Below are 72,089 nucleotides of genomic sequence, written 5' to 3' on the forward strand. Positions count from 1 at the left end.
TTTAGTAAGGAAAGTATCCAAACTATTAAGGACCACTGGTCTACAAATATTATGATATTTTCTATGAGTTTTAACACATTTCTTAAATGTTGTTATGTCACTAAGTTACAAAAGGTTGTTCAACTCATCCTAGAAAGTATTTACACACATTGATCTCCATCTTGCTAGAAATCTAGAACCTTGAAATTAGGTTGGCATGTTATAAAAGGAAATAACATGATGAACTCATTATTATTCAAGCATACTTTTTGTTGATTATAATTTGAAGATCACATTCAAGATTTCCCAACTGTCACTCAGAAGAAACACTGGAATAAACCAATATGACTTATAAAAAAAATATTAACATTAAGAGTTAGCTCATAGAAGTTACTAATCATCCACTCGAATGGTAAGGAAAGCTTTGAATCACTAGCTCCAATGTTAAGGACATGATTTAACAATGGTCATGTATTTGATGCATTAAGTATAAAGAGATATTCAAGTTGTGAGGTGTCAAAGTTGGCTAGAAAATGAGATGTCTTATTTGCTTCTTTGTAAGCATATTGGATGAAATAATTTGACATTGAATTCAAAACTTGAGAAAAAATTATTAAGAATATTATTAATCTTTTAGATAGGGGAATTTCACTTTGTTGTATAGTGTTGATATATAATCATCAAATCTCTTTCAATTTGAACTTTATTGGTATTAAATTACTTGCATATTATAACCTAGGAAGAAGAGCATACAATTATGTTAAGAAGTTCATTCTAATAGTCAATTTTTTTAAGGTCTCTAGAACTTGCTTCTCATTTGAATCTCTAATAATGCACCTTGCTCCTCCAACCCTATCCTTTAGTTTCTCCATCAAAGTTTAGCTTCATTATACTAGCTAGGGAAGAAAGCCATGTGGATCTAGCTTGAGATCATCCCTTAAAGATCCATGAATGGGGGGATTTTATTCTTGTTTTATTATTTTTTATTTTATTATTTAATACATCCATTATGTGTTATTTATAGTTATTATATTTATTACAAAAGTTACTAATTTTTATAATAAAAAATAAATAAATTACAAGAATCGACTTAGCCCCCCTATAATATGCATTGTGCTAGGTATGCTTTTTAACATGATTGATTACACTAGTGTGGCATGCCATTCAGTACCATGCAAACAGGGGTAGTGGACTTTGTGATCTCTTGCTAGCAACACGATGTTTTACTCCCATCAAGCAAAGGCCCCCACACTTTGTATAATAATTAATATTAGTCATTTTTGTTATTTTTAATTTTTTAAATTAAGTATTCTTTAATAATTTCACTTTTCTTTGCTTGTGATGTTTCTATTAATTGCACATTGACTATCTTTAAATGTCATGACATGGCAGCTCTTAATTGATTAGAAGTAACATATTATCTAGTAATAAGCCTACATTATCTAGTGTCTTATAAACCTAAAGCTAGACCTCCATGAAATTTATAGATAGCAGCTCTAGTGTCTATTAAACCTACAATAAATTGACGCATATCTACTAATAAAAAGACATAGAAAGTTTAACTTTGAAATTGGTGATTTAGATTTTGAGATCATTCCCACATACTAAAAAAATAAACTAAATAGGTAAATCTTAAATCAATTAGAAATTAATCTTAAAATAAAATGACATTTTCATAATAGATAAGAAATATATAAAAGTAAATGTAAATAAAAATATAATAATAATGAATAAATAAAATATATATAGAAATTATTTAAAAGAGCTATAAAATAAAATAAAATCTGCTAAAGATAATGGGCAGGTTGAAACACGTGTATATAATAATAAGAAAATATGCAGGTCGGTAGATTTTATTGCAATGTGGACGGGGTTTCAACATCGTCAAAAGACGGAACTTTCCTCGTACTTATCTTTTATTGAAGATACAACATTCTCCATTGCTTCTTCCCGTGACTTTCTCTATCGCTAGGCTTTACACGTTTTCAAAGTTGGTCGCCAAACTGAAAAGATTGCTGTTAACCGACCTAAACATATAAACTTGGTTTTCATTATCTTCTTTTTCTCATTATAATTGTAGGAATGACATAGATGATACAAACTAGTATATCTATATTTAAAAAATATAGGTAAATTATGTCGAGAGAAATCTTATAATAGAAGAGAATCTCACGATTGTGGCAATATTATTAGTATACAAGAGTTTCAAAAATATGGAATTTACAATCATGAGATACTCACAATGCCAAGTCGACTCCTCCACTAACCTCTCAACGCTACTTGATTTTATTGATTGTTCCCTTTTAAATATTATGACACTCTTCCACTATCATTTGAATGTAACAATTTAATATAGTTGGAGACAAGTGGCGAGGGTTCTATTTTATTTGGAGTAATTAAATAACACCTCCACAAAAACCAAAAGATGACATATTTCATGCATTTACCCATCATTTGCACGTCAAATTGTTTCGAAATTGAATTTTTGTTTACGGACATTTTAATGGCATTGTAGATGCCTCTCGGCATAATAAAGATTTTATTTTTTATTTTCTAAAAAAAATTAAATACATTTTTATAGGTGAGTGTATTTAAATTATAATATTATTATCACAAAGTATATTAGTAGCACAAAATTGTATTATAATAATTATTGCATCATTGTTATCATCATATGGGAGCACTCAAAAACCATGCCATGTAAGAAGTGCTCATGTGAAGCTAATGGTATGGTGTACAATGTAGTAACTAATTTGTTTTGTTTTCAAAGGGAGATGATGAATTACTTTGATTGGACAATAATTTCAATACATGCCCCCAAATAAAGAATCTGAGCAATGTTAATCAGTATTGATGATCAGATGCATTCTTTATTTTTTACCGTGTCTTAAGATCGTGTGAATTAGTATTGAATACAGTGGTTCTGAGGACTTGTTGAGAAGAAGATGCATGGTTATATGGTTTTTTGTTGTTCTCCTTTTTGTTGGTCTTGAGATATGGATTTAGTTCTAAGGACTTATTTGGAGAGGTACAAGAACACCACACAGGATCGACTTCCAGGAGGAGTACAGAGATTTGATAACTTTGCTCAATCGAGTTACAGGGGCTCCTCAGGCCTTCTATTTTGAGAAGTGGATGTTCTACTTCATCCAAGTGATAGTTCAAGGAAAAGGAACAATTCATTGAGCTAGAATTATTAGCCATTGCTTGGACGTGCAGTTAAGAAGACTAAAGCCTACCAAGTCATTTCACATGAGCTCATACGTCATATATGCCTTGATCAGGAGTTTCGAATATGCAGGACTACCTCACAGAGGAGTGATCGGAAGAGGGCCTGAAGACGTGAGAGTTTGTGACTCTTATGTTCATTTGCATCATCCACCAGGAAGTGACTACAAGTTAGTCAATGATACCTTCACGATGAACATCACTAGGATATTGCAAGGCGGGATTCACAACCGACTATCTCAAGATGCACAAGAACTTATAAAGAGGTACGGTGCTTGGTTCATCCAGTTTCAAAAGTTTACTTGTATCAAAGTTCATGGGTGTCCTTCACCCCCCTACATGTTGCCGAGGTATCCGACAGACAAGATAGTGCTACTCGAGGTGACTAGGCAGTCGGCAGACTATGCGAAGGCATTCAAACACAAGCATAGAAATGGAGCTCCCGTGCCCATCATATTGGGGAATTCAGTTGAGGTATGTCCTAATGCTCTAGCCTTGGATGATGCAGAGAGGGAGTTGGCCTCATATTCATTCACGTTCTTTGCCTCAAGGGAGAATTTTGATCCTTATGGGTATATAGAAGAGACATATGGTAGGAAGTACAAGCACGAATTTCGAGTAGAAGACTTTTGGATGAATCTCTCAAGTGATTTAGAAGTGAAAAGAAAGATGCATTCCAGATTGCCGTTAGATTTCACCAGGAAATGCAAAGTTTACAGAGTGGCCGATCAAGCTCAGGACAGTGGCAGACATCTCCAGTCATCCTATGATAGAGAAGACAAGGCAATGAAGATAGATTGGAACGAGCCTGAGATTTTAGACTTGAGAGTTTTGATGGCTCCTATTTTGTCATGTACTCGCAGATGGGTGTATGTACAACATCAAAAGTTAAGAGAACAGAACGTACCAATGACTTATACTTTGGAGGAAAAACCAGAAGGAGGAGCAAGCGCAAGTGAAGACAATTCTCATCCTAGAGGCGCGAAGAGGAAAGAAAGACCCAAGAAAAGGGAACCCTCCAAGAAGAAGCAAGAGGCCAATCGAGATTGCTCATCAGGTACATCATCTCGACATGAGAAAAGGACAAGTCAAGTTGAAGGACAAGAGATGACGATGCCTGAGGTTGATGAATCTATGGAGTCAATAGTACAGAATGATAAACCTGAAAAAGGGAAGGCACCTCAACATTCGTCAAGTCGATCTCCCCAAGTCAATGAGCTACATGAAGACAAGAATGATGATGAAGTGACATCTCCTCTCCGAGAAGACGAACCATTGCCTAAAGAAATACAAGTTAGAGAGACGAGATCCGCCATTCCAGATTGGTTGAAGGAGAGATTGACAAGGGTGATTGTGATTGAAGATGAAGATAATGTAATTGACTTAGAGAGCCTTGTAGGAAATTCTTAGGAAGTAACGGAGAAGAAGAAGGCCACCAAGATGTCCTTATAAGATTTCACTTTGATAGACTTGGTATTGAGATCTGTTTGTGTTGCAAGTTGGTGAGAATTAGTATTTTGTAATATTAGGGGAGATAGGAACCGTTTGGATCCCATAGTCTGCAAAAAATGACGAAATAAGGAAGCAGTATGGAAAGAACTTTGGTTTAAAGGATGTGGCTAGTTCCTCTATTAGATGTGGGAATGGTTGATTTGTTTGATCTAACTTTGATATGAGATTTTTATATCTATTTTTGCCATGTAATAGAGGAACTAGCCACATCCTTTATATGAAAGTACTATAGATAGACTTGGTATTGAGATCTGTTTGTGTTGCAGGTTGTTGAGAATTAGTATTTTGTAATATTAGGGGAGATAGGAACCGTTTGGCTCCCATAGTCTGCGAAAAATGACGAAATAAGGAAGCAGTATGGAAAGAACTTTCGGTAGGAGTTTTGACTAGTTATATCGAGATGTTTCATGGTGTGGATGCCCTTGTTACTAATAACAGATAAATATGGTGTGGATGCCCTTGTTCAGCATATGTACTTAAGGTTTATGTTTGGTATATAATAGAGGAACTAGCCACATCCTTTATATGAAAGTACTATAGATAGACTTGGTATTGAGATCTATTAGTTTATGTTAGTAATATTAGGGGAGATAGGAACCGTTTGGATCCCATAGTCTGCGAAAAATGACGAAATAAGGAAGCAGTATGGAAAGAACTTTTGGTAGGAGTTTTGACTAGTTATATCGAGATGCTTCATGGTGCGGATGCCCTTGTTACTAATAACAGATAAATATGGTGTGGATGCCCTTGTTCAGCATATGTACTTAAGGTTTATTTTTGCCATGTAATAGAGGAACTAGCCACATCCTTTATATGAAAGTACTATAGATAGACTTGGTATTGAGATCTGTTTGTGTTGCAGGTTGTTGAGAATTAGTATTTTGTAATATTAGGGGATATAGGAACCGTTTGGATCCCATAGTCTGCGAAAAATGACGAAATAAGGAAGCAGTATGGAAAGAACTTTGGTTTAAACCTTCCTCTATTTCTTGTAACTCCCATAGTCTGTGAAAAATGACGAAATAAGGAAGCAGTTTGGGTTCCTATCTCCCCTAATAAGGTTTATGTTGGTCTTGAGATCTGTTTGTGTTGCAGGTTGTTGAGAATTAGTAATTTGTAATATTAGGGGAGATAGGAACCGTTTGGATCCCATAGTCTGTGAAAAATGACGAAATAAGGAAGCAGTATGGAAAGAACTTTCGGTAGGAGTTTTGACTAGTTATATCGAGATGCTTCATGGTGCGGATGCCCTTGTTACTAATAACAGATAAATATGGTGCGGATGCCCTTGTTCAGCATATGTACTTAAGGTTTATGTTTGGTATATAAATCAAAGAATACCAAGCCTATCTATAGTACTTTCATATAAAGGATGTGGCTAGTTCCTCTATTAGATGTGGGAATGGTTGATTTGTTTGATCTAACTTTGATATGAGATTTTTATATCTATTTTTGCCATGTAATAGAGGAACTAGCCACATCCTTTATATGAAAGTACTATAGATAGACTTGGTATTCTTTGATTTATTTTCAAATTTGCATTATTCATGTAGTGGGAGTTTTTGGATCTATATGTCTAGTTATCTTCTTTGATATCTTGGTTTGTTGACTGTTGGTGTGATGATGAGTTTGCATGTTGGATTTGGATCTACGATTCATGCAAGTTATGGAAATCCATTTTCTTGCAGTGTGATGACTTAAATTTTGATTGTCTATATCCATGAGATTATTTCAATGTTAATACAGACTTTGTTAGTTGGCCTTGTCTGTAGTCATTTGTGCATCGGTATATTGCATTAAGATAGGAGGGTGGATATACAAAAACTTGATTGTGGTTTAGAGTTGATATGTTGATGCAATGAGGTTCTATAGATATGATGGTATACCCTAGTTTGAGGTATGCTTAACTTGGATGAATTACAATTTTTTTTTTTGTTATCCCAACTACATGAGTAAGGTAGTTACTTAGAGCCTTTGTGATCATTTGAATTTGATGTTTATGTTCATATAAAGATTAGTACAATTTTTAAGGATAATTGATATGGTTCGCCTTGGCATGCTCTTTTTTCTTCTATTGGTGGCATGTTAGAGGGTGTGAGAAAAATTTTGTGCAGTGACCCTCCCTGACTCATCCTTTATGAGAGGATGTGATAAACAATTTTATATTTGTTCATGTTCTGGATGTCTCTTGTTAATATTGATATTCTCATTGACATTAGTGGATTCATTATGATTATTAGCCCTATGCTTTGGTTTGATTATTGAAGATAGGTGAATGATTTAGTTTCATGGTTATTCCACTAGTTAGGACACGAGATTCATGTAACTTATCTCTTAGGATGAATTATTTTAGATATTTCATATTTGCATTTGATATATTATGATTTATGTGGATGAAGTTATATCCCAGGGACTATTATGATGATCAGACGTGTATTTAGTGATCTAGATGCACTCATTATTCATGTATGGATTATATTGCTTATGAGGATATGATGGTGTCTTGCTAGTGCTAACCCCACTTCATAATTATATTGGATGAGATGATGATATGATTGTTGTTGTTGTATTCATGATAGAGACGATGTCATATCACTCATTATGAGCATGATATGATGTGGTGATTATCTTCACTTGTCTAAGTATTTATGATATATGCTATTGTATATGTTGTCTTGTGGTTATTGGTGGATGCGGGATTGCAGGTACTAGACATCGACTCCAGCTAGTCTCACAGGTCTAAGCGAGACTTTATCCCAATGGCAAGTTGATCGAAGGTGACATAAGTTCCTTCTACACACTATAGGCTTAAGTCGATACCCTTGTTAGTTAGTTTCTTGGCTTGAGTCGATGGTCTGTGTCATGTTGTATGTTGTTCAACCCTATGTTGAGTTGCCTTGTGAGTTTGTGATTATTTATTAAATTAAATAATTAATTGATTCATATAGTTTATTAATATTAAAATAAATTAAAGGATGACATTAATAGTTAATATTAATGTGTGATTATTAGGGGATTTATTATTTATTAATGATTATTTTATGGACTTATGTTTAATTGATGATTTTATATTATTATTATTTTATGGTTTAATGTTTATTTGAATATTTATTATTTGAGCCTTTGATTTATTAGATTTATTATTTATTATTTATTTATTTATTTATTTATTTATTTATTTATTTATTTATTTATTTATTTATTGTTGTGTTATTTATTGTTTATTTAATTATTTTTTTTTTTATTATTTGTTATTTTAATTATTTATTTATTTATTTATTTATTTATTGGTTGTTTGTTTATTTATTGATGGGCTATTTATTTGTTAATATTTATTTACTTACCCTTTGTTATGATTGCCCCCTTTGGAAGTTGTGATTGTGAAGATATTATTATTTAATTGTTTGTTCATTTTATTTTTTATTTATTATTGTTTATTCTTTTACCCATTCATTTATTTATTATTTACCTTACCTACCCTCTTTTATTATTGGTTGTCAGATTTGCAGATTTGAATAATATTATTTTATTATTATTCTCACCTTGAATTTGGGCAAGGTTGGTATGATTAATAATATTTTTAATTATTTGATGTCGCCCATGATGGGTTATGGTTTTTGGATTAATTCTTATTTATTATCTTTTGAGCATTAACGATGGCTGGCTCACTAGAGAATATTTTAATTATTGTGTGATTTTGGATTTTGTCTTTGAATTTGGATTTGGATTTGGATTTGGAATTGGAGTTTGGATTGGGATTGTGCTTCGTCAAATTTCGTTAACCATTTTCTTCTATTACAAGTTGGAGGTTTTATCCTTCTTTGTATTTATTTTCAAAACGATTGGTTGTGGGGAAAATCTTGGGTGGTTGTAAGATTAATCATATAAGTCTAATAAATAATACATTTGGGAATTTTTTATTTCAATGGTTATCTTTATGGTATATTGCTATGAATGCTTGGTTCCCTTCTGGTTGTACAGTTTTGGGAGTGTGATTAATTGAGTTAGTAATTGTTTGCAATGTATTTCCTCAATATCAATGGATAGGAGATTTCATTGTTATTTTATATGAACTAGTTTTCATTGTGTATAGTCGGGAGTTGAGCCTGTGTCAATGCGAGAGCATTTTATGTGTTAAATTATTCTTTTGATATTTTAATGTCCCTGGGGTTGTATTTGACATTGCATTCTTATTTGGTTGGTTCTAGCACTAGTTTCTGAACTAGAAATGTGTTTTGTGTTTTGCCACAAGATTTGTATTTCCAAATTATGAGTCATTTGGTAAAAGGCATATGTTTTGTTGTTTACTTCATAAGTGCTAGACCGGAATGCCTATGTGCTAAGATGTTTTATGTATGCACTCTCTTGTGTCTTGAATGTGCTACCGAATCTTGCATAAGCGCTATCCCTTAGTGTAAATGCATTGTTTGACTAGTTAAAAGCATTATTATGTATCCTATTTGCACTGTCAGTCTGGGCGAATGAGCTGAACTATTCAGTTTATGCATTGCAAGGTTGGTATATGTATTGTTTTATTGAGCATATGCACTAGAATACTTATTAAAAGCATTCATCTGGTTAATAGAGGCGCTAGAGTATAATGTAAATATGTTGATTAATTCAGTAAATGTGCTAGTCTGCATTATTTCTTGTTCTTTAGTCTTTTGTACTTTCAGTGTCAGTTTTATAAGTCGGTAACTTGTACCAGAGGTTGTTTTCAAGATTCCCATTATTATTTCATATTTGTATTTATGATCAGGATTGGATTATTGTATATTATCGATATTTTATGGTTCTAGCAGGAAGAATTGTGCCATGTTGTGATTTATATGATTATTAATTGTTAAGAGGCTCTTGATACATTATGTGAATTGGCATCATGGTATTTGGCTATTGTTTTAGAATGGAATATGTTATATATGGATGTTATCATGTGGATTAGAATGAGCCTCCTTGTTGTTGTATTTTTGTTATCCTAAGGTCTTGGAACATGGTTAGGGGGAGTGGGGTTTCATGTGCCAATCTGGGTCACATGAGAATAGGCCACCGAGAGGTTCCTTGTAAGGATGCTTGTGGGTTTGGACTTCCAGGAGTTCATGAAAGTTTTCCTTATGTAATCAAGTGATAACCTTAATAATTAATTAAATGGATTAGGTATTTAGGATTCATTTAATCAAGACAATGAATTGGTTTTGGGCCCCATTGCATGTATGGAGTGCTAGTATAGACTCGGGATGGTTGTGAAGGCCATGGTGATGGAAAACCTGTTACAAGTGTGTTTGTCGCTGCAACAAAATATTGACCTGTTAATGCCTAAGACAACCACTAGACTTATAGAATCCACAGGAGGCAGTTAAGCCATGTCACAAACCCAAGTGTTGTGTTGCACAGCACAACGAGACCAAGGGTGCACACCTTGCAAAAATCCCCCCCAATGCAAGGAAGGGGTTTGAACCTGTGACCAAGCTCTGATACCACTTGTTACAAGTGTGGTTGTCATTGCACCTAAAGATCGACCTGTTAATGCCTGATACAACCACTAGACTTATAAAATCTATAGAAGGCAGTTAAGCCATGTCACAAACCTGAGTTATGTGTTGCATAGCACAAGGAGACCAAGGGGCACACCTTGCAACAAAATCATCCTCCCTTGATTCTCACATAGGTTGAGTTGTGGTTTTGCATGTCTATTAGGGTGTATGTTCCCCTTCTTTGTGAGGATAGCATGTGATGACACTCTTCCCTACATGTGTCCTTGCTCCTTATGCCATCATTGTTGATTAGCCTCTAGGAGTTTTATGTTTTTGGTTTAGCCTTGTGATGTGATTTGGATTATGGTATATGTGGTTGCTTTGAAATTATGGTTATTGTTGTGTCTATGCCCTTTGGTTGTTAGGTGTGAACATAGGTCTAGAGTGTGTGTGGGACCTTGTGTCATTCTCTGTAGCATGGGGGGTGGTTCCTTAATGGTTCCACATGGTCGGGTAGTTTGATGCCTTCTTCCATTGGGATGTTCTTCATTGGATGCTCTTGTGTTTGGATGTGGATTCTTTATCTCTTCAATTTATGAATGAATTTATGGAGCAATTTGTTGTATACCTTTATAGAATGTAATCCAATGTTGTAATATGATTCATGTGACATTTATAATAACGAGATAGGAAATTGTGTATCATGATATAGTTGTATTTGTAGATTGGAAAAATATGTATCTTGATGTAAGAATATCTTGTACTCATATGTAATAGGAAATGATGTAGTAGGTTGTGATCATGGTTCTTGTAATAGAATATAGTGGTGTAATCTTTGTTGATCCTATGTTGTATCTTGGATATTCAATATCTATGTATTTAGGGATTAAGGTTCATGGATGAATAATGATGCTATTTGGATTAGGAATATGTGTACCTTATGTGATTGAATTGGAAATTATGCTTCAAGACTTGTGTGGAATCTTCTATTAGAAAATTAGAGATGAATATACTTTAGATTTGATGTTTGGATGTGTATGGATAATTGATGATTAGGTGATCATGTAATAGATATAAAACAATATTGTAATCTTGTAAGACTTGATGAATAAATCAGAAAGGTTATTTTTATGATTAATGGATGTAATCATGTAAGTGTTTATGTGGGATTGTAAGGTTATTTCTATTGGAAATGGTATAGATATGTCACAAGTAAGATTAGTAATGGATTAATAGTGATATAATTATGGTGAAGTATAGGGTTAGGAGGAAGGGGTTAGGAACATTTGGAATTGGTTCTTTTAAAATGAATCTAAAAAGATAGATGGTAATTGAGTTATAATGTAATGTGTTCATGATAGCCTATTTAGATGGATGTTTCCTTATGTTTTAGGAAGGAGCAAGTGTTGGGAAAGAATGTTAGAGTTAAATAAAGATATTAGAGTGTGATGGTATTCTAAGATGATAGTTGCGTTCATGTGCTTAGAGTTATGTTAAGTAGTGGCATTGAGATACCCTAGGGAATGTTAAATGATGAGAAGCTATTTATTAATGCTTGTGTATTATATTCTTATGATCATGTTTAAGTGAATTATGTGTATTTTTAGTGTATTTTTTAATAGATTTAATTGATAATGGATTTATGTGTGTTGCATTGGTTAATGTTTAAAAAAAAATCATCTCTATTTGTATGTTAGATGATTGTATTTCTCTAGGGTATTTTGGTGGGCATTAATTTTTGCTTGATGGTGGTTATCATGGTTCCTTTTGTTGGTATCTTATTGAAGAATGAGATCATGATGGAGATTCAAATGGTACATGGATGTCTAACATGTTTGTTTCCCTTGTTTGTGATTCTTATGTGTATATTACAATCTATGATGTCAAGTGGAGAATGTTAGGATTAAAGTGTTATCTACCTTGTAAATCCTATGACATGGTACCAGCATCCTTATAAAGAGTCCTAAGGCACTTAAGGTGTACTAAAAATATATATTATAATATTTATTCTCACTATTGTTTTTAATTCATTCATAAGGGGTGATGGGTTCCACTAGCAAGGGTAAAGGTGAGTTATGAATACAATTATTTAATATTGTTTTCCTCACATGTGGATGCCTAGAATGGGACAATTAATAACTTGGGAAGTGGATAAATGAGTGGCCTTTGGTCTTCTCCAAGTGGGCGCTTAGAAGAGGCAACATCATTTATTGTATTTAATGTAATGTTTATCCTATGTTTGGGTGCCTTAGTTGGAGGAAAAATATTGGAGCCAAAATTGGTATTCTTTTAACTCTTGTGGAGGTAATCCAAGGGTTGGGGATGTTTGGAACGAACATCCTTATTTGGACACCTTTTTTGGTGGTTTTGGAGCTCTTATCATTCTACATAAATAGCTCTTTATATCTAAAAAAATAGAATGAATTCCTAGTAGAGTTATTCTACAAGAACAAGGATAGATATGAGTCATAAGGAGGTCATTCATAGGTATACAGGTGCTACCATGTTGGATACAAAGAGGAGAATAGAAGCACGTGTGACATTGTAATCTTGTTTCAAAGATAATGCATACTTGACCTCTCTTCTTGGTGGAGTTTTATCCTATAATGGTTTCTCCACGTAAATATCATGATATGTGATGCTATTATGTTGTTGATTTTCTTCTCTTTGACGCTATCTTATGGTGATTATATTCTTGTTTTATTGTTTTTATAAGTTCACACAAGGGAACATTAATAAGCATGATATGAAGGTTGATTTTTATCAGCATAAAAGAGAAGGATATAATCATTATTTTTCTACATTAAGGCAACATAATTTTTAAATTTGCATATAAGTTTTATATTTTCATGTTGTAGTTGTCGAAGCCTTGTATCTCATCCTTTGACTAATTATTTGGATAGAGATTGATTTTCACAACCTGTATATTTCTCAATATATTGCACCCATGTGAGAATAGCACACATGAGACAATTTTGTAAATATTCTATCATGCCAAGTTTAATACTATGGCATTTCCATAAAAGATTAATTTAACACATAACCACAATCAATACCTAATTTTTTTAAGTTGGATAAAAATAATAATTCAAATAATTATAACATACTATTAATGAATTGTCAATGTTTATTGAGTCTATCAACACAATAATCAGGTCTTTTCTTCAATAAACCCATTGTTTTGGGTGTTTGTGAGGTGCTAGTTCTATATAGTGCATGGAAAAAAAAAAATTCATTGGGTATATCTCAACTCCTCTTCTATATTATCAAGAACCTCTAATGTTTCCTCTACACTAATGAATTCAATGCAAAACTTATTTTCAACACATTTATGACCTCAACTATATTTTCTATCATAGTTAAAACATACTTTTTTTCTTTTTTTTGTAGGTTGAGGGAATGACTATGTCGGGGATCTCCTCTCTCTTATGTTAATTAACCCTTGCCTTTTCTTCAAAAATACATTTCCTCTACCCTAGTTTCCATGATAAATAAATTAAATATAATTAGCAAATTAAACATGTGTACCTCATGTTGGATGTAATCCTTGAGCCCATCAAGAAACAATGATTTCATGTTTTTCTTTGTAAGAATTTGTACTCACAAGTATAGGTTATAAAATTGTTGAATATAATCCTTCATGAATCATGTTTATCATAGTTTAGTTGTCTCATTAATTCTTTGATAAAATGTTGTTATAATCCTTTTGCAATTCCTTTGTGAAAATTGACCTAGTGACATTTTCTTCTTCTTTTGAGCATTAAATTACCTATACAAAATAAATTATTCAATTTCTAAAGATAAGGAAGCTATTGTAACCTTATGTCAACATGCAATGTGATGTATATAAAAAAATGTATATTTGATTAACCCAAGTGCCCAAATCATTTTTGTAAACTTTAGCATGTCTATTTTTTGTAATAGGTTGTGAGTTTTAAAATAAGTGTTATACATGTGTTGACAATATGAAACATTTGGATCAAAAATGGTTTGTCCTAATAATCCATCTTAATATAGTAGGACATTGGTGTTGAGTGGTGTATAGGGTTGTGAAGTTAGTTGTGAAATTGATAACTTATTTGATAAAATTTAAGAGAGACCATAATAGCACTGTTAACTCTTAATTTTACATGAAATGCTAACAGTCTTATGGGAAATTCAGTGATGGGGGACCTTTTGCGCGAGATTCACTGAATAACCTCTAGGTTTGAGAAGTCGGCTCTTCATACAATTGGGGGAGAAAAGGGGAAGAGGAAAAACTTTAAAAGCTACAGTACTTAAGCGATACGCTAGAATTTTTTTGGAACACTAACAGCATATAAAATCCAGATACATGCAGTTTTAAAGCTCATTCAACAATCTACATGCTCAGCGTTGTAAGAGAAGAATATCAAACTACAGTCCATTCAACATAATATGACATTCACCATTCATCCAACAGATAACAAGTCCTAAAACATAGTTTAATTTATAGAGTCTCACAGCATATATCATAGAATTTAATGAATCTGAATACAACACATCAGTCAATTTACTAAGCTTCAAATAAAACAACCATAGAGGCCATAGGAACATTCTGATATGTCTATCATTAACCTGATTTAATTAACATAAAGGCTTTTCAATGAGCCAAAGTTTAATCAGTTCTTCTAAAAGTCTGAACCCCTAAAAAAGTATAAAAGAAGGCCTATATTGAGCCCTCGGCCTTCAACAAACAGCACAAACACATCAACAAAATCCTAGCAACTACTTTTGAATAGGAAGCTCCTAGTGTGGCACTTTGTGAGACGCTACCCAACAAAAACGGCCTTCAATGTTGTTACCTCAACCAGATCATGGTGATCCTTGCACCTACCAAACAAGAAAATCACAGCGCAAACAACATTCTGGTTCACGAACCATCATGGAAGACACGCGGTGACTCGGGGGAGACCCTAAGTTGAGCACAATTTAAAGAGAACTAGAACATGCAACGCGGGGGCACCAAGTGTCACTGCTAGCACATGGAAGATGGTGGGGCAGGAAGCATATCTCAAAGAAAAGACCACCGCCACACGGCAGCTCTATGTCCTCTCAACATCGGGCAAGAAGAGCAAGCCGCTTAAAGAAACACCAAGAAACCACTTGGCACATGCCCAAGCGATTGGAAGAGTGGGCCAAAAACTAAAGGAAGGGGTTGAAACCTTACCAGAATACCGCACATGAACCATTCTGAAAGAATATTAGCATTTCTTAGTGACTTAATGGGGAATTCTGCATGCAGAATGCTAGGACCCAAAATTGCTAGTTCGAAGACCAGACTTCATGCTTGAACAAGAAAAAGTAGATCAAAGACCTGTTGCAATGGAAACCAATCATCTTTTGAGGGTAACACCTAAGCTTCCAGATTCTGACAATTCGGGTCCAAACAGATCATTTCATCAAATGGTAAGCTTGTCAGTTCATGATGGACCATCTTTAGAAGCGCATAGAGTTGGGCTAAAGGGTACAAGAGACTCTTGACTTCCTCTACCAAAATAGGACTGCTAAGGCACTGTAGGAAAGTTCGATCTTGCAGCAATTGCTCAATCCCTAGCATGGAGCCATCTATGGGAAAAGGTAAGGCAGACCCAGGAACACAAACTTCTCTACACGCTACTCGATATCTGGAACCGAAATCTTCAAGGACTCAAATATTGTTGATGCTTTCATGGTTGCCTTGTGTTGGTTAATGAAAATGTTGGCCTTCATGATCAATTCATTGTGATCTGCCACTCCTTTTTCTCTTAATTCCTCATCTGAAGCAGCATACAACAGCTGAATCAAACTCCGAGCCACGGGGAGTTTAGGACCAATGAAAAGTGTAATGATATCAACAAGAGAACCTGCTCCAGCACAGAGAAATTGCACCTCACCCAGGAACCTCAGCACGAGCTGCAGTGAAGGGAAATACTACTTGATCTTCTCCCAATGAGAAATGTGTAATTTTTCCACAATCGAGGATAGATCCTGAGGAACTTCTAGAGGGGGAGGAAGCTAAGATAAGTGCACAATTTCATCGTCTTTCACTCTTATCTCATTCTAGATATTTATGCATCTATCCTGTTCATGAGACACTTGATGTTCCAAAACGGGGATCTTAGTACCTCCCTCTCGAAAAGCCTCCTGAAGTTGTGTTGTATGATCCTGCTCTAGCTGTAATAATCTCCTTATATCCTGAAATTTCTTCTTAGTTTGTTCCAGGTTACTCTGCATTTCACGTGTTTCTGTTTCAAACTTTGCTCTCTTCAGAAAATGTGACTTGTGCTTCACTCAGTTGTCGAGCGTATTCTTCCTTCAGGCAGACCTCCTCTCGCACCTGAGTATGAATCTGGGTAGCATCTCTAGAAGTTGCTTTCAGCTATTGTATCTCTTTCTCCCTCTCCTACAATTCTTTTAGTGCCACATTCCTCGTCACTTATTGTCCTTTCAATTGAGAGCTCACATTGTTCAGGGCGGACAGCAACTTCCCTTTTTTAGTTTTGGCTTGAGTTAACAAGCCCTGCAAGCGGTTTATCTCAACACTTCTATCTTTGTCCTCTTTCCTCTGAGTATCCAAAGGTTCTCTAAGGTGGATGATCTTTTCTTTCATCTTGTCCAGACAATGGCTCTTCTTGCTGAAATCCAAAGACACCACCTTCAAAGTTTCTTCCATCATTTCTACTTTATCCATAGACGTGGCGTTTGAGAGATTAACCCCGACAGCATGTAGAGTATAATCATTGGGCTTCATTTGGGCCTACGGCTTTTTGACCTTTGGGAACATGGTTACAAAGAGGATGTTATCACTTTCCTTGCTTAAATGCATTTGCACACATGACTGAGCTTGCTTAGCACCATCTTTCTCCTTTCTCTTGTGTATGCAGCTAACCCGTGCAGATTTGGAAAAGGAAACTTGTTGATAAAAAGTATCCGGGACCAGAATGGCTTGCCCTGCGAACGCTGCACCAAGAGGGATGGCATAGGGAAAATAGGAAACAGGTTCGGTGAAAGTGGTTTGAATGGGTTGTGCCAACATGGTCAGAGAGAACAATGGAACAAAGGGAGAGGCTCCTAATAGAGCAGGATCAACGGATGTTGTATTAACATTTGGGGGAGGAGTGGACTCTCCAAAACCAAGCCTACGCAAAATAGCGGTTGTAGTAAAAATCTACGGGAAAATCATTGCAAGAAATACGACATCGAGGGCAGGGAGTGAAGAAATTACCTGCGATGATGCAACTTGAGGCTCAATCAGTGTTTTGACGAGGGATAATATAAGAGAAGTAGGGACCTAAGAAGACATTGACGCAACTTGGGGAGCTAAGAAAATCGCAGATTGAGCAAAGGGGAAGGAGAAAGTAGAGTGTCCTTGACCCACAAAATCCACTGGTTGCTGAGGGGCTGGAGGAACTACAGGGGCTTGAGAAGATGAACCCTTCTTCGCTGAACCCAAATATTGTTTCTTCCTAGAAGGGGAATCGGGTATTTTCTTCACAACTAATCTCTTGGCGGATTGGGAATGGGGCTTTCGAACTGAGTGAATAAGAGAAACTGAAATGTCAGTTCCGGTATCTTGCTCTTCTATATTTATAATCTCGTTCTCTTAAGGTCGAACCTTCTCAAGGAGTCATTACATGAGAATTCGTAACTTGTCTCTTCTTTTGACTTGCTATGGTTACACCATTCTTCCTCAAAACGCTCATCAAAATGGGTGTTCCCCAGATTAATCGTAGGCTGATTATTCTCTTGGCGGTAGATCTAGAAATCATTTCTCTTCTTTTTAGGCCAACGATCAATTTCCATGGCTTCCCACATGTTTCGAGGACTAGGCTTAGCCGGATTGTGCCTTTGAAAGATTTGGTAAAATCCAACCATGGGGGGCGCTCAAGGACAACAAAGTCACTAGGACCCACATAAAGTCTTGGATCATTCACCAGCGGATAGTTGCGTCCCTCCCATGAGTTTTGTGGCACATGCTTAATATCATTTTTCATGTGTTTACTGGACAGACAACCGTCTGGGTCATAGCTCCATACATCATCCAACACTACCAAGCCTATTTGCACTAGCTTGGAGGTCAGGACCCTCTCTGTGAGGCTTCTTCGCTCAAGAATAATAGGGATAATAACTTTGTGGTCCTCAGTAATAGATGTATCATGTGTTCCCGCCCCTATAGCTTTTTCAATTTCCACCAGCTGTCGATACATATTGAGAGCCAGGGTTCTCTCAGTAACATAAGTAGGAAGGTGGAAGGGCTCTTCAGAGAATCCATGTACTCGAACAAAAGAGAAATCCTTACCCAAGAACCGGTCGCAGCGGGGGCATTCATTACTCATCCAATTTATTTTGAATTTGGTAAAAAAGAGCGAGAGGCTCCTTAGGGACGAGAGCCAGGAAACAGTTTGAAAAATGGTATACATCATAAGTGGTTAATAGTACAAGGCTCTAGGCAAACACCGGCATTCTGTTTTCTATTTCCTAACTCATCATGATTAGCCAATGACATGAATTGACTAAAGAAAGTGAAATTTTGGTGTATGAACAAATGAACTAGGAATGAGGTAAACCTGAACTACCATGATTGCTCAAATTCGATCAACTGCCTCACCATTTCCTTGGCTATCAACACAGAGAAGTCAAAATCGAATGGCTCTTTCTGCTTTTGGCATTTGAACAAGAAACCCATCATAGAAGCGGTGATTTCTCGATCATTGTCATGACCGCACAAGAACACAATGGTAGAAGAGATATCTTTGAGATCATCATTCTTTAAATTGATATAGTGGATAGGGAGCTTTGGAGGCTCAACCACCAAAACCCGGTTCAGATTAGTTTGACAAAATGAGACAATATCCCGCCTTCGATGCCAATAGTCTTCCATAGCGTCTCTATCAAACACCTCCGTGCTATCAATTTTGGGGCAACACAGCATATCCCAAATAGCTTATGGGGTTATGACGACCCGTAGAGAGGAGATCTGTATCAAAAGAGAGTCTGGCATGTATCTGCTTGCGCATGCAACCACAAATTCTAGACAATGTGGAACCATAGGGATCACTAACTGAGGAGTGTCAGAATGCCAAAATTTAAACGTTGTAGACAGCAGTTAGCTTCTGTGATTTAGTATTCTTCTGAACGCAGCCTCCTTGAGAGCTCTTAGTTGTTTGTGTTGTTCGGGCTCAATGACCTCTTCTAAGGAATCAATCACCACCATGGAATCACAGGTGGTTGTCTTGGATTTGGGTTTGGTTCTGGGATATTTTGGCTTGGGGGGCATTGTGTGGGACGAGTATGAAACTTCCCCATATATGTCTACCTATATTTTACCCTGGGCAAGACTTGAGGCTATGGTATCCATCTCCATTTTGCAAGCAATCTTTTCTGACACTATTACTTTTAGCACTGGGAATGCAAACCGCAAATATGACATGCACTTTTGAAGCTCTCTACTTTTAAGTGTATTGTATGCCTAGATTTGTGCGCAAAAAGGAAGCATTCGTGATATGCATGTGCCAACACATATGCCACTTCATTTTCCAAGCAACATTCATGCTAAAATGGGAAGAAGCGCCGCCATATGCAATTTTGAAAAGACGTTATCCCACTACATTGTCATTCCAATCCACTAGGGATGATCTTCCTGTCCGGATGAATCTCCTTATTTAAGAGAAAATACGCAGCTAGTGATACTCGCACGAGCCAAAATAGATGTGTAGACTATTGGGTTAAGGCACGACGTACTCAAAAATATGCATGGCGTCTAGATATATTGTTTTTCTTTTCGAGGCTCCAAACATGACATATGCAACCTTCAAATCTTAATCCATTCACTTGTGTGAGTAATGAGAAAAGACAACCACATCGGAGATTGAGGGCATTGGCTCTTAATTTGATTTTATTGCTCAAAACTAGAAATCAACTATAAATATGTCTTTTCAGGCATTCCTTTACACAAAAGTAAGCTCAACGATGGATTTTCTTAAGATATGGATACTCCAGTTAGGCTTACCAGCAGCAAGGCACAAGTTGCTTTTCTTGGCAACATTTCAGACCAGAGGTTGCAAGGAATGATGCAGCGGAGAAATCCGTTGATCACTATTGCAATTAAATGGGTGCTAGGAGAGGATTTTATTGACAACGTTGATAGATATCGTGTCAACATTGATATTTGCTCCCGCTTTGTTGCTTCATTGCTGGATGTTGGGACGGGTGACTACCTGACGATGGAGCTGACCAAGACGCTCTTCCCATCAAAATATCTAGGCGGCCTTGAGGATGTCATAGAATATTTCGTCCTTTTCAGAGGTTTCCCTTGGCCTTGGACCTGTAGCGTTTCATCACCCTCAAAGAGGAGCTGACTTAGAATCCACTTATAGGCAGCTTAAAGAGAATGTCATTGTCCGCTCATTGCCTACGCGTAGAGCGCGTTGTGGAGTTCCTCCTTAGAGTCCATCTAATAGTGCCCACTCTTGCCGGCATATAATGGTATACCAAGTTCTGTGACCACATCTTCTCGTGGATCCTGACGTCGCACATTCTTCTGAACCTAGTGCTTCTGTCTATATATTAGGAATCTGACAGTGACTCCAGCCATGAGTGAATGGGAGATGATGATAATGAAGAGGATGAGTCATAATTTCTCATGGACGAGGATGAGGATGAGGAAGGCAACTAAAAAACTGCCACCCTACCACTAGAATTTGTAGGCTACAAGACTATTTTTGCATTGTATAAAGATACTGATATATAATATAATGAATCTTTTGTGTATTTATAACGTATCTTATGAATTACTTCATTTCCTTACAATGCATGAAGAAACATAATTAATTAAATAAGGCACATTAGAATACAATATTTACATTGGGGGCACTAAACTTAATAGAAAGGTTTAAGATGAAACCCGTTAACCGGGATTTTGAGAGATTTCCCTTGCATATTCTACAGATCGAAAGCATTAAACCCCTTACAGTTCGTGATGCGAAAGGGTCCCACCCATAAACCATCAAACTTAGCATGTTGACCTGTCCTGGTCGCCGTCTCATTAAATTTTAAAACAAGATCGCTCGATTTGAGCTCCAAGTCAGAACTCTTCTTGTTATCAAACCACCTCTTGACAGTCTTTTGGCAGTACTGAAGAGACTCGAATGCCACCTCCCTTGATTCTTCTAGCTCCATAAGCTCTGCCAACATTACCTTCATGGGATCATTTTCGGCCACCTCAATGGACTTGAGGAGCTCCAAAGTGGGGATCTCCAAAGACAAAGGGAATAAGGCATCTTTGTTATAGACCAACTTGTATGGAGAGTTCTTTAAAATCTACTTAGGTGTGATCTAGTCTGCCCATAACGCGCTTCTCAAGTGGTGATGCCACTCCCTTTTGTGTTCATACCCCATTCTCTTAATCAGCCTTATGAGGTTCTTATTGGTAGACTCGGCTAGGCTATTTCCTTGAGGGTAATAATTCAAAGAAGTCTTCATATATATGCCCTGGTGGAGAGAAAATTGAGTTACACGGGAGCCCGTGAATACGTGTGCATTATCCGATATTATGGTCTTTGGCAAAACATACCGGCATACTAGCTCCTCCAAATATGCTAGTATTTCTTCTTCTAATGAATTCCTAAGGTGTACAACCTCAGACCATCTAGTGAAGTAGTCAATAGCAGTAAGGATCAACTTGTGTCCAGCTGAGCTAGGCAGATTAATCATCCCTATGAAATCCAAACCCCATTGAGCAAAGTGTTCTTCCACCATTATTGGCATGAGTGGCATTTCTTCCTTCTTACGCCTACCACTATAGTATTGGCATTCTTTGCATTCTCTTACCAGAGAATGTGTGTCTTAAAACATCGAGGGCCATAAATATCTAGCATGGGTAATCTTGATGATGGTGGTTTGCGTTGAATAATGACCCCCTAAAAGGCCATGATGGAATTCATGTAAGATTTTATGGGCTTGGTCTTGGTCTATGCAATGGAGTAGAATCCCATCAAAACTCCTTTTAAAAAACTCTCCTTCAACAAGGTGGAAACTGCTATTTTGCATCTTGTAGAATCTCCTCTTTTCGAGAGAGATATCAGCTGGGAAGATTCCAGTCTCCATGAAGTGTCTTCGGCTCTCAATCCAACTTTCTTCCGTTCGCTCAAAGGCGAATATCGCAACCTCCTCTGGAGTAGTCTAAACTTCTCAAGAGTTAGACTCTTGGGCTATATATTCGCAAAGTCCTTTTCTGTGGATTACCTTAGTGGTCCTGACATCAATGTCATATTCTAAGATCTTGGTAATCCAATTTGCCCTTTTCTCTATAATGTCACCCTCCATTATATATTCTTTGGCCGAAGGATGAGCAACATACACAGTAGTCTTATTGCAGGCAACGAAATGCCTGAACTTTTTGAGGCCTTTGACAATGGCCAATGCTTGTTTTTCAACAAAGTTGAATTTAGCCTCATACTCCTTTAGAATTTTGGAATGAAAACCTATGGGATACTCACCCTTTTTGTCTGCATATTTCTAGGTTAGTACCATGGCAATGCTATAATCGCTAGAGAAAAGATATATTATGATTTGCTTAGTGTTGGTGTAAATAATTATTCATCTTGGATATTATTACACTATACTTAAGTTTACTTAGGTACATGTATTTCATAGTAGTTTGGGTATGAGACACTTGGGTGTTTGTGCCACATTGGGATAGTGTGTGTAGGATAATTTCCACCTTTTATGGTGTTGATCTTGTTACTACCTTATCATATCCACTTATTGTGGAGTGATAATTCCACCTTCGGTGGGTGATCCACCTCATGTGGAATATTATATTCTTTCTCCTACCTACCCACACCTATTTCCTACCTACCCTTGTTTCTTATTGAGCCACATGTCATGTTTGTGTGCTCACATATCCATATAGCCTTGCCTATATAAGAAGTCTCATCTACATTATTTGTACGGGCAATCAATCAACATGTAATGATCCAGTTTATCAATATTTTCTTGATAGAATACGGTTTATTTCTATCATCTATTTTGTTCTTTCTTATTTGCGCTTTGCACTGCCTCTAGATCTTAGAAAAATCTCACACTTAGACATATTAGGGTTTGAGAGTACTGGAGCGGAAGAGATGTTGTCTTTGATTTTCTCAAACGCCTCTTTTTCTTTAGGAGTCCATTTAAAATGTATTTCCCTTTTTAGCATTAGCATTATAGGCCTCACCATTCCAGCAAAGTCTGAGATGAAATGGATAACAAAGTTGACCTTGCCTAGGAAGGACTGAATGCCCTTCTTGTTGACAGGAAGAGGAAGCTCTTTTATTTCCTTCACTCAATCTGGATCGATGGAGATTCCTTCTTTTGACACTATGTGTCCCAATAATTTCTATTGCGAGATCCCAAAGATGCATTTCTTTGGGTTCAATGAAATGCCGAATTCCAAACACTTCTAGAAAACTAGCTCAAGATGATCGAATGATCTTCTTTACACTTTGAAAACACCATCAAGTCATCCAAGTAGATGAGGATGATTTTATTAATCAACTCCTTAAAAGCCAAATCCATAGCCCTCTGAAAAGTGGCACCTACGTTTGACAATCCAAATGGCATTTTCTGGTAAGCAAATGTTCCCCATTTGGTTGTGAAGGTTGTCTTATGTTGGTCTTCTGGCTTTATCAACACTTGGTTATAACCTAAGAATCTATCCAGCATCGAAAAAATCTCTGACCCCGCCACAGTGCTTAACAACTGTTCCATTGGTGGCAAAGGGTAATGGTCTTTTAGAAAGGCTTGGTTCAAGTCACGGAAGTCCACACTGAGCTGGATATCCCCATTCTTCTTTCTGACGGGTACCAAATTTGATACCCATATACTATTCTTGATGGGGTAGACAATCTTGGACTATCAATTTCTTCAGTTCTTGCATCATGAGAACCTCAATCTTCAGATTGGCAGGTCTTTGCTTATGTCAAACTGGCTTGGCCACATCAGTAAGCTTAATGGTTTGTTGAATGATGCTAGAATTGTAACCTTTCAAATCCTCATATGACCATGCTAGCACGCTCACATATTCATCACAATATCGAGCCAACCTTTCTTGGTCTTCTCGGGGAACTTCCTTTCTGACCTTAAGTGTTCTCCCATTCCCTACTGACATTTTAGCGTAGTCACCCTTATCGACCCTGAGTTTTTGCTTGTCATTTTTAGCATCATCATGGCCAAATAAATTCTCCATGGTGATGAATCCATTTGGGAACTTGTTGGATTTCAATTGAATGATTTGATCTCTGTAAGCCTCCTTTACTTTAGACTCCATTTGATCAACAAACTCTCTGGAGTTTTTGAATGAACAGAGCAATTTGCTCATCACTCTCAAAAACTTGCCAGTGGGTGTCATTGTCTAGAATAGCCAGTCAAATGATCACGCGGACCGCCTCGGGGTTGGCGAGAAAGTCCATAGCAAGGTTGAATTGTGACCCAGTAGTGGCCATCCGATTAGTGGATGCATTTGTCTTTCGAGGAATCCTCTGGATGTTGAAGGCATCAAAGCTTTCAATCGAATCCAATGTCCTATGATGGTAGGACCTCATGCGGACATGCTTGGCACTTGATATTCCTCAGATCTGCTGTACTATCATCTCAGAATTGCCCAAAACTTTCAGTTGTTTTATACCCGTCCTTTCTGCTAAACTTAAGCCTTGGGTCAATCCTTCATATCCCACTTCATTGTTGGAGCAAGCAAACTGCAGGGGGAAAGATCTCAAGATTTGTTCACCCAAAGGTGAAGTAAGGCAAATTCTAGCACCTGAACCTACTTTGCATCTTGCACCATCAAAGTACAAGGTCCAGAGCGCAGAAGACATCTCTTCCTTGGTTAGGGGACTCTTAGTTAGTTTTGGGATAATCTGATCCTCTTCAAAAATACAATAGGTACCAAGACCTATGGCATGGTAATTGGAATATGGATCAGAATTTATAAATTCATTGAGAAAAACTTCTTTCTCTAGTGTAATATCCCCAGTCACCTCTTCATCCTCTAGAAGTTCTACCTTTTTCTCTCCTCATTAGAGATGGAGGTATGAGTAGGATCAAAGTTGAGCATAGCTTGATCAGCTATGTGCTCGGTATGTAGGGGTTCTGAAATAATTTTAAGCTTAGCACCATGTTGGGTCCAGAGGATGAGGTGGGACCAATCTAAAGATAGGTAACCTCCTATTTTGGCGGTAAAGTCTCGGGAGAGGCAGAGGCCGAAAATAGGTGGGATGTCAATAACTATTACTTCTTAGGAGACTGTGACACTAGGACATGCTAACAATGTTAGTTGAAGGCTTTTAATAAGACCCACAGTCTGGACTCTATTTCCATCTAGTTGCATAACACCCCTACTTAGAGGCTCATATTTGATGTTCAAAACCTCCGCAATTTTCTTAGGCATGATGGTAGTGCTAGCACTGGAATCTATCATAGAGTTATGTAATAGCTTGTCCCCTACTATGAGGATCAAATAGAAAGGGTTTCGTTTAGGCTTACCTTCCACTTGGGATCTAGGTGGTGCAACCTCATTTGTCAACACCGCCAGCGAGCATGTTTGTGTTGCGGGGGTCGCAAATCTTTCTTCATTAGCTTGCAAAGAACTGGCAACATTCCTATCAGCAGGTCTCTCCACCTCTAACAGAGCTTCTTTTAACTGATTCTTATGCTCTGGGATGTTAAGGAGATCCCATAAGGAGATGTTAGTGGGGGCTTTCTTTAGTTGCTCCACCACGTCCAATACTAATGGCACTGATGTTTTCTCTCATCTTATAGGGAATAAACTCCTTTCTTGGATATGTGGTAGCAACTGCGGGTTGTTCAGGAACTTTATCTGAGATGAACCTCCCCTGTGTGCCTACATTCTCTCCCATAAAACATATTTTTGACCCGAAGTTGTAATCAGACTGCACTTGAGGAGCTCTCGAGCTTGATGCAATTGCATCGTTTGTGAGCACGATGTCCTCATCCTCCATCCAGGAGAATAAAGCATGGTCTGGAGCTATCTTCGTTTCCTACTCTATTAACATACCTTGCATCTACGCGATGAGAGCCACATTGTCCATGCCAAGGGAAGCATAAACTGAATCATCTAAGGCAACACCTTCATGGCTTTGTTGATCTGCATTTTTTTGTTGCAAATTGTCTTTCGGGCAGTTTCTTGGGGCATGAGAATTGTTACATGGAAAACACCAATAATTGGTGTCATCCGCTAGATTATTTTGTCCTACGGTCAACTCTTTATTGGTGTTGGGATAGAGAGTTTGCAGAGGAGTGGGCACTAGAACTATCTGGCCATTTGGCTGACTTGAGGAAGCTCGATTATTCGCATATTGGTTTTGTTGATATGGGGGTCTATTCCCTTGGAAATTTTGTTGGAAGGGAGGTCTAGCAGGGGGATTTGGGATCTTTTCAAATTAATGATTTCATTTGAGAAAGATCTCAACAAATTTTTTATATCATTAACTTCTGCAACCAGAGATGAGGGGGAAGATGTACTTGCTTGTTGGGATCGAGGATACATATACATAGATTGGGGTGTAGATGTGCTAGGCACGGCTGGCTCAGGAACTTGATTTGATAACTCAAGGAAGACTGAAATGAGCAGTCATGGCGCAAGCTTTCCAGCGTCAACTCGAACCGCCAAGTCATACGCATCTGGGAGAGTATTTTCTCTAAGAGATTGGATCATCACATATATATATGAATTGAAGTCTTTCAAATAAAAAACAAACGCCATATTTGTGGGAGGATGAGCAGACAACGATATCCTTTGCTAGGTTCTCTGAACCTCATATTGAATTTTGTCACCGCTTCCTGCGGAGCACTTTTGATGGTAATAAAATGCTGCATTAGAGATGATCTATCAGCCTTATCAAAAAATCTCTCAAAGAAGCGGTCACCAAGCTAGTCCCCAATCAGTTATAGAGTTTGGTCCAAGAGATTTGTACCAATCTAAAGTTCTTCCTTTGAATGAAGCTGCAAGCAATCTCAAAGCTACATTTTGCTCTCTAATGTTATGGATGGTGCAAACATCGACCACATCTTGTAGGTGTTCCCCCACCGTCTTGGAACATTCTTTGGTGAATTTAGAGACAACTTTTAGCATGGAGGTAGGAATTGCCCCCCATACTGCAAGTGGAACGGGAGGAATGAGAGGGTTGTTGCTATTCCAAGTCACAAATTTTCTAGGAGGAACTTGAGCCATTACTACGGGAACAGGTATCACAAGGATAATAGGTGGCTTTTGAGAAGAAGTAGCTGCAAGTGAATGGACGCTTACCAAGGTGGGAGAAGCAAACTGGGATTTAAAGTTGTTTTGACTCCTGGTAACAGGTCTATGTCTCATAAACTTGCTTAGGCTTGTTCAAAATTACCGTCCCACCAGGCATGCCAGAAAAAGAACTGTTGACTCTTAATTTTACATTAAACGCTAATAGCCTTATGGGAAATTCAGTGATGGGGGACCTTTTGTGCGAACTTCACTAAATAACCTCTGGGTTTGAGAAGACAGCTCTTCATACGATTGGGGGAGAAAGGGGGAAGAGGAAAAACTTAAAAAGCTACACTACTTAGGCAATACGCTAGAATATTTTTGGAACACTAACAGCATATAAAACCCAGATACATGTAGTTTTAAAGCTCATTCAACAATCTAAATGCTCAGCATCATAAGAGAAGAAGATCAAACTACACTCCATTCAACATAATATGGCATTCACCATTCATCCAATAGATAACAAGTCCTAAAACATAGTTTAATCTGTAGAGTCTCACAGCATATATCATAGAAGTTAATGAATCTGAATACAGCACACCAGTCAATTTACTAAGCTTCAATTAAAACAACCATAGAGGCCATAAGCATAATCTGATATGTCTATCATTCACCAAATTTAATTAACATAAAGGTTTTTCAATGAATTAAAGTCTAATTAGTTCTTTTGAAAGTTTGAACCCCTAAAAAAGCAGAAAAGAAGGCCTATATAGAGCCCTCGGTCTTCAACAAACAGCACAAAAGCATCAGCAAAATCCTAGCAACCACTTCTAAACAAGAATCTCCCAGCATGGCACTCCGTGAGATGCTACCTGGCGAAAATGGCCTTCAATGTTGTTACCTCAACCGCATCATGACCACCCCCACCTGCCAAACAAGAAAATCACAGCGCAAACAGCATTTTGGTTCACGAACCATCATGGAAGACACGCGGCGACTTGGGGGAGACCCGAAGTCGAGCACATAAAGAGAACTGGAACATGCAATGCGGGGTCACCAAGTGCCACTGCCAGCACACGGAAGATGGTGGAGGCAAGAAGCATACGTTGAAGAAAATATCAACACCACGTGGCAGCTTTGCATCCTCTCAACATCGGATGAGAAGAGTGAGTCACTTAAAGAAACGCCAAGACACCACTTGGCACACGCTGAGCGATTGGAAGAGCGGGCCAAAAACTAAAGGAAGGGGCTGAAACCTTACCAAAATGCCACACACGAACCATTCTGAAAGAATATTAACAAGCACATTTATGCTATTCATTTATATACGCATATTGTGCATACCTTCTTCAAGATGGAGCAATTTATCATTTAATAAATACATCTTATTAAAAGTAGCACCTTATTCTAACTCTAGAAGTTTTCCTAAGTGTAAGAATTATTGCCTTGACCTCTATCTTGTGACTTCATCATGCTTAGGGCTTGACAATGTAGGAAATTATTTTCACCATTAACCAAAAAAATTAAAATGAAGTCAACCCCAAATCCAAAAATGTAAATATAGACTCCTAATTCTTTTTGTGAGATTTCTAAAAATGTAAAGAAATTAGATGAATTTCAAAAATTTGACCTCTATAACAAATTTATTAAAAAGAAAGAACTTTAAATAACTCAATATTGATCACAAAAAGCTAAAATAGGAGTCTAGCTTTCTTGAATGACTTCATAGCTTCATTAAATGAAATTGAAAACAAAAATCAGACTAGTTTGCAAGATGTGTACATTTTTTTAAATTAGGGTGTTGTCCACATTTGTCCAAATTGAAGCTTTGATGTCACTTGTAATAAAAGTAGGTAAACAATATAAAAAATAAAGGAAAATACTTCATAATATAATCAAAATCATTTGCCAATACAATATTAATAGTCCACTTCAAAGGAGAAATGTCTAAATCTTCAATAAGAACAAATTATAGAATATGTTGATACCGAAGCACTAACTCATTTATATGCTTTAATATTGTCATGAGACTATTGAAGACAACCCTCCTACCAAATTAAAATTATAGAAATGATCATGACTTAATTAAAGGATATTATTGCTAGAGGTTAGCCACACATATCCCAATGCACAATATAAGTTAAGGGCATAGCTAGTCACCTAAGTGATAACTTATATGTTTGTTGCACTTTCATTCTTATATCGTATACAATCTCATCCAAATTACTTGAATTTCATGAATCCAACCAATTGGAGAGGTCAAAAAACAAGGAAGCCAACACCACACTCAAATTTGATTATAGGGACAAATAAAAGATTGTTTAATTTTATAGAAATGTCATTTTATTTTATGCAATATCATGTTAGTTGGTGATAAGAAATATCCTATTGTGTTCCCTTATCAATATCATATTGTTTCTCTCAAGTAGTGTCTTATTTTATTTTTCAATTCATAGATAGCTAGCTTTTATGTTTATATTTATTTTAGGTGCACTGTTCTTCTATGCTTGTAGGTTTTTTAGGTGAAGCACACATTAGAAGAGTGTGTTTATCAAAGTGTTGTCTACATTCATAGTTGTATCCTTTTTCATTAGTGCCTAAATATTTACCTTTATATTGGCTACATAATTTTCCCTAACATGCATCTTCATGGTAACTCACATGCAATTTTAAGTGGGAGGCAATGGAATCATATAAATTGCATACCTTGCACTTTTTCCCTTTGGTTTAGACTTGATTTGACCAATTTGACTCTAATGCAATGACTAGTGTGCAAAACAATACATTTTACATGAAAAATTATAAATGATTGATCCTACCCGAATCCTACTTACTCATTCCCAATATCTTAACACAATCCTCAATTTTTTTTATTCCCTACCTAGGTTCATATGTACAATTACAAAAATGAACACTATTAGATAGGTGATTCTAGAAATGAACCAAAAAAAATCAAATTTAAATTTCTAATCTTGAACCCACTCTTCCACTTAACCATTATGGTCAACTTGAAGTGTGAAAATTGTCGATTGCATGTTAGGGTGTTAAATTTGAGGATAGGACACTTTATTATGGGGAGCTACCAAACATTTAAGTGTGCATCTAACATGTAGAAAAAAGGCTCCATTATTTACTACAATATTTTTCTTAGTACTCATATGTAGCATCCTAAACATATTGCATTGTTATTTCTTGTCTTTGATCTTCGCATAGATAGCTAAGTCAATATCTTAGTGGATGACCAAAAGAGAGACATGTTCTTAATCAACTATGAACTCTCAATCACACAGCCAAATTTTGAGCAAGAAGAAGCATAGGAATTTAAGGCATGTATTCTAAAATTTGTAGAGATCAATCCATAGAAAAGGGTCAATTCTACATTTACAAAGTCAATAACATTATTGTGCAAGTAAGAACCACATTTGTGGAACTGGCCTAGGTAAAGAAATATACTAGAACTATTTTTTATGTATCCAACTAATATGTACTAATTTCCATTACAAGAATGTGTTAGCTTGGAATATTGCACATAAATAACAATCCCAACTCTTGATCCCAAGATAAATGTTCATTAATGCGTATTAATTAATTTATCCTAAAATTTATATTAAAATTTTCTTTTTTTCTTTTAAAAATAGCATCCCTATAAATATTATATATTTTTCAATAAGATTATTCATAAAATGTGTTAAATTTAATATATTAAAATAATAAATAGTTGAAAAATTAGAAAAATAAAATATATTATCATTGTAACAATAATTCTAATATTTTAAAATTATAAAATGCACTTTAGAAAAATGTCTATAGTTGAATAGATGTGAGAATGCAAATTCGATCGAGGAGATGGGTAATATGTGGCAAATATTACCTAGAATTAAAAACTAAATCAAGGACAAAAAGACAGAGACAACTAATCTTTGTGCAAAAACATGGTTTGCTTTCATGGGTCCAAAATTGACTCTTATAGCTACAAATTCAATCTTAATCCATAGTTTCATCCTTCCTATAAGAATTTAAGTGATGTCTATAGATACTTTATATCTACAAAAGAGACTTTCCTAATGTTTATATCTACAATGGAAAAAACTTAGTAATGTTGATGAACACTATTTTGAACTTGTAATGCAAGGCTCGTCACTTTAGACAAGCCTCTTTAATCAATTCAATTGTTTTGAAAAGAGTTAGCAAACAAGCAGCAATAATACAAATAAAAGTTAATGCGGCTATAATTGTGCTAAAGAATGGACTCTTAAGAATTCATACAAAAAGAATGAAATCTCAAAAATATTAGAATAACCTTGTGCAAAATTTAGGGTTTTGTCATGTATTAATTTAAGAATCAATATGATTAATCTGAAAAGTTTAAGAACAAGGTGAATTGATCTTCTCTGACATATAGATGTGGTTGGATTATCTCTAAGATGGTCAAGATTACCTCATGATCAATGTATCTCCTAAATGACTGATATATACAAACGACCATGGGGTGGTCCTTTTATACTTGCCCTAGACACTATTTGAATGGTGTTGCATGAAAAACAATTAAATTCAAAGGCATTCAACTTAGACATGTTATGAAGTTTAAATTTTGATGAAATGTGTAGCATATCATTCAAAAGTTATCTAGCATATTTAAACCTAACAAAGAAATGTGTAGTCTATCATTCAAAAGTTATCTAGCATCAATTAATTTATGTTTCTCATAATCAATCTAAATCAAAATTTAATGAAAATGCCAAATCAATCAAAAATCATATATTAAAAAATATATTTAAGAGAAAAAAAAATGTAAAATAAAACATTACAAGGGAGGTACTTTTTAACATTATAATTCTTTAATAATTACTCTATTATATTTTAAACACTTTTTCCAAATAAATGTATAAAAGTTTCTAAATTCAAGGGATAACTTATATACAAGTATTTAGACAGCTAAAGTTAACTTTACTGATAGTAACTCTCCAACCAGCTCAAAATTTATATATACGTGTGTAAAGTCCTATCACAAGTTATATTAAAGTAAGTTAAACTCCAATTTAAGACTCACAAATGATGTCACTAAAATCTCTTTTAAATTGCTCGTATTGAGATAGTTGAGGGGTTAGCTTTGAAAATTCGTTAACAGGCCAACTAAAATGACAGATGGCACAGTTCTCACATTAAAATCTCTCCTCCGATGAATGGTAGGTGATAAGTGTTTCCGAGGATTATGACAGTTTGGGACGTGTATAACATGCAACTTCGTGAGTAACGAGGAATGTCTATTTCACGCTCTTTCACGAGAGCAATAAAAAACTGAATTCCAAATGCAATTAATTTTTTCGCTTCCTGCCTTGCTGTCCCTAGAGAAGGGATTCGCAGGTTATTTGTAAACAGTAAAAAAAAAACATTACTCCAAATAACACGACTGGGGAAGCAACTTCGGTCAGGTTATCTCAAAGAAGAAAAAAATCACAGGTCAAATCTTTCAAACCCTAAAATTTGATTTGATAGGTTATGTTTTCCACGGCAAGTTTGGCCACCGACCTACTTTTATCCCGATGATTCAGGTAAATGTAAATTTGGCCCTTTCATCCATTATCTTAATGTTTGTCTCCCTAACAACAGCTTTCCTCTTTTCCTCTGACCATATTTATAGATGTGACTTTCATTGAGCCTGCTTTTCTCAATTCATTTCAGCTCTGAATAACCATTTTGTGGATTGGATTTTTCATTGGAAGTGTGAACGGGGGTGGAATCCCGTCCTTCCACTGTATAACTTAGAAATTTTACTGTAAAAATTGTAACTAGGTTTTACAGTAACTGAACATTACTAATCTATATATATATGAGAGAAGGATTCAACTATTAGTTCATTTGTGTTATATTGTGTTAGATATAAGTGTATTTTATATGATAATATATTTTTTCTATAACAACATTAATCTATTTTTTGTTCAACTATTAATTCATTTATGTTGGATTTACAAGTTTCAGATATAATAATTATTTATGGTTACTAATATGTATTTGGTCCATTTATGTTGCATATAAGACTCTAAATAAAAATATAATATTTTACTAACAAGAAATGATATATATTTTTTCAATTACTAGACATTTTTAGATTAAGTTTGGTCGAATCATGCCTTCAAACCTTAGTTGTAGATAGTTAAATGTCCATTTTTTGGACACTTCACAGTAGACATGTTATTCTGATGAGTTGCATGATAAGTCAGGCCTTCAAACCTTAGTTGTAGATAGTTAAATGTCTATTTTACATTTCTTAAAAAAAAGGAGATCTTACAACTACATGTTGACAAAATTAGCCCTAACGACTACCAATCCCTCCCCCCAATTATATTTAAACAATCTTTCCCTATAAAATTTTAGTAAAAGCACACATGAATGGCTAAAATATCGGTACGAAAGCAAGATGTACTACCAAACCAATCGGCAACCTAAAAACTAAGGCATTGTCAGCTTATAGACTGATGAACCTGTATTGCAATTGTGCAAGAACACTTGCTAACCCCAACCATACTCAAAACGACCTACAATTTCCTCCTTGTTATGACAATTGTTATGGCGCTTTGATTATTTTATGAACTTGAGCGTTACATGTGTCATGCTGAATGCAGAACCACACAGGTGGCCGTTTTCCATATCATATGTAGCAGATTGGCTTGGGAGAAAGGAAGAGGCAAGCGGTTAGATAAAAATGAAGTTCTTATCCCAAATTGGAACATTTTTGGAGAAACAAGTTACCAAATTGTAAATGAAGAATAAGAAAAACCTCTTATCCATCATTGAGTTTAATGCAAAACAAATCAATAATAATTCTTTCAACACTCAGGATCTGCACCCACGGAAGCAACTGCACCTGAAAGTTCTCGGTGCTACTGAGAAGTTTTTGGAGCCATCTGCAGTCAAATGGTCCAGTGAAAATCATACCCTCTCAAATGAAATTTGTTAGGATTCTTATTTAAAGATAAATATCTGAGAAAAATCTCGGCACATATTAGTCATCATTTTGACGACGAAACTCCCTACAAACTCTCCGCAAGTGTTGAAAACTTAGTCCCTCCTCTTGAACAACCACAAAAATTTTCCTGCCAAAAACCGGGTCATTCAACATTTCATGTTAGTCCAGTTTGTGAACTGTTTCACGTCTTAACTTTTCATGGTTCCACCTGCAAATAATAAATAGGAAACTTTATAACCCTACATGCGGCCACATTCTTACAGTTTTTTGGGCTTGACACAAACAACCACAATGCAGGTTGTTAAGTTGAGCTCTTATTTAAAAGGCTTAACTAAAAGTTTCTGTGGAAGGCTTTCATATCAGAAGGAATGGGCACCCCTCAATGCACTAGAAGTTACTGCAGGATAAAACTCCTACACACCCACACACAAACGCATATGCATGTGCCACAATATGAAATCGTGCCTATTGGCAAGCTTGGGCAATAATTAGGGCCCAGGCCATGAAAGTAAAAGATTCTAAAAACAACCCGTGTATAATTTGTTTACATTAACAATTTAGACTAACTTTCTGATCCAAAATCAGGATGAGTTCAAACAAGGCTGTTCTAATCAACCCCAGCAGTGAACTGTTGTATAGGGGAAAAAATCTTCATTAAATTTTCCAAATTTTCCTCTTTCCATGTTCTGGTTTCGAAAAAATTGAGTGAAACAGCCCCCCATGTCGAACACACTGATTTTATTTTGCATAACATTTCAATTGATTATATAGCCTAAATTCGTTTTCCGTAAGAGAAGTAACGTGCCCATTATAACACCTAATTTTTTAAAACCACACAGTTTCCTTCCATCCAGTCATTGTATGGTTAAATAAATCTTCAAGCTTGCCCTAAGGACTGCAAATGATTACATTTTGTGTGGTCCTACCATAAATACTTCCATGATTGCATGTGTAATACGCATCATAGTATTTAAATTAATGGCTATCTAGACAATGTTTGGATGTTCTAACAGTTACTGTTTGCTGCTTTTGAATGCCACTACAATTTTGTTTAAGAGCCTTACTTTATGTTATATGGAAAAATATATCCAAAGAATCCTCTGCATAAGAATCGCATCCATGGCTATTTACTCCCTATATATTTGAGATTTAATAATTTAAATATTCAAAATGAATTCTCATCAATGAATGTAAGTTCCATGGCCATGGCCATACAGAGGACCTGAAAATGTGCTTAATAATTATTTCTGTTATCAATGTTTTCTCATCCATAATTATCAGAACAAAATACAAAATGAAGAACACGTGAATCCCCAAATATAACGAGTACTGATGACAAAAATAAACTCAAAAGGGATCAAACGAATCTGAGTAATAAAGATTCACTGGGCATATACCCATGCTAGGCTACTGTGACTCTCATTGTACATCAGAAAGCAAACAACATTATTTCTATGATACAACTTGAATCACTGTGTAATTTCAAAAAAAGTAAACTATCTTTGTGATTTTAATCCTCAGTTGAAAAATTCTTCAAAAATTTACAAATGGAACGATGCAAATATAGAAAACACAATCTGAAACACTGAATCGTTCAAGGCCATCCATTATTGCATGTTGCACATAGAGTGTGTACTTAACTACATTTTTGCATAAAAAACTCTAATCAATTGACTTCACTCCAGTTTTTAGTTAACTGATAACAATCTACTTACTCAGATGACACATTTGGAGAAAATGCATTCAGATCAAGCATAGAAATACAAAATCTAAACCTTTTAAAATATATAAGCTTTATGATTGAGCCAAGTTACAATGAGAAGAACAGAGTTTTATAGTACATATTGTCTCCCATCCATAACAAGTAAACCATATCATATGCAATATGGACCAATTTTTGTCCTGTGCCCTTTTTCGTCCCACATTTGCTTTAGACAATATGAACTCCCTACTCTACAAACAGTCATTCCTAGATTATATAAAACAACATGCTTGCTCCCTTGCAACCTTCTCCAAGTTATGGATAATAGAAAACTTGGATAAATCATCTCAGCGAGAAAGTTTATGGTTGCAGTTATTAGGGAGGTCAAGACTTCCAAGACCCAAAAAAAAGGTAAATAAGTGTACACAACCCAAATTTCTTCGTGAATACTAACCACCTTATTTGGGGCCACAATGTTCAGGATCATTGTGTTTCGGATCATCATGCTGGTCATGGTCATGCTGGTCGGAGCCATAATAATAGTCATTATATTCTCCACTCCCCTCAGCCTCTTGATCTCCTTCATTTCTTGGTGCAAACTCATCTTCCTCCTCCCATAAGAGAAGATCATCTGTATGCTGCCGTGGAGGGGGTATTTTTGCCTCTTCTAAGATCTTGTTGATTTCTTCTAAACTCTGAGGAGGACTACCAGAATCATCATATCGGTAGCTTGCTTCTGCACCTTCCATGAGTTCCCTTGGCAAGTTTTTCCTGAACCATGGGTGGTTCTTTATCTCCTGAATTTTAATCCTCTGGATTATCCAATATAACTCATTCAGGTTAGAACAAAAATAATGTGAACCAAAAACCCATCCAGTTTAAAGGTAAGGCAAAACTAGTAGGAAACCACGAGAAGAGATACTACCTTGGCAGGATTGGCCACAAAAATTCGGGCAAGAAGCTGCTTGCACTCAGGAGACACATGCACATAGTCGGGAATTGTGTATTGAACACTCATTATGCGCTGCCAGATCAGTCAGTGATATCAGATGAGATTACTTTTGACATCTATTAGACCAAAATGTCTGTGTGAGCTATCAAAGTGTACTCGGCCATTTAAAAGATTAATTTTGTGGTTTGTGTGACCTAACAAAGTCTCTTTACATGCTTCAAAGATTGTTTGTTCCTCATTGCCAAAATGGCACATTTTCCTCCAACTTCAACATTTTATTTGTCGCAATTAATAATACAAAGCAAATGCTTACCTGAATTGTTTTCCTGAAATTTTTGGGATCCTCTTGGTCCTCAAATGGATAAGCCCCCACTAGCATCACATACAGTGTTACCCCACATGACCATACATCTGCAAGCTGAGAAGCCCATGCACAATTAACTTTTGACCTTTTAAAACGTGCAAATTTGACTTTTCATATTTTAGAAGAGTAATATGAAAAGAGTAAATGGATTTACCTTCCCATCGTACTCCTTCCTTGATAAAACCTCAGGGGCAATGTAAGCAGGTGTCCCTACTGTTGATTTGGGCCGTGACTGAAGGAGAGAACTCTGAAAATATACAACGTACATAAAACAATTATAAAAAAAAATTCAAAGAAAAAGATATGCGGTTCAAACTTAAAGCGATTATGAACATAAAGAAGCTCGAAGATATACGTAGTAATGTAAACACCTATTGTGAGGAAAAGAATGCCAAAGACATACAATATATACAATGTATATAGCTATTCTTAACAAACAGAACACTGAAGATATACATAATGAATATACACCTATTACTAGTAAAAGAATACCAAACACATAGGAAATGAATGCCAAAGACATATACAATATATACAATGTATATAGCAATTCTGAACAAACAGAACACTGTAGATATACATAATGAATATACACCTATTACTAGAAAAAGAATCCCAAACACACACGATATATATGCAGCAAATATGAGGAAAATAAGCTATGAAAGTACGCACAAAGTATATACAGCAATTATGAAAAAATTTCAAATGGTGAGACAATACAATAAAATTATAAATATATTGAAGAAAGATTGATGATGTATACAGAGCATAGACAGCAACTATTAAAAACGGTTAAAAATATGTGCAATGTGTCATATTAAAAATATAACGGTGAAGATATACACAAAGAAATACCAAAACCCAGATAATAAACGTACACTTTTGCATTCAGTCCTAAATCAAAAATTGATAAGAAGGATTGTGTATACAGACATTATTGTACATAAACGATAAATATTACTCTGGACATATCCACCATTAAAAAAAATATGATCACTGAATACATCCATCCACAAAGTATAACTATAAAGAGCAGTTAACCAAAAACAAAACAGATTTTTACCTTTGAGTATCCGAAATCACAAATCTTAAGCCGGGGTGCAGGGCTTCCATCCAGTAACGTATTCTCCAGCTTAAGATCACGGTGACAGACTGCCTGCAATATTTTTTCCCATCAGATTACAAATACTTCTGGATACCCCCGAGGGCATTGTGCAATTTACACTACCAAAATAAACACCAGTACTAAAATATATTCCACATTTCTTGGGAGATATTTAACCTTCGAATGGCAGTAGCTGACCCCAGAAATAAGCTGCTGGAAGAAAAACCTGGCCTGTTCAAAACAGAGAGTTAGTGTGTTAGCGCTGGAAGAAAAACCTAGCCTGCTCAAGACAGAGAGTTTGTGTGTTAGCTGTGACTCTAAAAAAATGACTGACCGAACAGCCAAATTAAAACAAGATGAAAGTGAACAGTGAATATAACAGCTAAAATTATGGCACATCATAGGACATGGTAATTTGGGTGCACATACAGTATGGATTTTATATATCATTTTTCATACAGGCTTGAGGCTTGTCTTAACTAAACCCTAGAAGTTTACAATAGCTCTGAGCTCATAGGCGTGTCTTAACTCCCTAGGAAGGCACCTTGCCCTATGCTGGTGTAGTAGTAAACCCTGGGAGTTTATTGTAGCTCATACATGCGTGCCGCACATCCTAATTCACTAAAATGGCAACTTGCACAAAAAACATACAACTGTAAATAATAATAAAGCACTGACTTTTAACCTTTTCCATGATATTAGTCCAGAAACAAGATAAGGCCAGAGATATCGGAACCCAAAACATTAAACAACTAAACAGTTAATTCGACAAGAACATTACAATCATACAAAATGTTGCAAAATATAATTTGGATTCATTATTCGAAGTATTTTACCCAATTTAAGCATATAATAATGTAATCTTCAACAAGTCTAACACTTCTATTGTCTCCTACACTTAGGCTACCTTAATTAAAACCAAACCTGGTGCTTTAACTCATTCCGATTCAATTATGTTTTCCCTAGAAACCCTACAGCGATAAAACTGTAAATCCCTACCTCATCCTCGCTAAAGCGACCGGCGTTACAAATTCGCTCAAACAGCTCCCCGCCAGCAGCATACTCCATCACGATGGCAAGATGAGTGGTAGTTAACACCACCTGCCATAAAAAAACACTGCAAATTTATTAAAAGAAAAATGTATGCGTTATTGTCAGAAGAGCAATCCACGCTCAGACAAAGCGTCTACAACATGCCAAAAGGAAGGCCTCAGGTGCAAGTAACAACTGATCTACACAAAATGACAAGTAAAGCCACCAGGACTCGAACCACGGACATACCTCCTTGAATCGAACAATATTTGGGTGCCTGAGCATGCGGTGGTTTATAATCTCCCGCATAACATTCTGGTCTATCTGCAAACACCACCACAAGCTCAAATCCACGACAAATCCATTCCAAATAAATCAACACAACGGAGAAAGAAAGAAAGAAAACAACAAACAAAACTCTCCAAATCCACGGATCAGAAACCCTAAATCTCTGCTCCAAAAACAAAAAACAAATCCATCGCCATTAAAATAACACAATACCTTAGGGCCTCGCTCAATATATTTCATGGCAACGAGTTCCTTGGATTTCTTGTCCCGCATGAGCTTCGCCACGCCGAAATTTCCAGCGCCGATATCCTTCACAACTTCAAAACGATCCATGTCGCGCACAGCAAGAAGATCTGGTATTTCTGGATTAAATCCCTGAACCAACAACTATAACAGCAGCCGCCGCCGCCTTATCCTGGCTCAATAAAGCTGCTACTTACTCCACTTCTTTTTCTCTCTGTCCGGAGCGAAAAAAATATTTTTCCTGTGCTTGGCTAATTAACTCCACAAATTCCTTCCTTACCTGCCAATGGGTCGCCTGGAGGCTTTTGTATTGCCGTTCCGCGTGTCTAAAAATGATACGACGTGCATACGCTTTTTCCGCGGACTCTCACTTTTTCACATTCTTGCGGTTTAATTTACCTCACCAACTTTTGAGCGGTGTTACACTTTGGGGTGCCGATTTCATTAGTTTAAGCGGCCAACTGCCTAAATAAATCTCGTTTAGGGGTTGTTGGGTTTTACGATAGTGACTTCTGACAAGGACATCACCGACGCAGCTGCATTGTAACCTCGCTTTAACTGCGTACAAGTGAGTGTACATTGCATTACACTCGGAAAAGGCGCCGTCCCATCAAAGTGGGATTCTTCTATAGATATTCTCTTCTCTTTCTAGATTACCCTATGGATTCCTCACACCTGTTGTCAAATAAATGCAATTCCTTCCTTGCTCTATAGATATTTAGGGGCAACTTACCTTTGGTTTTAACTTATGTTTGCTGTAATACTTTGACTCTCGGTGAAGTTCTATTTTATTCTTGTAACTTCCCTTCTATGGTATGAGTTGTCATTTTTTTCAAGTTTAATTTATGTTTATGTTGTATTTGTAATACTTTGACTCTTGGTGAAGGTTTATCTTGTTCTTGTAACTTCTTTTTTATGGTATGAGTTGTCATTTTTTTCAAGTTTAATTTATGTTTATGTTGTACTTGTAATACTTTGACTCTTGGTGAAGTTTTATCTTGTTCTTGTAACTTCCTTTCTATGGTATCAGTTGTCATTTTTTTCAAGTTTAATTTAGGTTTATGTTGTACTTTACTTTTTTATCAAGTTTTCTTTTCTACTATTTTTTTGCCATTTTTTTTATGGGTATGGGTTTTCATCTTAAGCTTAGTTAATGTAATGGAATAAGAGTTCTCTTTCAAGTTAGTTAAATCTTGTAACGTTTCTTTTATGGGTATGAATTCTCATTTTTAATTTAGTCAATGTAAAAAAATAAGAGTCAACAATTTCAAGTTTTTTTTATATTGAAAGAAAGCAAGATTACGAAGAAAAACAGCGACAGAAAATAGTTGAAAGAGATAAAACACAACAAAACGCTATGTCCTTAAACTTAGCTTACTCAATGAAATAGAATAAGAGTTAACAATTTCAAGTTAGTTAAGTTTTCTTTTGTTTGAAAGAAATTGATTATAGTATTTCAAGTGTTAAAATTTGATAGGTTGTCATTCTATTATTATAATGGTGTTATTTGTATATCTATGTAAGCTCATATTTAGTTTTGGGCTTATTCTGATAGAATGTCTTGTTCCAATTATATATAAACAAGCAGCACACTCTTATATTAAGTTTGGCTCATTGTCAAATTCTTATTTAGTCTCATTTTGCACTCATCCCCACGTATTTGACTTAATCTCATTCTAAGTCACACTTATTTTCACATACGTGTCATTAGTAACCATTTATTGCTCTTCCCTATTGTGCCTTTTCACAACATGACCAATTTTGTGTTTGCCAAAATGTGAACCCCCTCTTTTAGCTTTGTGCTTGTCTAAGGAGTTTGCATTTCTCATGTCTCAATGGTCAAATTTTGCAAATGTTTTTTTAATAATTGAATTTCATCTAGCTTAATAGAATGATTAAAATGATCATAAGTTCATTTTGGAAGTTTGTCAAAAAGCATTCTCATTAAGAAGAAATTGGCTTGTGGAGTTTCCTTTTCCAATTGAACATTATGTTCACTTAAAAATCCTAATGAATTTACTTATCCTACAAAGCATAAAATACCAAGAAATATTCTATATATAGATCTTGTGGAAATACGATGCCCATCTAAACAAAAAAATTGCACTTTGAAAGGTCTTGTTCACTTTAATTGTCTCATAATGCTCTTTTATTGAGATTCAACCCCCATTAGTAATGACCTTCTTACATCATGAAACTCCACTTTAAATGCATTGGAGTTGTCCACAACGCAAAGATAATTGAAAGTATGCACAAATTTGATCTCCATCTAAAGTGAAATTTGAGACTTAACCTTCACATGATACATGATGTCGTTATTGTGTGATTGTCTTTGTGAAAGGGACGATGCCTTTTCACTCATTGCGAGCATGATAAGGTGTTGTGATTCTCTTTTCACTTGTCTATTTATCATGATGGATATACGTTGTATATATGTATTGAATTGTGGTTGCAAGATTGCAGGTATCAGACATCGACTCCACCTGGTCTCACAGGTCTGAGCATGTCCTATCCCAGTGGCAAGTTGTTGGAGATGGCATGGGTTTCTTTCACTCACTCTAGGCTTAGTTGTTCACCTTGTCAGATTGTGCCACGACACAAGTTGGTGGTTAGAGTCTTGTGTCAACGTTCCCCTTTTGTCAAGTCACTTGAAGTAATGTGAGTGTATGATTATTATTTTAATTAATTAATGGGATAATATAATTTATTAATGTTTGAATTAATTTATCCTATAGTATGATTATTATTTATTTATTTGGTTAATTAATTAATGGATAATTATTTATTAATGAGGTTTGTATTCATTTGATTGAGATTAATTTAATTAATCTATTTGATTTATTGTTTAGTGACCTATTTATTATTTATTATTTATTATTTATTATTTATTATTTATTATTTATTATTTATTATTTATTATTTATTATTTATTATTTATTATTTATTATTTATTATTTATTATTTATTTATTGTTTTGATTTATTTATTTATTTATTTATTTATTTATTTATTTATTTGATTTAGTATAGTTGTATTATTTATTTATTGTTTTGATTTTATATTTTATTAAGAATTTTTATTTATATGACTTCATAATTCATTTATTTGATTTCTATTGGGTATGATTTATTGCTCATTTGTGTTTATACAACTATTATCTTATTGATAATCAAATATAATATAAAGTTACCTACCCTTCTATTTGATTGGCTATTTTCGAATGGGTAAGTGAATAATATTTGCCTCGAAATCATGTATGGTAGGTATAATATAATGTTTTACCGAATTTTCTAATTAATTAGAATTTCTCTATAGTTTGAATTTTATTTTTTATTTATTGAGTTTCCTGTGAATGTTGTCGGGTTACCATCCGGAGGATTTTGATCTGTATTTTGGATTCTGAATTCGATTGTGAGCTTGGATTGAATATTGGCTTGCTTGGATTATTGGATTTTCTCTTCTTCGAATCTACATTTGTTTGGTTTGTGATCTCCAAGTTGGAGCTTTTGTTCCCTTCTCTACAAATTTCATTTTTGAAAAGCTTGTCTGCACTGTGCTTGATTAAAGTATTGATTTGGAAATTAGGAATGGAGTTTAGGGAATTCAATTTGTGTTGAGGAAATGATTTGGGGAAGATTAGGAATCTCATTCTATTGTCTGATTTCAAATTCTGAAAATGTGACTATCGGGAGTGTTTTTCCTGTGTCTTCTCTTTGTGTGTTATCATGATTTCATCTTCCTATGATTTAGATGGTTAATAGCCTTTATTTGAAGTTAGATTTCCTTCTTTATTGTGTTTTTTCATTTCCCTTATTATAGTATTAAAGTTGTAAGTTTTGAGTCTCTTGTAGCTTGTCAAGAGTTGCATTTGTTTTCACTATGAATTGTCTTTATGACAAAAGACCATTTGTGAAGGTCTGAGAATGTATTTGGGCTTGGAATAGCCTTAGTATTGTCTCTTTGTAGCTATTATGGTTTTACTTAGTCTCCCCTTGTTGATGTACAAACAGGGTGTCAATCTGAGCACTTTTGGAGAATGTATCTGATGTCATTTTCTTTCTTTGAGTATGTAACTCCTTAATCTTGTGTTTCTTTTATGATTCTTTGATCTTTGAATCTTCTAGGGTGTGCTTTTAGGTCGTTTTGAGCTCCTATGCAAACTTGGGCAAGTGCCCCTTCATCGTATGCCAATTTCAGTCAATTTTCTGCATTTTAACAACCCAAAACACTATCTTAACTACCCAAAACACTATCTTATCAACCCATAACACTGGGGAATCACCCAAAAATGCTAATCTGGGTTCCAAGGGCACTAAATAGTAAACTAGGAGCGTTAATCTGCTTCAGAGGTGTGGGGAATGCCAGTTTGACTTTTATGAATGATTTTCCATGATTTGTTCTTTCTCCATGGGCATGTTTGGATTGTTTTGAGCTTCTCTAAGTTGTCTTTGATGTTATTTGATCTTGCATATTGATTTTTGTGCTCCGGTAAGAGGTTCTATATACCTTACCATTGAGGAGGTTGCATATATGTGTTTTGCTCCAACAAGAGGGATAATTCCTTGTTGTTGAGGTATGACTTTCAGAACTCTAGTGGGATGCATATCACCTCACTGTTGAGCATTAGAAATAGATTTGGAATGATCTTTGATTCATGTTATTTTTTTGATCTTTGATTGTTATGCATTATTTTGGTGAAGGCTTTTCCATGTATATGGTCATGTGTACCTTGCTATCTTTAGCATATTCTTAGTGATGTTGTAATTGTTATGTCATTTGGAAGCTTTTTTTATGTGGCAATGATGTTATTCTTGGTTTATGATTTACCCTAAGGTTATGGTCTATGTTTGGGAGAGTGGGCTCTTGCATGTGTAGGACCTAGGTCATGAGCAATAGATCTCTAGGAGGGGGTCTAGACATGTGGAACCACATGAAGAGTTAATGATTAATTACAAGTGATAACCATAATAAATAATTAGTGGGTTTGGGTAATTAGGAATTCACATAATCAAGATAAAGAATTTGTTGTTGTTATGCCCCAATTAGATAGACCCAGGGAGGTGATTTTGGGATCTTAGATTGGGAAGACCGTTGAAGTGGTAAATTGGTCTCCCTTGTTTGGCTACAAGATTGAGATGAATTCCACATGAGGTTAGCATGTGATGACACTCTTCCCTACATGTGTGCATTATCCTTATGCCTTTGTTATTGATTATGCCTCTGGAAGTTTATTGATTTATGATTTAACCATGCGTTGTGATTTGATCGTTGATTATTGATGTTACCTTGTGGATGTCATGTTGAGTCCCTTGGTTGTTAGGTGTCAGCCTAGGTCTTGAGTGTGAGTTGGAACCTCATGTCATCTCCTAGCATGGGGGGTGGTTCCTATTTGGTTCCACATGGTCGGGTGGTTTGATGTCTTCTTCCATTGGGATGTTCTCCTTTGATGCTAGTGTGTGTGGCTATGGATTCAATGATTCTTCTTCATGTTATGGATGTGCAGATGATTCATATGTATTGAGATTGTAATGTAAATTAATGATGGCATTGTAAATGTAAGGAAGATTATGCATTTGTATTAAGTACTCTTTGTAATAGGATATGATATTGTTGTAAGGACTGTGATATTGTAATGAAGTAAGAAGATGTTTACCATATGTTTCATGTTGTGGAAATTATTCCGTATGTATGGGTCTGAGTTCTTATGATGAAATAGAGAATCGGGTGTTATATTTAGTGCGCTCTTTTTGTATCATATAAATCTTGCTTTGATAATGAAATGATGTCCTAATTGGGAAATAGAATAATACTTGATGTTATATTCTTGCATATGTAAATGGAATGAATGGGTATTAAGAACATTTGAGTTGGTACTTTAATGGAACTTAGGTTAATGGATTTTTAGAGATATGCTTCGGTAGATCATAATCTCATGTTCGGAAAGAAATTAGTAGATCTTAATAGAATGTATGTTATTTCCTTCATGATATGGTTAGGTTATAGATGTTGCTAGTAAGTAGTGTCATTAACATACCCTAGGGAAAGATTGAATGGACACATGAAGAAATGTGTGATAAGATGTTAGATGTTATGTTAGCTTAAATTTTGCTTGTGTTATATGATATATGTTTATGTTCATGATGTTCTATGCACACTATTAAGATGGTAAATGTTGCAATGGATTCATATAGGTTAGATGAACTTCATTACATAGGATGTATTAGTAGATATTTAAAAAGAAAATTCTCTCTACTTGTGGTTAGATTATGTTTATTTCTCTAGGGTATTTTGGCAAGCATTACAAGTTGGCATAGATTTGTTTCCTTTATCATTCACATTATCCACTACTATAGTATTAGAATCAATAAGGTCTTGAATTTCATGCTTGAATCTAAAGCACTTCTCGGTATTATGGTCATGTTGATGATGGAATTGACAATAGGATTTAGTGTCAAAAGAAGGTGGCAAGGGATTGGAAGTATCTATGGGATGAACAAGAGGAAGCTACATCACATTAGAATTAATTGATTTAAGCATGATGTTATGCAATGATTCAAAAAGAGGAGTGAAGTTGTGATGTCTAAATTTTGAAGAGAAGGGAGCTACAATGGGGGTTGTGGCTATCATTTGAGAGTCAATATGATTAGAAGAATTGTTGTTGGTATTGATCTTGATGAAGTTATTATTTTGTTTTCCAAAATTTTGAAAGTTTTAATGAGCATCTTCATTTTTATCAACCGGAGTCAATGATGAAGAAGGTTCATATTGACTCACTTGAAGCTAATAATTATAAAGTGATGCAAAATTGTGTGAAAGATGTATAATCAAAAAACAAAAGCTTGTCTCTAATATAATTTTACAAATTGTTAATAAAAATTATTTGAACATCACCATCAAGCACAAGATAATTAATTTGCGAATGCAAATGTTTATATCTACTAATGAAATCAGTCACTTTTTCTTTAGCACCTTGTTTGGAATGCACCAAATTAGTCAAAGTAATTTGTGGACCAATATTAATTTGAAAATGTTGAACAAATGTGCATTAGCCAATTTTTAAAAAGAATCAATTGAATAAGGAAGAAAGGATCAAAACCATTGCAAAGATTTTTCTCTTAAGGTATGGGTGAATAGTTTTGTCATAAGTCTTGGGTCATATAGAAAATCACTACACAAATTTGAAAATATTTTCACATGAGTTTGGGGGTCACTGTGTCCACTATACTTCTCCAAATAGGGAACTTCAATGTGTTGTGGGAGAAGAGTATGAAAGATGTCAGTGGATAGTGGGCTAGCAGTAGAACATGCAACAATAACTTGGATTTGATTAGATTATGGAAGTCAATTATTGTTGTAAAGATGAAATATTTTGGGTCAAATGATCTATGGTAGCTTCAGTCGATGAATTGGATTGAGAAATGCTAGATTGAGATGGAGGATTTGAAGGTGTTGCATAATAGATAGTTGGAGCAATATGATACGCAGGTAGAGGAGATGGTTGGGAAACAAATTGAAGATTGGATGAAGGTGGTATGTAGGAGTATCGATTGATAGGATTCCTCTCATTACTAACATGTGTAGCATTAACATTTTGTGTAGAGGTAGCCATGATAGACGATGTATGTGTAGGCATATTAGGCAAAGATGTAGGAATAGGAATAGAAGTCTTGACTTGGTTTGAAGGATTTGAATGTCCAAGCACTCTAACATGACTTTCCAATGTCATAATGTTGTCATCCATAATATGAGATATAACATGCAACACTTCCACACATTTTTTCATCATTTTGTATCAACCTCCGGCTTAAACCTTCAATCAAGGGGATTTCCTCTCCACCCATTTGTTCTTGACTCACAAATTGTTGAAGATCTTCCAATTCCTTGTCAAGATTACCCATTTTTTCAATAGTCTCTTGAGTTTAAGAGTCATCCTCATTATGAGAAGCATGAAGGGACAAATTCTCAACAAATTTAAGCAAGTTAGATGTTGGATTGAAATAAGATTTGTCCAAGCTCCTATGGAATACGTTAGGCAACTCGGGCTCAACACCCATACTGATTAAACTTTGGGAATCCATAAGTCTATAACATCTTCTTACTAGGATATTGGATTTGAGACAAAAGGTAATGAAACTCATACACAAAGAAGGAAAATCCAATGAAATAGATTTATACTCACAATGCCTCTTATACAATTGATAATGTAAACATTTATAGCAAAAGAAGTGATTAAATATTGCAATTTCCCAATAGAATAGTCAAACAACCACTTAATTAAGCAAAATGAGTTATAGAAATGATTGATTTTAGAAATTAATGTCTCTAAATCTAAAAATGAAATGCAATTAAACTCATATCTATAAATCCAAATAAAAAATTATGCAATGAACAAGTTGGGTTCACCAAAATGTAGAAGTGTGAGGAATGAGATTCACTAGTCTAAACACGCAAACTAGGAATCGAACCTATTCATATAAACATACATTGGTGAAACAACCAATAGGTCCAACTACAAACTCTTGAGAGAGTTGGACACAATGGATTGATTGGTTTCTTGTTGAAATTTAGAAGCAATTGGATAAGATAGAATGATGATATGCAATTACTAGGACTAATGATGCAAAATTGAGAGTAATCAACTGTAGCGTCATAAAATTGCGACACTTGCAATTTTGACTACATTTGGGTCTTCACGATGGCGGCACAACATTGAACCTGAATGGAGACCCCGAAACCTGTTTACGACATCAAAAACTGCATCTTTCTACACCTTGGCCTGATCCTCCTTGCACCCTGTTGTCCCGGGAGGTGGGACCATGGCGCCCAGCGCCTTGGTCCTTCAGGACCATGGCACTTAGTGCCCTAGTCCCTCAGGACCATGGCGCCCAGTGCCCTGGTCCCTGGCCCTATTTTGGGCCCAATCTCTTATTGGGCATCGGGTCTTCAAGTTTGCAATTTGGAAAATAATGCTCCTAGGTCGGCCTAAGGTCAGAAAAATCAATCTCCTAACCCTAATTGACAAGTATATAAACTACATTTCCCCTCCCAGAAAAAAAGGAGGGCGAAACATATGTGTGCAAGAGGCGGAAGCGATTTTCAAACATTCAAGCATTCAAGCATTCCTTCAAGCAATTGAGCATTCTAAGTCTCCATTCAAGGCTAGGTGTTGCATTCAAGACAAGGATTCAACCATTGAAGAGGAGATCACCTACAACCTACAACATACAACATCATTACACCTTCGCATGTAAGAATACAAACATTCTTACAACAAGGTATCAATACTTGATTACATTACAAACATTACATTTACAACATTCTCATTTCTTGGTTAATTCCAAAAACTGGGGTTTGACCTGAAGGCAAACCCCTAATCCCTAACCCCCCAATTGTCCTCTCTTTTATGTGTGTAGGTTGCAAGTATGCGGCTGTAATTGAAGATCTGGAATCCTTGTGCAGAGATGAACAAATCCCCCTTCGTTTCGCGGATTTTTTGGAGGACCGTGTGCACTCCGGGCGCCATTGTCCCGTCAACTTTCGCTCAAACTTGCAGGACATCATCGTCTCGACATTTTACTGCTAATTTCAGGTCTGTAGCTTCATCCCGTGTCCCTATCTCCGTCTACAAGCGAATCTTTCTTACTTTTACATACACTCCTAGTTCAATCCTTCTATCTACATTCTTTACAAAAGAGGGTATCCTTGTTGTCTCAACCCTTGAAACTCATTTAGAATTCAATCTTGCATTGTGTGGGATTAGATCTTGTGAGTTTCAACCCCTCTTTTGAATGTAAAGTCTCTCCTAAGTGAAAACCGTCAATCCTAGTGACCTCCTTTCTCTCTCCTTGGAGTGGGGGAACACCTAGGGTTCGATTTTCCGCTTTACATTTTGGTGAACCCGACGTGAACATCCTAATTCTGATTATTCATGGTTAGATCTGAAAAAATTTTGCTTCCTTAATTACATTTCCATGTTTGATCTTTTGCAAATTTTAGAGGTTAATTGCATAAAAACCCTAAATTTTCTTTTTAGTAATTGAGCTTGTGAAATGTTTAATTGTTAATGCTTGTTTCAGATCTACCCTTCTATTGCAAATTGTCAAATCATATTTGTGTTTTAATTCTGAAAATTAAGTGGTTAAGTGTCAAAACCCTAATTTTTAAAACCCTCTTGATTCAACCTTTGACCGATGATTTCACTAATCAAAACACCTCCAAATCGGCTGTAACTTTGGATTCTGCAACAAAATCATAATATCTCTCATCCCTGAAAAATTTGAAAAAAGTTGCGAGGACCATGTGCACTCCGAGCGCCATCGTCCCCGACATTTTTTCTGAAATTTCGGGAGCTAGATCTTACTGTATTTTTCTGCTAGAATCCAGAATCTTGGCTGATTTCATCAATTCTAACACTTTCAAAATTAAAGTCAAAGTTGGTCTAGTGATTGCTTGGATTAAGGCTTATAATCATTCAAAAATTGTTGAAATTGAAATTTTGTGTTAAAATTGTGTTTCTTACAGTCCTAAATCTGAAAAGTGTGTTGGCATTCATTCGAAATTTCAGTGCTTTATTCAAATTCTTGCAGTTTGTGACTTTTGAAATTAAGTGTTTAATTGCAACAACTTTGATTTCTGCTTTCAAATTTGAATTTTGCATGAAATTGAGTCAACTTTTAAATTTCAAAGCTTACATTGCTTTTAGTATTCCCTATAAAATCTTAAAATTCAAAATTTCAGTTTCCCTCTCTTTTTCAAGATTCAAATTTTGCACTCTTCAACAATCTTGGTAGGGTTCAATTTTGAGATTGCAACTTTAATTTGGCCTATCTACAGATCGTAAAATCACTCAATTTTTTCAGATTAGCTTTAAAATCATCATAACTTTCATCACTGAAAATTTTGAAAAAAGTTGCGAGGACCGTGTGCACTTCGTTCACCACGGTCCCCGACATTTTTTCTGAAACTTTGGGAGATTGTCATGATTTTATTTAACAGCTTAAATCTAGGAGATTGGCTGATTTTATTGAAATTTGCTACCTCTAAATTCAAAAATAAATTCAAAATTCAAGATCTCAATTTTCAAGATAACAATTAAAATTAAGTGCTACCCCCTTGGCCCTAATTTTCAATTGTGCCTACCATTCTTGGAAGTTGTGTTTCCCTCTTCTTTCACAAAATTCAAATTGGATAATCATTATCTCATTGTTCAATTTTGTCAACTTTATTTTCAAAATTCAAAATCTTCTCTCTCTCTCTCTAGTGCATGAGTTTTACAACAATAAGCCCTACTTACACTATTCCCATTAGACGAAGCCTTAGAATTAAGTCTTTCCAAGGTTTAATTACCGAGGAGATGGAACCTAATTTAAATGGCCTTTTTAACGAGGACATGGGTAATTCCTCTAATCCTCTTAATGATGAAGAAGCTCTCCATGAGGTTTCTATAGAACAACTTTCAAAATTGGATAACCAATTTGATGATTTTCAGCAATGGATGTCTCAAGAATATCCCGATAGTCAAGCTCTATCATTAATTGAGGGTCTAAAACGTATGGTTCAAAGTGATAAGAATGGAATTGATATTTTATGTAGTATTGCACACATTGTGGATTCGAATGTGATGCCTATGAAGAGTTGTGCCGAAACTTTAGGTTATACACAACCTCCTACTCAAGTCAATCATTCTACCCCTTTGACACCTTCTATTGCTAGTATACCTACTTTTACATCAAACATAATGACTACTTCAATACAAAACATTCCACCTATGATCACCAGTCATGGGGGCAATCCTTCTTCTTCAATCAACCCTCTCCCTTCATTCAATCTGACTTCTTCATTCATTCCTTCAATGAGTGTCCCTATTACATCTCCACAAATGAACATGACGCAAGGAGGCAATTCATTTAACCATTCCATTCCTCCTTGTAGTGTTCCTTCTTTCCAATCATCCCCTATGACTAACTATCATAGTGCCCCCCGCCACCTTACTCTCAATCAATACCTTCTTTCAATAACATAATACCTCCATCACAATCTAACATGTCTAATATGAACTCTTCGACTGAAGCGACCATTAACAATCTTGCACAAATTGTCTCTTCTTTATAGCAACAAATTGCCTCTATGAATCAATCTAAGTTTAGTGTGCCCACATTTGATGTTGCGAGCCCACTTTCTCTTGACATTGTTCGAGCTATCCCCCCTAAGCATGTTGAAATCCTGCAGTTGGAACTTTATAATGGTAAGGGTGATCCTCTAACACATGTTAAGACCTTTCAAACAATATGTACTGATTTTGCTCATGACCAAAGGTTGCTTGCAAAACTATTTACTATAACATTAAGAGATAAGGCTCTACAATGGTATTGCTCATTGCCTTCCTATTCTATTACTTCTTTCCAACAACTTGCAAATGCTTTTATTCAACAATTTCAAAACAATATAAGTCCTAAAGTTACTTTGATTGATTTAATGCATTGTAAACAAGGTGTTAAAGAAAAAGCGACTGATTTCATTGGTAGATATAAGCATTTATGTGCTCAAATTTCTTTTCCAGTACCTGACAATGATATTCAAAGAATCTTTATTTCTAATTTACAAAAAGATATTAGAGAAAAACTTTTGTTTTCTAAGTTTACTTCTTTCCAACAGTTGTGCGCAACTCTTCACAATTATCAACTGACTGTGAGTCAAATGGAACAAGCAAATCCTATGACTTCGAGTGATAAGGGTGATAGTAGTCAACAACCATTTGGGAAGTCTAAACCGAACAGAGAGTTCATTAAGTTCAATGAAAACATCACCAACAACAATGTGAATACAGCATCAGGTGTGCCTCCTATTTCTAAGTTTTTCAAGAAAGAAAGAAAGTTTACTCCTTTGAATGAATCATTGCATAGTATTATGAATAAGTTATTGGAATGAAATGTGCTTACCCTCCCTCCTATAAAGCAAATAGATCCTGCAAAGATTAATTCACCCTATTTTGATAACAAATCTTTTTGTCAATTTCATCATCAACCTGGGCATGATACTGAAAAATGTTTTGCTTTAAAGGGTAAAATTCAAGATTTGATTGATAATAATACTATCTCTATTTCAGGTGTGAATGATAAAGGCAACACATCTGTAGGTCTTCCTAACCAAAATCTTAAGATTTTTACTGATCCATTACCTTCTCATACCTCTAATGTGATTGAGACTAATGATTCCTCTTTCTCACCTGATGGTCTTGTGTCTATGACTCCGAATGTGATTAACTTTGTACAGCAGTAGAAAATCCCTAAAGAACCTTCCATCACATTTGATTCCAGTGAAACTATCAGGGAACCTGATGGTCCTTTATATATAGTTGCAAAAGTCAAGAATACACCTAATCGTGGAGTGCTTATTGATCCTTCTTATATGGTTAATGTCATTATTGAAGAATTTCTTTTTACTTTGCAATTGAATCAAGCAATCTATGACAAAACAAATGTGGTTGTGAAATTATTTGATGCATTTTCTTCTCCTGCAATTGGTTCTATTACATTACCTATTGAGGTCCATAGCAAATCCCTTGATGTGAGCTTTGCTATTATTCCATCATCTAAACAATTTCGCGTGAAGCTAGGCTATCCTTGGCTATCTTCCATGAAAGCTATTGCTTCTCCTATTCACAAGTGTTTGAAATTTCCCCATAATGGTGAAGTTGTTACTGTCAATCATAGTCTCTTTAAACCAGCTGAAAGAACTTCTAGCGTTCCTATTGATTATTTTTGGCCTAAACAATTTCAATCTCTTCCACCGCGAAGTGATCATCTTTTCAAATCTTATCAAAAGTGGAAAAAAGATATGATCCTATCTCTAAGTGATCCTAGAACACCCAAACTTGATATTCCTATCATTCTTGAGAAGGAAGTTCTTCCTTTGAAAGATAAAACTAATGTCTTTCCTCAAGAAGATTCCCAACCCATCCCTATGGATGTGACTATGTCTATGAATAATAAACTTTCTAAAGGTAGACCTATACCTCCTCATCATGAGGGACTTGGCCTCCTTCCTAAACCAGATATTCCTCCTTTATATGGAGCAGTTCCTCCTCCTTCCTCTTATAGAGAGAAGAGACCTTCCTCTTCTCCTATTATTCAACCTAAGAGACCACAACCTAAACACCCAAGTGATAAGGATGAGAACATTCCTCCTCATCAATCTTCTCAACTTCCTACTAAGACTAGATGAAATCGTTCTGCGCGTGAACGCCGACGAAAGCGTCGTCTTAGAGCTCGTGCAGCTGTTTCCCAAACTTTGCAATCCCCAAAAACACCTTCAGCTAGTATTATTCCATTTTCTCCTCAGTCGAAAATTGAGTCAAAATCTCCTAAACATAAGATGCATGATGGTTTTGATCCTGTGCGCGTTAAAGATCCTATTTTTATAAATCTTGATGATGATATAGATGAAAATGTTATTCATGATGAAAATGTTACTCCTCTTTCTTCTGATAGTGAATATGAATATGTTGATATTGATAACCATTCATCTAACGAATTTTCTAAAGAACTTATCCTAGCTCCTAGACAAGAATAATGTGGCTTGGAACATGAACATAGCCCTTGTTTGGATCTTGTGATAGCTCCATCTGCTGTGTTGGATGTTCCTCCTCTAGCATGTTTCCTGCCTTCCCGAAATATTGATCAGCAAGATCAGGGGGTGGATGACGTGCTAGACTAGTTCATTAGCATAGCAGACTCTCTCCTCCTCTCTTGATCTCTTTTGTTACTTCTTCTATGTGTTATTCTCATTCTTCTATTTGTTGTCCTTAGTGTTGTCTACTTGAGGATGATGCAAAGCATTGAGATCTCTTTTGGTCTCTCTCGTGTTGACTCAAAAGACACGTGTTCCCTCCTTCTAGGTGACCTTCCTTGATTAGGGAATGAAAAACAATTATGCATACATACATATGATATACATGAATTATCATACAGCATACTGACCCCAAGGAAAGCGAAGTCACCTCGTGCTTTGTGTTTTGTGTCTATTATCCTTGGGTTTATCTCACACTTGGGGGCTAAATCTTTGTGATAACATGCTCCTTTCCCTTCTCATTTCTTATGTGTATCACTACCTTAAAGCAATCACCCCCGATGAGGCGTGTGCAATTGCTTTAACGTAGGGGGCATACACTTCATTCATATCTCTTCAAGATACTTGAAAATTTCTTGGCGAACTTAGCTTTGCCTTGAAAATTTTTGGTATTTTTCTTGCATGACTCATAGTGAGGGAACCTTACTACTGACAGTCATGGTTCTCCCTCATGATCTTCCCTTTTACTTTATCAATCAAAGTCGTAAGATCCTTAGTCCATTGGGGGCTTGGTGTATCTTGCCTCCTTGACATGGTGAAAGTCTTTCAATGTTGTTTCCTTGTACTTTACCGGAAGTATGGGCGTATGCTTATACTCCCGCTAAAGTGGGGGCTAAATGTAGCGTCATAAAATTGTGACACTTGCAATTTTGACTGCATTTGGGTCTTCACGATGGTGGCGCAATGTTGAACCTGAATGGAGACCCTGAAACCTGTTTATGACATCAAAAACTGCATCTTTTTGCACCTTGGCCTGATCCTCCTTGCACCCTGCTGTCCTGGGAGGTGGGACCATGGCACCCAGCACCCTGGTCCTTCAGGACCATGGTGCTTAGTGCCCTGGTCCCTCAAGACCATGGCGCCTAGCGCCCTGGTCCCTGGCCCTATTTTGGGCCTGATCTCTTGTTGGGCATCGGGTCTTCAAGTTTGCAATTTGGAAAATAATGCTCCTAGGTCGGCCTAAGGTCGGAAAAATCAGTCTCCTAACCCTAATTGACAAGTATATAAACTACATTTCCCCTCCCAGAAAAAAAGGAGGGTGAAACATATGTGTGCAAGAGGCGGAAGCGATTTTCAAACATTCAAGCATTCAAGCATTCCTTCAAGCAATTGAGCATTCTAAGTCTCCATTCAAGGCTAGGTGTTGCATTCAAGACAAGGATTCAACCATTGAAGAGGAGATCACCTACAACCTACAACATACAACATCATTACACCTTCGCATGTAAGAATACAAACATTCTTACAACAAGGTATCAATACTTGATTACATTACAAACATTACATTTACAGCATTCTCATTTCTTGGTTAATTCCAAAAACCGGGGTTTGACCTGAAGGCAAACCCCTAATCCCTAACCCCCCAATTGTCCTCTCTTTTATGTGTGTAGGTTGCAGGTATGTGGCTGTACTTGAAGATCTGGAATCCTTGTGCAGAGGCGAACAGATCCCCCTTCATTTCGTGGATTTTTCAGAGGACCGTGTGCACTCCGGGCACCATCGTCCCATCAAATTTCGCTCAAACTTGCAGGACAACGTCGTCTTGACATTTTACTGCTAATTTTAGGTCCGTATCTTCATCCCGTGTCCCTATCTCCATCTACAAGTGAATCTTTCTTACTTTTACATACACTCCTAGTTCAATCCTTCTATCTACATTCTTTACAAAAGAGGGTATCCTTGTTGTCTCAACCCTTGAAACTCATTTAGAATTCAATCTTGCATTGTGTGGGATTAGATCTTGTGAGTTTCAACCCCTCTTTTGAATGTAAAGTCTCTCCTAAGTGAAAATCGTCAATCCTAGTGACCTCCTTTCTCTCTCCTTGGAGTGGGGGAACACCTAGGGTTCGATTTTCCGCTTTCCATCAACATAAACAGTAAGATACATATCAAATATACAAACTATGAGTATAAATATAGAAATAGGGAACATAAAGGAACCTATGTTTGTAATTTGAGTCTAAAAGTGTTGGACACTATAGTTAGGCATCACTATCCTCAAGGTGTCTGATGCAGATATTGGAATCAAATTTGGGATTAGGATGTTGCTCTAAATGTTCCCCTAAAATTTTATCAGAAAAGTGTCAGACACTAACAACAATTGTCATTGTCTAAATTTTTATGCTTCTTCAAAATCTGGTTCTCTATGTCTTAGTCTACACTTTCTAAATCTACATTCCTTCTCTACTAAATCTAAAACCTACACACATAAGAGAAGAAAAATGGTGTTGGTCTGATAGGGGTTTTCCTAGGTCGAACCCCAAGTTTGGAATTAACCCTATGATGATGAATAGATAAAAAAGATCTAGCTTACCCTTGTAGACCACAAGCTAAATCTAAAATGAAATATTGAATTGAAATGCCATGGCTTCATCCATGAATCTCTCTTTCTTTGAAGTTTTCATGAAAGGTTGATGTTGCTAGGTGGGAACTCATGCATGTCTTCACATAAACTTGATCATGAATGCCATCTCAAATGCTTAAAAAATTGAATACTTGACCTCTCCTTCACTTCCTTAATGATGCTTGATGGCTTGCTCAATTGGAATGCTTGATGTGGAGTGAATTCCTTGATGAGAGATGATTGAAAGATATTTTAAATGAGGGAATAAGATATACTTTTATACCTAACCTCACAAAATGTGTTGAAAATTAGGAAGAATGTCGACATCCGGTATCTTTTCCAGCTCAACTTTTCTTTACAGTTGGAGGATTTAAATTTGGGCCTTTTTGTCTGGACTATGGCACCTAGCACCTTAGTCTAAGAGGACAAGGGTGATAGGTGCCCTAGTCTAGTCCTTCTAGGCTTAGCCAAGGTCAAGAAGCAAGAGGAGAAAGTAAAGACCACAAATCTAGCACTAGTTTAAGCAAATCAGGCATGATCAGAGAAAAGAAGTAAAAACATCAAGGTGAGACCCAAATGAGCATGGAAGTATATGAGGATACAATTTACCACACTACAATAATTGAGAATTTTTATGTTGTGACCCTATAATATACTATAGTGGTCCCTAACCCAAAATAATCTCTAATTATTATTTAAAAAAATATAATATCAAATTGAAAGAGAAGTAAAGAAAGGAAAAGAAGATCATAAAATTTCATTTGAATAATTTTCTTGGTTGGAAGTAGAACAATATATAGAGTATAACCAAAGATATGTTAATTGAAGATATAGATGTTTGGCTAACAATGGAGCAACAATTCATAAGTCTAAAGATCAAATTTCATATTTATGATTCTTCTTTTATTTTCATTTTGTTGATCTCTAGCAACTTTAAAATGTAAATGAATTCATATGCACACATATAAATTGATGAATTGATATTTAGTGCATCCTTAGACGATACCAATTTTTTATATTTAATTAATATTTATTTTAAAAACAATAATTCTATTGTTTGTTTTCTCTAGACCAAATATTATAGATCTTAAATTTTCAAGAATTTTGTCCAAACAAAAGTCATCATTTATTTTGTTTTGTAACTTCCTTGACATGTGTTATTTTTCACAACATTCCCAAATTCCTTAAACTTGGGTGAGCCCATTCAATTTTTTCTTCCCTTTGTTTTAGTTTCAAGATTCCTTGACTTTTTATAAAACTTTAATTTGCTTATTTTTAGCTCTTACGTGTCCCCTTTTTGAGCCCTTCATTTTTACTTTATTTTCCCACTTTCCTTTGTTTTAATTTCCTTGTAGGTTCTATTGAGATTTCGTTAATTCTTTCCCCTACTTGGCTTTCTAGACCTAAAATTGTTTATGTTAAAGTTTTATATCTCTTCAAGTCCACCTTCTATGTTTTTTAGTCTATTTCTTATTTTATCTTAGACCTAATAAGGATTGGGATCTAGTCAAGTCTATTTGATATCAAACTTTGGGCCTCTCATTTTCCCTTTTTCACCTTGCCCCGCACTTTGGTTTTGGAGCCTCATTTGTAATCCCATGGGATTGGTTATTCTTTGCCTTTTTATGCGCTCCATGTACCCATATTTTGGTTTTAAAGGCTCCTTCACAAATTAATACTATAGGATTGTAGATTATGGATGTGACACTCTCAAATGAAAGTAGAAGACTTGGACAAAATTTTGGTTCATATAATATTCTTTAACTCCTTGCTTACAATGAATCAAACCAGTCAAAGTAATTTTAGGACCAATATTATTTTGAAATTGTTGAATGAAAGCATTAGTCAATTGTTGAAATGATGTAATAGAATAAGGAGACAAAGAGCGATACCATTGCAAACGTTTATCCCTAAAAGTTCGAGTAAACAATTTAGCCATAAGTTTTTGGTCATGAGAAAAATCACTACACTTGAAGTTTGAAATGTCTTCACTTGAGTCAAGGGATTACCTTTTTCATTATACAACTCCAATTGAGGAACTTCCATATGTTTTGGGTGAACCGCACAAACAATATCATTAGATAATGGGCTCACTACATCAAATGTGGGCACATTAAACTTGGATTGAGTAATGGAAACCAATTGTTGTTGAACCAATTTAATAGTTTGGGCTAGATTATTGATGGTTGCTTTAGTTGGTGGATTGAAATTGAACATGTTGGATTGGGATGGAGTAACATTGTTACATGTAGGTTGAGGTTGAGAATAAGGAGGTGGAACACTATGGTATGTTGGTATGGGAGATTATTGGGATACAAATGGAAGACTCTCGAAAGGAGGTATGTTAGAATATTGATTAACAAGATTTTCCCCATGACTAACATGTGTAGGATTAACATTTTGTGTGGAAGTAGTCATGATAGAAGATGTGAATGTAGGCACACTAGGCAAGGATGTAGGCATAGAAATGGAATGAATAGCTTGGCTGGTGGGTTGAGAGTAACCACGGAATTTAACACAACTTTTGATTGGCATGATATTAGTGTCAATAATATGAGCTAGCTTCAGAACTGTTGTCTTCAACCGGATCCCAGTTATTTGATGAAATCATAGAAAAATTCTAAAGGAAGACGATGATATTTCCAAAGCCTCAAGATTACTCATAAAAGATGGCCTCTTACATGTTCGGGTCAATAATCCAGATACTCTACAAGAGTTCCATTCAGTGAAGATGATCACAAATAACATTTTATTGCATCCTGTTTTGAATGTTCTCAACACTCTGGTGGAGGATGCAGGGTTGATGCCTTTCAACATCCCTCTTATAGCCAACATCCCCAAGTCCCATCAATTACCTCCTTTGTTGTTAATGGAAGCTGAGATGGATGACTTCCATTCTAGGGATTCTAAATCAACATTTGATCGTTTCCTCCCTAAGGAAGTTGATATAGAAAATATTGAACAAGATGTTAATTCCTAGTCCCAACCATTATTTGATTTCTTCCAGTCTCTCTCAATTACTCAATCTCCTACATAGATCCAAAACCATATTTCAAATAAACTAAGAGGCAAGAAATCAAACAAAGTAAAAACTAAGGAAGAAATTGAGGTAGGTATCCAAAAAACCCTTGATGGTAAATTCTCTGCAACTAAAAGACCGAGGAGGGCATGTTGCTCTCCTTGACATTCATGAAAATTATCTCTTGGAATGTCAGAGGCATTAATGCCTCTGGCAAAAGAAATAGGATCAAGAAGCAACTTGATTCTTCAGGGACAGATATAATTATGTTACAAGAAACTAAAACTGCTCAAGATACTTTTCAGGAAATAGTTCACACGTGGTCTAATTAGAATTCTTCTCATGTTCCAACATTAGGTGCATTGAGAGGCTTAATTACTCTTTGGAATCCAAAGTCTTTAGTTGTAGTGATTGTCAATGAAGGTAACAATTGGCAACTTCTTAGTGTTCAATATTTTGATCTCTCATTTATGCTCTTAAACGTTTATGGGCCAACACCTACACATGAGAAAAAGAGATTATGGGATAGCTTAACAAACATCATTCAACAATTCCCAGAACAAAATTTTATCCTAGGAGGGGATTTTAATGTAATTACATCTAATCATGAAAAAAAGGGTGGTATATGCCCTCCGTCTAAAACCATTGAGGGTTTTGCTTTCTTCATTTCTGATAATGTTTTGAAAGATGTAATTCCCAAGAAGGGGCAGTTTACTTGGACAAACAAAAGAAATAATTTCACCCAAATTGCAGAAAGGCTAGAGAGATTTCTCATCTCTCAAAACTGGTCTCTACAGAATTATAATCTGAAATATGACATTTTACCCCTCATTTGCTCAAACCACTTTGCTATTTTACTAAACATTACTAGTGCCAATAAATTCTCAGTACACCGATCCTCCTTCAAATTGGAAAAAAATGTGGTTTAGTCATCCTGATGCAGGAGCACCAGTCTAGTTCTTACCAGTTGAGGCAGTTTTCAGTGGAATTTCTTAAGATCGTGGCATTTCTTCTTGTTTGAGTGTTTAGCATTGTGGTTTTGGTTTTATTCCCTTATGTTCATTATCTGTGTTGTGTTCGATTTCATGGCATTTGGATTTAATCTCGGTGAGTTATCGATTCCGGTATTGGCCCGGTTGATATGTTCTTACCGATTATTTTGGCAGTGTGTTGAGCGAAGTTGGATCGGGTTGCGGTTGATCGCCGTGACTTGCAGATTGTCGATTTATGTTTCTTATGTTGTGTCTGATGTTCTCAGAGGACCACACATTATTTTATGCTTTTTGGAAGTTGTTCTTAGTGATTTGAGCTGACTTGTTACTGTTACATGTTTCATGAACTGGTTGGTCTTTGGGTCGACTTGATTAAGTTGTTATAATTTGCAGACGATATAAATAGAATTTTGTGAATCATTTGAGAGGACATAAGTCAGAAGATCAAAGATAGAGTTTAGAGATCGAGCGAAGATGTAGATTCGACGATATTCTGATCCAGTAGATTGAGGCCAAAAGGCTGAGGTCTGGACTAAGGTAGAACCGACAAACTATTTCCAGAGGTCGATCTGATATGTGGATGATCTGTGGATCTTATAATTGTGTTGTAAGCATTTTTTGTATCCTAGATTGTGATCCAACATGTGGCATGTGTAATTCTATAAATTGTAATAATAATTGTTCATATTCTTTACTGGTTATGTATTTTGTGTTGTTACCGGTTGTTCTTTCTGCTATTTCTGGCATTGTGTTACCGGTTATCGGTATATCTTGCATGGTGTTTGTGTTAGGCTGCAAGGATGGGTTGTCCTTCATTTCCCTGTATTGCTAAATGTAATCTTCTGAGGCCGAACCAAATATGTTCTGGTGGGTATAAATACAATGTTATGTAATCATTTGTAGGGGTAGAGGAAGTAGAATTGAGAATAAGGATTGAGATTCGTATTTTGTGATCTGGTTGATTCTTAGAGTCCCGGATTGGATTGTATCTGGCTGATAGCCTACATGTAACTAGTTAATTGTTGGATGTTCTTTGATTATTATATGATGATAGCCGAATGATTGCCAGAAGTTCTAAAATAATAATATGATATGTTTATGTAATCTGGTTATGTTTTCTTATTGCTTTCGTTCTGTTTCTCTTGTTGCATAAGTCGGTTGACTCTTTTTAGGGTTTCACTCGTTATGGCTACTTCACATCCACATTTATTACCCCTTTTGCACCAATGGTGGGTTAGCGCTCCTTTTCATCATGGCACAAAGATGTTCCAGTTTGATAGGAAAATGCAACATATCAAGACCCAGATCAAAGAATGGAATGTTAAAGTCTTTAAAAACATCTTTGTATAGAAAGACACAGTAGCTAAGCAACTAGCAGACATTCAGGATCACATAATTCTTCATGGTTTGGATCCAGGTACACATGAACAACAAAAATAGTTGCAAGAGACATGGGAAGAGTTGTGCAAAAGAGATTAAGTTTATTGGTGTTACAAGTCTAGGGAGTTATGGTTAAAAGGAGATAAAAATACAAAAAAAATTCATGCTACTGCCAAATCTAAGTGAGCAACATCATCTATCTTCTCCATTATTAAAGCAAACACAGGAAATAAGCTTACAAATGCCATTCAGATTCAAGAAGAAGGGGTTAGGTATTTCAAAAATCCGCTAGCTCCTGATATTACTCTGAATTAAATTCCAATTCAAGATGAGCAAGATGTTTTGAATAATATTCCACATCTCATTACTCGGTAAGATAATGAGGCCTTAATGAAACCATTTACCATTGATGAAATTAAAAGAGTGGTATTTTCACTTGTAGCAGACAAAGCACCAAGGTCTGATGGTTTTACACCCATATTCTTTCAAAAAAATTGGGATGTTGTAAGTTTTGACTTATTGGCAGCAATTGAGGAGTCCAGAAAGAGTTCTTCAGTTCTCAAAAACTTTAATACCACCAACATTGCAATCCTTCCAAAAGTTAAAGATCCAAAAACCTTTGCAAACTTTCAACCCATATCATTATGTAATACTTTTTATAAGATTCTTACTAAGGCTATTTATTCGAGACTGCAGTACTTGATAACACAAATGATCTCTCCAGAGCAAGGGGGTTTTTTTCCAAGTAGAGAGACTGAGGAAGGTTCTTTAATTGCTATGTGAGGTACTTCATTCAGTACATACCTCGCTCTTTCCTTCCTTCATTGTTAAACTTGATATGATAAAGGCTTATGATAAAGTAAACTGGAGTTTATTACTCAAAGTCCTTCATAGATTTGGCTTTTTAGATAAATGGTGCAAATGGATCAAGGCATGTATATCAGGAGCTCATTTTTCAATAATTATAAATGGGTCTCCAATCCGGTTTTTTGTTGCTACTCAAGGAGTTCAACAAGGAGATCCTCTATCTCCTTTTCTCTTTATTATCATGGCAGAAGCTTTCAGTAGGTCGATCAACCTTAATCATGATAGAGGTGTCTGGCAAGGCATTCACATCCCCAACACTCTTATTTCTGTTACACACTCTCTTTTTGCGGATGACACATTGTTATATGGAAAATCATCATATCAAGAGGCCATTAAAATTAAGAAAGTGTTGGCATTATACACTTCAGTATCAGGCCAACATATCAACCCACTCAAATTCAAAATTTTCATTCTCGACACTAAGGCTGTCATCAGGAAAAAAATCATTAAAACTCTAGGTTTTCAAGTAGATGACTTGCCAAGTGCACACTTGGGGATTCCACTTTTCATGGGTTTAAACAATATTTCTTATTGGAAAAATGTTATTGATAGAATCAAGAATAGAATATCAACATGGAAAGTTAGATAGTTGTCTCCGTCTGGTCGTATTCTCCTCATCAAATATGTCCTAGCCGCTATCCCCAATTAGTATATTTTAGTGCTCAAAGCTCCCAAGTCTGTTTTACTTCAAATCGATAAAATTATTAGGACTTTCTTGTGGAAAGGCAACTTATCAGAAGAGAACAAGATCCCTTTAGTCTCCTTGAGTTCGATGTCAAGCAGGAAGAGAACATGAGGAGAATACTTTCCTGATCTGACCAAGCTCAATATAGATTTTGGAGGAAAACTTGTTTGAAATATGTACTCAAAATCAAATTCAAAATGGTGTCCAATAATGCAGGCCAAGTACCTTGATTCAAGTGACCATACTAGGATTTTCAGTATTTCTAATCCATCAGAAGGCTATGTTATGTGGAACTTCATGATGTCCTTCAGAAATGTGGTAACTCAATAAATTTCTTGGCAAGTGCATAATGGGGAGTCTATTAGCTTTTGGCTTGATTCATGGAATGATTTTCCACCATTAGCCCAAACTCCTCAATTATAGTCAACAATACCAATTTTCACACTTAAATGGGGTTCAAAGCTAGTAGACTATGTGAGTGGAATCAACTTATACTCAGGGTTAGTCATATGGAAGGATTTTTCTATTAATGGGATTGAAGATGCAACCTCTAGACTTATTCAATAACTCCTTTCACAGAGAATGGTTTTTCTGACAAATAAAGAGGATAAAATCATATGGACTCCCTCCAATGGAAATTTCTCAGTAAAAAATGGTTACACAACTTTACAACACATGACAAATCAACAACAGGAGCAATGACCCTTTCTTTTTTGTTGGAACAATGCAGTCATGCCAAAAGCAAGTACCATCTCTTGGTTAGCTTTCAGAAATAGAATCTTAACTAGTGATAAATTAGTATAACTCCAAATATCCCAACAGCTCAATTGTGTCTTATGTGATCAAGAGTCTAAAATTGTTGATCACTTACTCATTCAATGCCCCTTTGCACAACAATTTTGGAAGTTTGTTATGAATAAATTGCATTTACAAATGCCTTTGTCAAACAAAATATGGGATTTCTTTCAAGCTTGGCCTATTATCTTTAAGTCCTCCCTTTTTTCATGCATTTGGAAAATCATCTCAGCCTTAGTTTTGTGGCCTATCTAGTGGGAATGCAACAAGAGAATATTTAGAAAAGTATCTTCCTCTACAGAGAATGTTTATATGGAAATTTAAAAATCACTCTCTGAATTGGTTAATGTTTATGTGCAAAATCATCATAAATGCAACTCGGCCTTCTCCTCTTGGGATGGGTCTTTCTAAAAGAGTGGAAATCTATTTTTATTCCTTCCATTGGTAACATGCCCCCTCACCCTTCCAATCCTAAAAGTGATAGATCACTCACTATTTGGCTTCCCCCGGTTCAAGATTGTGTCAAACTCAATTTTGATGGCTCATCTCGAGGTAGCCCGGGTATCTTTGGAGTGGGAGATTGCATTAGAAATCACTTGGTTAAACCAGTAGCTTTTAAATCTTCATCATTGTCACAGGGTACTAATAATATTGCAGAAGCCCAAGCTCTATTGATTGGCTTATCGTTAGCCAAGAAATTTTGTTTTAAGCCATGTTGAAGGAGATTCCACTTTGATTATCAATGCGTGTAAAACTAGAATGTCTTACGATTGGAATATAAGCTATCTTCTATCTCAAGCTTGGGCTCTACTAGACTCCTTCGAAGGTTTTATTCTCTCCCACACGTTCAAAGAAGGCAACAAATTGGTGGAAAAATTGGCTAATATGGGTCGTGACAATTATGAAATTGACTCAAGCATTGGGATCATAGAATTAGACTTTTCCCCATTTAAAGTAAATTGTTACTGATGACATTCAGAAGTTAAACAGGGAAACAACGACATCACACTTTTAAGGCTAAGAAGTTGCAACAAATGATGAGTGTCCCTAGATGTGAGATCAAACTGGTTAGAGGTTGTTTTAGTTTGACTGAAGTGGTGTTGCTAAGATGTTGATGAAGAGCAGATTAGTTCATGTTGGCAGAGTTGAGCAGGATGCACAAGTGATCTGATCGGGATAGCTATATCGATCAAGTGTTGTGCTACTTTAGTGATAATATCGGGATAACTTATATCGATCAAGTGTTGTGCATGTGATAACTTCTCAGGTGGTCGTATAGGAATAGCTAGGTCGATGCTGAGTTGTGTGGAGGAAATTGCTATTAGCATAAGTCAGGTTGATGTTGAATCGTGTGGAGTTTCCGTTGTGTATTGTTAGATCGGGATAGCAATGTCTAATGTTAAGGCAGATTCACCTATCAGGATAACTAAACATAGGCAGAGTGGCAATTTTATGTAAAACTGATAGGACAAACTACTCCGATATCAGTATATCAGAATAGCTATGCCGACTAGGAGACCGGGGATACCTATCAGAGTAGCTATTGAAGGCGGATTGACACATTCTTGCTATGTTGATAGTGTAAAATATTCTGACAGAGGAGTATGAAGAGAAGTCCCCTTGCTAAGTTTATCGGAATAACACATGTTGATATGTTGAAGGACCGTGGGTATGCAATTTTAGAGTAACTATGTCGATGGAGGTTTAGGTTGGGTCATCGGAATAGGTTTGTATTGACGGGTTAGTGTCTAGAAGCTAATCCGATAGTGTTGGCTATTTCGATGGAAGTTCTCATTGGAGAAACCTATGTCGATGAAGTTTGTCATCGTGGAGCTTGAACTCCAGAATACCTATGCCGATAAAGGTGAGTTGACAGTGTGGCATCAAAATAACTTATTCGATCAATCTAGCATGATTTTTCTATGTCGATAGTTATCGCTATTCCGATGAGTAGTCATTTGGCTTGAAGTCTTTCAGTTCAGGATAAACTAATCTGGCAAGGTTTGTCAACATGGTGTTTGTGCTTCGGGATAACCTGTGGCGATAAGGGAAATCAAAGGTGAGTTTCCCATTGGAGTAACTCATACCAACGAAAGGAACTAAAGGCATCACAAGATCACTGGGATAGGTTGTGAAGGTGGTATAGATGCGAGAGGTTTATCTGACAGTGATTGTTATGTTGATGAAGGGACAAGGTGTGACTTCAGGATAACTATGGCGATGAACATGAGGGTAGAAAAATCCAATTGACAGAGTTGATCAGCATAAGTGTTTAACTATGAACCTGATACGTGCAACATGTCTACATAACACGAAGGTTAGTCATGGCATAGAGATCAACTGATCTGAGTAGCCTGATTGTCCACATGGTAGTTGACTTGTCTTGACCGAGTAACCTAGCCGACTAATGTGAAGACAAGTGTACCCCAAGTGATCAAGCAGATATGCTAGGATGCTAAATGAGGCAGTTGGTTGATCCAATCAATGCAAAGGTCGAAGGACAAATCAAATATGTTTGCAAGTCGATAGACTCACAATTCGACGATGGCTACCCATTCTCAATAATGATGGTATGGAGTCCTTTTCTAGCAAATACAATATAGTGGCTAGTTTCATCATGAAATGCCAACTTCGCATGTTTTTTTGGTGCAATATTTACTTCACTCATCACATTCTCTTTTTGGCCTTGTTCTTCATGGATACTCATGTGGACCCTTTCTAGTTTATGCATATTTTCTAGACTTGTACGTTTGGTCATGTGAAGTCAATGTTGGCTATATAATATGTTTCATGTATTAGAGGGCTATTGGAGATATCTGTATAAATCTCTTGCCCCCCTTTTAGTTTTTAGTCTTGCAAAATAAAGCACATTGACCATGTAATATTTCCTTCTCTATTTTAGTTAGGTTAATATGGGGTATTTTGGGCCTTTAACCGAAGGTTTTCTTATTGGCTCTTTCCTCCCGGGTTGTCCTTTGAACTAGTTTTTGTACTCTTATTTATAAATTAATATATTAGTGGCTTGCCACTTTTGCCAAAAAAGAAATAAAATAATATGAGCAAGGCCATGCAAAATATCAACATCGATTTTATCACGTTGCACCTTTCTCTTTAATCCTTCAATTAAAGGGATTGCCTCACTTTCCAAATATTGTTGACTCATCCATTATTGAAGATTTTCAAATTCATTGTTAATATTCTCCAATTGGTAAATAGTATCCCTAGTTAGTGATTCATCCACATCATGAGCATTATGAGGAGAATGGAGATAAATAATATCATTAGTTGGATTAGAGGAGGCACTAACATTCTCATGGAATAAGTGATATAATTGAGGTTCCATACCCTTAGTGATGAAACCTTGAGAAGCCTTAAATCTACAACTTCTTCTCATGAGAATATTGTATGTAGGACTAATAGTAACAAAACTCATGCATAAAGGAGGGAAATTTGAATGCACAATTTGAAAACTATGATTAAGAAATGCAATTTGTTGTAACAATTATTGTTTAACCAATTAATTAAGCAATTTTAATTATGATTTTGAATGATAAATGTCTTTAGATCATGACATAAAATGTCACAATAATTAGATCTAAAAAATACACTTGAAAAATTATGCAGCTCACAAGTTAATTTTAGAACGATAAATTAGGTTTTTTGTTAATTTTTAACCTCTAAGTTTATGAAATTAATGTAAGATAACAATTATGAGTACAAATTTGAATTTTAAAATGCATACAAAATCAAATGAGACAATAAATCAGAATTAGGTATGCAAGATGTCAAGTTCACCAAAATGTAATGTATGGAAATTGAGAATTAGGGTTTAAGATAATAAAACCATTAAATAGCCCAATTAACACACACACATTGAAAGAGGTTTGAACCCAATATATCTAGGCTCAATCCTTGTGGAAAAGAGACGGAGATTCTGATTGGATTCAACTGGGTTTGATGTGATTTAATCTCTTTCTTAAGTTGAATTGGATTGATTGTAAAATTAGGGAAAAATAATGAATTATTGAAGCAATTTGACATAAACAATAAGCTACATATATCCTACTCTTCCAAAAACTTGTATCTGGGCAAGATAATTGTCAGAACTATTCCCAGAAGTTCGACATAATTTTTCGGGACTAGGTAGCATAGATTTTCCCTGGTCCTCTGAATTTTCCACCGTTGAAAGTTGAACCTGCTCGTCACTGATGACTTTATTGGATTTACCGACTATAGATCCACACCTATTTCCTACACACATAAAGAAAGGGAAATATGTTGGGAATAGTGGTTTTCCTTAGGTCAAACCCTGGTTTTGGAATTAACCATGAATTTGAATTGATAAATATAATGAAAGATTGAAGTAAAGTACTTTACTTTTGAGAGAAAGACTAAATCTGAAATGTAATACTGAAAACCATAATATTTAGCTTGATGAAGTTTTATTTGTCTTCACACAAAGCAATTACAATATTATGTAGGATGTCTTCATAAAAGATTGATCATGAATGCCATCTTCAATGCTTATCAACCAGAGCCATTGAAGGAGATGATTAAAATTGACTCACTTGAAGCTGATAATTATGAAGCACTGCACACAATTGTGTAAAGGGAGTAAACACATAAAATAGAATTTTATCCCTAATGTCTTTTTGTAAATTAGAAATGAAAAGTCTTTGAACATCATATCAACCAAATAGCAATTTGACAATGCAAATGTTTATATCTCCCAATGAAATCAATCACTTTTTCTTTAACTCCTTGCTTACAATGAATCAAATCAGTCAAAGTAATTTTAGGACCAGTATTATTTTTAAATTCTTGAATGAAATCATTATACAATTGTTGAAATGATGCAATAAAATAAGGAGACAAAGAAAAATACCATTGCAAATATTTATCTCTAAAAGTTCAAGTAAACAATTTAGCCATAAGTCTTTGGTCATGAGCAAAATCACTACACAAAGTTTTAAATGTATTCACATGAGTCAATGGGTCACCTTTTCCATATTACCACTCTAATTGAGGGACTTCCATATGTTTAGGGGGAACCGCATAGACAATATCATCAGATAATGGGCTCGCTACATCAAATGTGGGCACGTTAAACTTGGATTGAGTAATGGAGCCAATTGTTGTTGAAGGGATGTAATAGTTTGGGCTAGATTATTGATGTTTTTTTTAGTGTATGGATTGAAATTGGATATGTTGGATTGGAATGGAGGAGTAACATTGTTATATGTAGGTGGAGGTTGAGAATAAGGAGGTGGAACACAATGGTATGTTGGTATGGGATATGATTGGGATACAAATGGAAGACTCACGAAAGGAGGTATGTTATAATATTGATTAATGAGATTGCCCCCATGATTAACATGTGTAGGATTAACATTTTGTGTGGAAGTAACCATGATAGAAGATGTGAATGTAGGTACACTAGGCAAGGATGTAGGCATAGAAATGTAATCATTATCTTGGCTAGTGGGTTGAGAGTAACCAAGGACTTCAACAAAACTTTTGATTGGCATGATATTAGTGTTGAAACAATATGAGAAAGGCCATGCAACAAATCAACACCAATTTTATCACTTTGCACCATTCTCTTTAATCTTTCAATCAAACAGACCGCCTCACTTTCTGGATATTGTTGACTCATCCATTGTTTATTTTCAAATTCATTGTCAATCTTCTCCAATTGGTCAACAATGACACTAATTAGTGATTTATCCACATCATGAGCATTATGAGGAGAATGGAGATAAATAATGTCATTAGTTGAATTAGAGGAGGCACCAACATTCTCATGGAATAAGTGATCTAATTGAGGCTCCATACCCTTAGTGATTAAACCTCGGAAAACCTTAATTCTACAACTTCTTCTTATGCTCAAATATTGTATGTAGGACCAATGATAACAAAACTAATGCACAAAGGAGGCAAATTTGAATGCTGAAATTGATAACTATGGTTAAGCAACACAATTTGTTGTGACAATGATTGTTTAACCAATTAATTAAGCAATTTGAATTATGATTTTGAATGATAAATGCCTTAAGATCATAACATAACATAACATGCCACAATAATCAGATCTGGAAATACACTTGAAAAATTATGCAACCCATAAGTTAATTTTAGAATGACAAATTAGGGTTTTTGTGAATTTAACCTCTAAATTAATGAAATTCAATTTAAAATAACAAACGTGAGTACAAATTTGAATATTAAAATGCATACAAAATTAGATGAGACAATAAATTAGAATTAGGTATGCAAGATGTCGGGTTCACCAAAATATAATATATGGAAATTGAGAATTAGCATTTAAGATAACAAAACCACTAAATAGCCCAATTAACACATATACATTGAAAGAGGGTTGAACCCAATCGATCTAGGCTTAATCCTTGTGGGAAATAAACTAAGATGTTGATTGGATTCAATTGGATTTGATGTGATTTAGCCTCTTTCTTATTGAATTGGATTGATTGTGAAATAAACAAGTAAGCTACAGTTATCCCACTAAGCCACAAACTTGGATCTAGGCAAGAGAAGAGGTGTCAAACTTGTTCCCAGAAGTTTGGCTTGATTTCTCAAGACCAGGTAGCACATATTTGCCCTGGTCCTCAGAATTTTCTATCATCGAAAGCTAAACTATTCGCCACTATTGACTTTATCAAATTTCTTGAGTACAAGTCTACACCTATTTCTAGAACACATAAAGAAAGGGAAATATGTAACTGGGAATAGGGATTTGCTTTAGGTAAAACCCCTATTTTGGAATTAATCATGAAATTGAATTGCTAAATGTAATGAAAGACTAAAGTAAAGTACTTTCCTTTTGAGGGAAAGATTGGATCTGAAATGTAATGTTGAAAACCGCAATATTTACCTTGATGAAGTTTTTTTCGTCTTCACACAAAGAAATTAGGGTTTTATGTAGGATTTCTTCATAAAACATTAATCATGAATATCATTTTTAATGCTTGATGAATGATTGTTTGCTTTCTCACTTGAATTTATTAGAGTGTAGATCTTGATTTAATTTTGTTAGGTATAAAATGAGAGGGGTAGA

General features: G+C 35.6%; 1 protein-coding gene across 1 annotated transcript; it reads right to left on the reverse strand.

Annotated features, from left to right (window-relative positions):
- Positions 1-36,157: 36,157 nt before the first annotated feature.
- Positions 36,158-40,449, reverse strand: LOC131076961 (serine/threonine-protein kinase SAPK3). Its single transcript, XM_058014314.2, has 9 exons — positions 40,056-40,449; positions 39,804-39,878; positions 39,522-39,623; positions 38,700-38,753; positions 38,481-38,573; positions 37,569-37,661; positions 37,364-37,468; positions 37,024-37,122; positions 36,158-36,910 (listed from the first exon to the last, which is right to left on the reverse strand). Exons 1-9 carry the CDS (start codon positions 40,173-40,175, stop codon positions 36,557-36,559), a joined length of 1,095 nt encoding a protein of 364 aa, XP_057870297.1. The 5' UTR covers positions 40,176-40,449; the 3' UTR covers positions 36,158-36,556.
- Between the last annotated feature and the right edge of the window lie 31,640 nt (positions 40,450-72,089).

The sequence above is a fragment of the Cryptomeria japonica genome, chromosome 9 (genome assembly GCF_030272615.1).
Source record: "Cryptomeria japonica chromosome 9, Sugi_1.0, whole genome shotgun sequence".
Lineage (NCBI taxonomy): Eukaryota > Viridiplantae > Streptophyta > Pinopsida > Cupressales > Cupressaceae > Cryptomeria > Cryptomeria japonica.

What these genes read in the sequence shown, in the direction of transcription:
- LOC131076961 (XM_058014314.2), bottom strand. Translation starts at nt 40,175, where the DNA reads ATGGATCGTTTTGAAGTTGTGAAGGATATCGGCGCTGGAAATTTCGGC. An exon ending in TCAGCTACTGCCATTCGAAG is followed by an intron (nt 38,574 to 38,699) that starts GTTAAATATCTC and finishes AAAATATTGCAG; the next exon opens with GCAGTCTGTCACCGTGATCT. An exon ending in TTGTGGCCAATCCTGCCAAG is followed by an intron (nt 36,911 to 37,023) that starts GTAGTATCTCTT and finishes TGGATAATCCAG; the next exon opens with AGGATTAAAATTCAGGAGAT.